This window comes from Lygodium microphyllum, chromosome 26, assembly GCF_053477565.2.
Source record: "Lygodium microphyllum isolate KBCC chromosome 26, Lygodium_microphyllum_v1.1.10, whole genome shotgun sequence".
Lineage (NCBI taxonomy): Eukaryota > Viridiplantae > Streptophyta > Polypodiopsida > Schizaeales > Lygodiaceae > Lygodium > Lygodium microphyllum.
Window position 1 is genome coordinate 113,200,398 of NC_141160.1, and position 72,089 is coordinate 113,272,486.

The following is a 72,089-nucleotide window of genomic DNA, read 5'->3' on the forward strand; positions in this document are numbered from 1 at the left end:
CAAAGGAGTACTTGACATTTTATCATAGAGCTTGTTCCCTTGTTGTCAATGTTGACATCCAAAACATAACATTAAGGTATTTGGTCTATTACTCCAAACACACACCATACACACAAGAGGAAGCTCACTAAAAAACACAAGAAGAGAGATGGAGGACAAAATGTTTTGTAATGTTAATTTTCTTCGTCTTCTTTCACACACAATACAATATACACAAAGTATAGATAAGATACAATATAAAGAAAAGTGGCCTACTACGTCAAATAGTACATAATTGACTTCATTAATCAACTAGCACTATAACTATGCTAGTTGTAGATAGGTGCAATAAACCAAATATAATAAGTGATAAGTTAGTGGCCATGTGATGATCATAATAACCATTGATGTGCTAAGTGTAGACATGTGGAACCATCTAACTAGGCAGTCCATCATCAATATTTGCATATAACACCATATTGGGGAATATGGGAATTTTCCATAAGTTTGGGACACGTGGTCAAATCTTTGGATTTGTCATAACTTGAACACTATAACTCCAAATCAAGCGCTCTATAGCTCAATAGATTCAATTTTTGAAGAGATTTCCAATGATAGGTCACATCATACGGTTTTGAGAAACTTATGGGCATGTTATCCGGGTACTACCTTTTTAGTATTCAAAAAATGAGAATTGGCAGATTCCCAAACTCACTAATATTGTGTTATATGTTGATCTTGCCATCTCAATACTCCCCCTCAAGCTCGACTGTATCTTTGCAACTCCAAGTAAGTTTCGAAATTTTTGAAGCTTCTTTGCACCCAATGTCTTATTGAAAATCTTAGCTATTTGATCATGTATTTTGATGTATACCAAGTCATTCTCTCTTGTAAGTACATTCTCTCTCACAAAGTGGTAATGCACCTCAATGTGTTTTATCCTAACATGCAACACTAGGTTTTAAGTTAATTGTATGTTGCTCATGTTGTCATAGTGAATGACAACATAACCATCTCCTTGCATATCCAAATTACCCAATAACTTTTGTAGCTATACCATCTCACCTCCTATCATCATAGCATCTATGTGTTCAGTCTCTATACTCGAGAAAGCATTTGAAGGATGTTTTTTGTTGCCCCATATAACTATTGCACTACCAAGGGAAAACATGAATCTGCTAGTTGATCTTTTGTCAAACATGTTCTAGCCTAATTTGCATCTTTGCACCTTATATATGCTTACCTATCTTATACAAAATTCCATAATGCAAAGTGGACTCATATACTTGAATTTGCATCTAGTTACACCCAAATGGGGCTTTCTAAGCATATGCATAAAACTGACTGACAAGACCAATAACATAACTCAAATCTAGACTTGTGATAGTCATGTAAATTAGACTCCCTACAATCCTCTTGAACGTAGAAGGGTCTTCTATCTCATCACCAACATCAACACTTAACTTTACATTTTTTTCCAATAGCATTGAAAGAGGCTTACACATTGTCATACCATACTTGGACAACATATCCAAGCTGTACTACCTTTGGGATAGAAATATACCATCATCACATTTGATCACCTCAATACTAAGAAAGTACCTTAGTTCACTCAAATCCTTCATCTTAAACTTCTTCTTCAAATGGTCCTTGACTTTAGCAATCCCACTATCATTGTCACTTGTAATAATCAAGTCATCCACATAGATGACTATGATGACTAAACTTGCACATCCCTTTCTCATATAAAGTGAGTGATGAGAATAAAAAACATAAAAGCCAATGTTGACAATATACTCTTTGATGATGTTAGAACATGCTCTAGGTGCTTGCTTTAGCCCATAAAATATATTCTTTAATTTGCACATATATGTGGGATGCTCTAAATCCTCATAACCTATTGGCTACTTCATATATACATATTCTTACAATTCATTGGCATGCAAGAAGGCATTCTTTACATCTATTTGCTACAAACTCCAACGTTTGGCTACTATTACCAAAGAAATCACACATTTAATAGTTGCCATCCTAGTAATTGGATTGAATGTTTCTTCATAATCTATGCAATACGTTTGATCATAGCCTTTTGTAACTAGCCTATCCTTATACATGCTAATAGAACCATGTGCATTATGCTTTGGCATGCAAGAAGGCATTCTTTACATCTATTTGCTACAAACTCCAACGTTTGGCTACTATTACCAAAGAAATCACACATTTAATAGTTGCCATCCTAGTAATTGGATTGAATGTCTCTTCATAATCTATGCAATATGTTTGCTCATAGCCTTTTGTAACTAGCCTATCCTTATACGTGCTAATAAAACCATGTGCATTATGCTTGATTTTGTAGATTCACTTATAGCCGATAGCTTTCATGCCCTTAGGCAATGATACTAGATCCCAAAGTATTATTGGCCTCTATTACAACCATCTCCTCATCCATTACTACATCCCAATGAGCATGACCAATAATATTCTCAAAGTAAGAAGTAAGATGGCTTAAAATCATCAACAATCTTTACCATATAAGAATAATGATGAGATCTATAGCCTTCAAAACCAAATCTTTTAATAGGGTATCTGACCTTGTTAGACTTGCGTACTAGTGGATCACTCAGTGAAGTCTTTACATTACTATGTGCTCTCAGTACACCTAGTGTTCTGATTGAAGGAATACTAGGCTCATTATCCAAACTCTTTAAATTAGTGGAATCTCCATCAAACCCCAAATGACTAGTAAATGTATCTTTACTGTTTGACACTTTTTTCTTCTCTTTATCTTTACGTGTAACACTTGTAGATAACACCATATTAGAGAATTCAAGAATTTCCCAAGACTTCTCAATTTCAAATAACTGATAAATAAAGGTATCAGGGATTCCCAAAGCGCATGGAAATTCCTAAATTCCCTAATATGGTGTTAGATGCCCTCTAAAGATGTGGGGTTCCTCCTTGATCTTTCAGACCAAGGGCTAATTATAGATGTAGCACCAGATAATGTTTTTGGTCTACTAGGGCTATGTGATTTTTTCTTTTCTTTCTACATATAACCATCACGATCATGATCATCATCCAACACATCACCACTAGATGCATACCAAGTGCTCATCTCATTAAAAATCGATATCCCTGCTCACTCTGAATTGACCTATGACAAGGTTATAACAGTGATGCTCTTTTTGCTCTAAAGAGTAGCTAATGAATATACAAATTTCAACCTTTAGATCAAGCTTCTTTCGTAGCTCATTTGGCACATGATTTTATGCATTACAACCAAACACTTTCAAGTGTGACACATTGGGCTTCTTATTTGTAAAGTATTCTTTAGGGGTCATTCCATGAATTGTAGTTGTGGGAGTTCTGTTTATAATCTAGATAGTAGTATGAACAAATTCAAACCAAAAATGTTTTAGCAAATCCTTTTCAAAAATCAATACCTGTGCAACTTTTGCAATATGTCTATTTTTCATTTTGCAACCCTATTTTGTTGTGAGATATACCTAATAATAGTCTATCTCTTTACCCCATGAGACCTCAAAAATCACTAAACTCATTAGAGAGGTACTCTCCCCCTCCATTGGACCTCAAGCACTTAACTTTCAAGTCTATTTTTGTTTCAATAGTAGTCTTGAAAGATTTGAAGTGCTTAAACACATCACTCTTTTCATTCATGAAACATATCTACAACTTTCTTAAATAATTATCAATAAACGTGATAAAATATATATTACTACTAAGAGATATGTTTTATGTAGGTTCCAAACATTTGTATGCACAACAATACGTGTATGCACAACAACACGTGTATTCTTGTTTTATGTAGGCTCCAAACATTTGTATGCACAACAACACGTGTATTCTTGCTCACATCTCTATCATGTAAAAAAGGTTATCTTGCGTGCTTACCAAGCTGACATACTTCACACACTTTATGAAAATTTGCAACTATAAAAGCAAGAAATCTTGTAATCAGCCCCTTGGGTTGCATTAATTTTAGGCTTTGCACATTTATATGTCCAATAAATTTATGCTATATTTTGATGTTTGCAACCACTTCTTTGACTTTAGCATACATAGAAGCATTGTAGTAGGAAGGCAAGCATCTAAGGTGAACATGTGGTCAACTCTACTCCCTTTTGTGACCAACTTGCACTTATTATTAAAGTTTTCCACAAAATAACCTTTTGTATTAAATTGAACTTGTTATCCTTGCTCTACCATATGACCAACATCTATTAAATTTTTTATGATGGATGACACATGTAATATATTTGACAGATTTTTTGTCTGATCATCATGCAAGGACAAGGAAACCTTTCTAATGTGTGAAATTGGGTGGCATGAATTATTATCTGTTTGCAAATAACCCCAATTTTGTAAATCTTGCATCTCTTTAAACCATTTAGCATGGTTGTTCATATCATTAGATGCACTTGAATTGATATATCATACAATGTCATTATGTACCCCATTTCTTGTAATAGCATTCATCATATGCTACATAACCAGTATACACTCATTTTTGTCTTTGTTCTATCGTGAAGATGATGCATAGTTTCTTTTTGTAGTTCACCACTATGGATATTGTCCTTTTTAGCATAACACTGAGCTACAATATGACCCGTTTTACTATTGTCTCTAAAGTTTCCACTACCTCTTGAAACTTGGATTTCACCAAATTACTGATTTAAGATGTTTTGTTGGTTATCGCTAGTATGTCCCATACTATGGTCTCTTAAAGAGGATCTACCATGCCCCCTTCCTAAACTTGAGTAAAATACTTGGACCTATTTATTTGATTTTTTGAATACATTTGTATTTGTAAGACTTTAGCCTTTACATTTCAATTCTTTCTAACTTTTTAGAAGTGCAATCATGTACACTTTTGTGTATACCATTTATTAATGATGGTTGTGAATGTGGCCTCCCATGTAAGGTGTATTTTAGTGCTTTTGCAACAAAATGAATAATATTTCCTTTACAAAAACTAAAAATGTGACATATGCATAGACATATTTGTGCCTTGTTTTTATTTTTCTTTTGGTGTCATCATTTCCTCCCACAATGAAATGTGAAGCATCCTTGCAAACCATGTTAAAGAAAAACCATTGTCTAACACAAAATACTTCCAAAAATTTTAGTAAAATAATTTCAATCATAAGGCCTAGCCATGGTAGGGTATGGGACTCAAAATCCATGACCACCATAGTGAGGGAACTCCTGCCTCAATCATACTCCCACATTGAAAAACTTATATAGTCTCTAAAAGATAGGGTTCTATCCTCAACAAAGGATCACAAGAATAATTTATCCATTCCAATAGGGGAAATAAGGATGACTCCCTTCATTATGTAGTTTAAAGGACATGCGAAAGAATTGGGTTTGGTTATAGATACATCATGATGTATCTCTTTTGATGGTTATGCCTTGACAAAAGTTGTTTTGATGTTCGTGATGTAATGTTAAAGTTTATGAAACATTAAGGCATGTGTTTAAGTTTTTTTTTGGGGGGTTTTAAGGATATGTTTCTTTAGTTAAGGCATAATCTCCATATTTCTCCTCTTTAAATTTTTTTCTTTAATATAAAAAATTTTCAATGTTTAGTATATTAAAGAAATATTTAAGTTTTTTTAAAAAAAGAAAGACTTATCTCTCATGTGTGATGTCCATTGCCACATGAGATGGGGTAAAAGAAGGGAAATGGGATTGGTAGAGGAGAATGAGATTAGGGGAGACTTGGAGGGAAAGAGGTGCAATAAACGGGCAAAGGGTGGAGGGAGAAATAATGGAAGGTCTTAAATTGAAGTCATTTATTTTAAAAAGGGCTTCTACATACTCATTAAGGGGGAGATGGTGGATCAAGGGTGAGATTTGGAGAGGAAAGGAAGATGCCATGGAGAAGGAGACGAGGGTGCAAGGTGGAATGCAAGAAGGGATGACTAGGAAGGAATAAGTCAGGGCTATGTGGGGGATTTTTAGAGGAGGATAAGGAAACACCCTGATGCACTCCTGCTTCATCTTTGCTTGTGACCACATTCTTCTCCCCATCTTCCATCTCACCATGCTTATAATGAGATCCTATGTGTGCCCCACACACACACACACACACACACACACACACACACACACACACACACACACACACACACACACACACACACACACACACACACACACACACACACACACACACACACACACACACACACACACACACACACACACACACACACACACACACACACACACACACACACACACACACACACACACACACACACACACACACACACACACACACACACACACACACACACACACACACACACACACACACACACACATTGCCACTTGTGTCTGACCCGGAGAGTGGCAGGAGGATGTGATGTGTCTATTGTGTGTGACAAAGACGCCTCCTCTCCCTCTCTCTCTCTCTCTCTCTCTCATATCTAGCTACTTAAAAGTTCTTTTTGCTATTTACCATACATTACTCATTTGAAGGTCTCCATAGCAATCCAAGGTCTCCATGGCAACCACACAGATGCAACTTCACAACGAGGAGATGATGATCTCTCTCTTTGTGTCTCTCTCACTAAACACCGCTAACTATCAGGTGGTCTTGCCATCCCCCACCCACATATAGCAACGACCCAACACTTTGATTCTTTACAAAAGAATCCGACTCTTAGCTTTTCCCCCTTCACATTCTACTCTCATGTACTGCTTTGAGGAGAGGCTCTCTGATGCTACTGCTGATGCTGATGTTGTTGAATGATGGTGATGGTGATGATGCCACACTTATTGCCTCAGCATGACCCAACCCTAGTGCCTAATCATCATTCTCCCTTCTTCTTCTTCTTCTTCTTCTTCTTCTTCTTCTTCTTCTTCTTCTTCTTCTTCTTCTTCTAAAAGCAGCCCTCCCCCACTAGAGCATTGGATTTGTCCCGTTGATAGATTCCAGTTCACCCACAAGTTTTCCACTTCTGTATAGGTGTATCCCAACTTATACATATCAAAGGAATCACTAAGCTTTACTTTCACAAGCTCCGCGTTCTCATTGTAGAAGAAAAATTTAAAATCAAGGCAATCAAGGTCATCAATGTCTGTGTTTCCTAGGAAGCTCTTCCGAACTTTCCACAATCGGTTGATATTAGTATGATGTGTATAGAAGGCTGTATCTCCTCTAGTAGCATAGAGGGTGCCCATGTCTTTCTTGTCAATCTGCTCTTGATCATATGTCCATCCACGGACACTATTATGGGGCATTGTTTCAGTTGTACCTTTAGGGCCATCATCTTTCTAGTAGGGATGCCCAAAAAAGCTATACTAGGTGGGTGCACCTATAATATTGCGTCATTTCACGGCCATTGTAAGAAGGGGGACCCCCCTTTTTAATAACTAAACCATTCGAAAAACATTGCCTCCCCAATCAACACCGTCGGTTGGTGGAGGGAGGGAGTTGACGTGATGGGCAGAGGAGGCCAAGTTGACGACGACGACAGGGGGAGTTGGACTCAAAGTCATCGGAGGTGAGGGAAGAGACGATCTACGAGTAGACAAGGAGCCGGAGGCATCGACAACAAAGATGAGGATAATGACAAAGAGGATGAACCAGTTGTAGACGATAACAATGAACCAGTTGTAGATTGCCTTGCAATCTACAACTCCTGGAAGGAGAAGGAGAGATATGGGGGGGGGGGGGGGGGGAGGGGCACACAAGTGCCACCTCCAACCCCCCCATATCTCTCCTTCTCCTTCTAGGAGTTGTAGATTGCAAGGCAAGAGGGCCAATCTAGCCGCCAGGGTGAAGGCAAAGGGAGGGGGCCCTGTGTCAATACCCCCATAATACCCTTCTTTCCTTCCCTTATAATAACCCCCCCCTTAAGAGGGACGATAATTTTCTCTCCCTTTTTCCTAACTATTACCCTTCTTCCCTTGTAAATCTTCCCCTTTTTTTCAGCAGACATGCTACTCTTCTCCCCCCCTTGCTACCAATTTGTGAAGGAGAGAAGGAGAGGGAGATGTAGTGAAGGAGAGAGAGAGAGAGAGAGGGAAGACGAACCTAGATCAAGAGAGGAAGAGAGAGAGAGAGAGATAGAAGAGGCCCAAGGACAATTCCTTACCTGGACAAAGCCTCGAGCACACTCTCTCCCCATCGACACTTCTCGAGACCTCTCCATCGACTTCCTCAATTTGACAAGGAGACTGCAAAAGTCAAGACAAGGCGTAGGAAACTTCGGCACCAAGGATTCCTTCGAGAGAAGTGAAGGTCGCTTTCCAGTTCCGAAATGGCCCCAAAGTGTAAACTCTCCCAAGTCACTTCGAAAGCCACGACTACGGAAGAAGGATCGAGCAAAGATGCCAACATCAACACGAATGGGGTATCATGCATGAATGCTAACTCGACACTCCAAAATGAGGCACCGCTACCATGTCTAGTAATTGAAATTGAATATTTAAGCATGGACATCAGTAGGAAGAACCATACCTTGCATTCCATAAACTTACATAATTGGAAAGGTAATTGAAAAGGCTTAATAACCATGAATTGTCGTGAATAGGTTAAGCATCTATGAGTTGTCACAGTAATTAAGTCAAGTATTAGGTTCAAACTTTCGGAAATGCATCATAGATTGTAGGGGTACATAAATATTCCGTATAGTAGGTCAATTGCATCCCATAGAGCATTGTAGTGAATTAACTCGCATTTACAATGAACTCATGTACACTCGCATTTGAATAATTAGGTCAGGCCTTATAAGTTGCATAAATGCACTAGAAGGAATTTTTATGAATGGGAATCTCACATCGTATCAACAACTCAAGGAAGACCTGTATCTAGATTTGCATGGCATCATGAATAGCCTCAGTTGCACCACATAATAGGGGATGCACCTAAAAAGGTCGATTTAGGATGTGCATGTGAAGTGCTAAGATTAACTGCAAGGGACAATCTGGTAAATGAAACCCTACATGATGAGTGAGACTAAGATTTAATTCGACTCAACGAGAGTTCTAATTGCAAATATGTCAAGTTGCCCTTACATCCATATTTTGATTTAGAGACAACATGCTCTTTGGTCCTTATCCCAATATCCAATGACAATGGATCCAAAACACTCTTGAATATATCATTTTCAAACTATGATACATCTTGAAGCTAACTCAAGAAAGCTCAAATGTCATACCCACAAGATGAGTGACTATTTGCCAAGTTACATTTGATGCTCGCAACTATTTTGGAATGGTAATTGCAAGAGGAGTAAACACAAGTTCCTGCTATCTTGAGGCAAGGAAACCCTAGGATAAACTTAGAACCCTGATAAAATTCTAAGATGGGAAAATGGTTACCAACGGACCAATTAAAATCCTAGACTAGGATCTTAAGATAAGAACCAAAGGTTAGTAACTTAGGGAAGTTGTCATCCAAAACTATAGCAAAATTGCTCACCCCTATTATATAGGAGAGAGGTTGGGAAGAGGGTATTCTCTATCTATCAGAAGATAATGAAAATTGACACCAAGGCAAGAAAGACCCAAGAAGGGCATCGCTAAGCATTCAAAGATGGGGACTCCACCTTAGTAGATAGCTTGAGCACTCGCCTTCATTGTTATTTGTGCTTGTAAATCTAGATTCAATGTCTGCGAAAAGAATTTATGATCCAAGCTCACAAAAGAATTTGAATAATGAATCAGGTTGAATTCATGGAGGGCACGTCAAGCAATCCCCAGTTGGCCGCCAATCCTAGCCAAGGGGGTCCCCAAATAACCGTGACTCCGTGGGTTTGTTTGAATGTAGGAGGACGCTTGGATGTCGGGGGGCTCTGGTTGTAAATTCCCTACATTTGGGTCCTACTCAAATGATCTATGTGACTCGAGATAGATTCTTGAGGCCTTGTTACTAGTACGAGGGCAAAAACTTGGAGGAAATAAGACGCATCCTCACAAGTTGCGAGATCCGTTCTTTTTGGATAAGACTTGTATTTCAGTTAAGATGATAATATAAAGTTTACTTCCAAAGAACTTGTCTGAATTGTTTTTGTATCAATGCTATAAGTTATGCAAAAAAACTCTATTTCCTAAAAGGCTTAATTAAGGAAGTTGTTTTTAAGTGTCACACATAAATGTGATAGGACCTAATTAGATAACTAAAGAATGCCAGTTGAGGGAAGCGGGTGAGCGGAACCCTTACAGTTCTGTCCTACGAAAGAGTGGTCCCAGAGAACTAGGAAGCTTCTCACAAAGTTCTATAGTTGTTTGACTTTTAGGTAATATTAAGATAGAACCCGATTCATGTTGTTTTAGGGGACTAGAATGGGACTATGCCCTATGGGCAGAGAGGTTGAGTGGCGCATCCCTCTCGTTTCCCATTCTCTTTGAACCAAGTGCGGCATGGATCTGCTTTGGCTTGGGTATCTTTGGATAAATTAGAATGTCTAGGATTTGATGCTAGAATGCTTTTAGGAGACCTTGATAACTAGGAACCCAAATTTCAGGTCGATCCTAGTTTGTTCGGTCGTGAATGTTCCGTTGTAAGGCGGACTCGAGAAACCCTAGGCGACAAACCCCGAAACATTCCATGGGAGTGCCGAGCGGTGATGCTTAGATTTGTTTCTCGATGGACTACTAAAATGTGCTTGGATAGTTGATAGGCGGGCATGTTACAGTTGGTATCAGAGCAACCAACGAATAAAACAACCAAGATAGGAATAAATTAGGAAGGGAGAAGTGACATTTTTCACTAGGAAAATATTTTTTCTGTTACTCATTTGTGGATTATTATTGTTTCTAGACTTACGAGGCCTAGAGCAGGTTCCTCATATTTCACATCATGTTCAAGATGGCTATGTACTCTTCAAGTTATCGCTGACGATCCGACATGATGGGGATCCTAGATCGAATCTACAACCCCTCACCACTTTATGTGGAAAGGCGTTGGACTTGGAGCGTGGGATACTGCTATATAGATGCCAACCGAGTCGCCTATCTTCAAAACAACCTGAAGGGGCTAAAATGGTTGGAAGACTTGAAGATGGTCAAGTTATTCATCTTCCATGAGGCTCGTGTAAATTCCATCCTACACATCGGATGCCGGAAAGTAGAACAAAATCGCTACATCTATGATGAGGTGGTCAAAGTCTTGCTAGCTGACATAATTAAAGTAATGGGGCGAAACGAACGTCATGGCTATAAAAAAGGGGGACTTCCCAAACTTCCCATGACTTACCGCTTCTTGAGAATCCATTCTCCCAATCCACATTACTATTCTGTCCCCATAGCTGAATCCAATAGGGAATTATTAACCTGGCGTTAATGTATCTCCTGAAAAGAAAAGCACCGCAGCCAATGTTTATCTATTTTTGAATAATTGTACTTTTTGAGGCTTATGATTCTTTATGAATAAATAAGAATTTTATGTTCATTTGAATTGTTGTATAGTATTGATGAAAAATATACTGCGCATTGAAATAAGTTGTAAAGAGATGTGTAAATGCAATCTTAAACGAAGGTTTTAATTGAAAACCAGATACAACTCCAGTGAAGCTAAGCAATGGTGTAAAGACCAAGCAGTCATTGAAAGCGCAATAACTTGGGATAAACTAAAGGAAGCAGTGTAGAGAAGGTATATGCCACCTGCATACGGAACTCAGAAGATGAATGATTTCTTCAAGTTGAAATAGTTGGGTCTGTCTCTGGAGGTGTATTACTCGAGATTTGTCTCCTTGTTAAAATGCGCTCCGACAATGAGTATTCCCCAACAAGTCTCGAAGTACTATCATGGGCTGAACCCACCAATGAACACTTAGTTGGAATCAATGCGTCCTTAGATTTGCAAGATACATTGATAAGAGTAGGGCCTATTGCTAAAGAAGTCTAGCCAAAGCCCAAAAATAATAGACCTTGGTCTCACAAAGACCAGAATCCAGGAATGTTGAAAGCTCAATTCAAAAGGGCACAAGGATAGAGTCAAGGTCAATGGAAGAAGCCGAGGGAAAATGCAATCAGTGACTTTGTCTCCACTGAACAACGAAGTGATCAAAGCCTGTGATGTTTTCACTGTAATGAACCTGGACACTTCAAAAGGGAATGTCCCAAACTTGGCGAAGATCATCACCAAGTAAAATTCGATGGCCAAGTCACAGCGAGTACTCGTGGCTGCGGTTGTGCAGCAACGGGAAGGGAAAAAGCTTCAAATATCTCCACTAAGGGAATCAATGAAAACCTATCCATGGAAGTTGAGATTGAGAGGGTATCCGTTCATGCCACTCTCCATAAAAAGGGGCGAAACGGCCAATTCTTGGTGATCCAAACACCATCAAATTATCAAGGTAAGAAATTCAAAACCCTAATTGACTGTGGTAGCACTCACTCCTTCATTTCACCAGCTTGTGTAAGAAGGTTAGGGATAGCCGCTTTAGCTACACCTACTTTTCTTGTCAAACTAGCAAATTGGCAAGAAATCACTTGCACTAGACAAACTTCTAAGGTGGAATTCCTACTCGAAAACAAGCCCACATATGTTAAGTTCATGATAATTAATTTAGGAGTCCATGAATGCCTACTAGGGATGGATTGGCTAGTCCCCAATGATGCTCACATTGATTGTGGGAAAGGACAAGTCTCCTTTCGTAATCCGAAAGGTGAGCAGGTGACAACACATGGACAAGTAGGTAAACCAAAGATCTAGCTAGCTAAAGCAACGTGAATAGCCCAAGGAGTAAGAAAAGGATTACCCGTCTACCTGATCAAGCTGAACAAGCCAGAATAGGTAGAGGACTCCATTGAGGGACCATAATGGCTAAAAGAGTATGTGGATGCGTTTCCAAAAGAGTTGATTGAACTACCACCACCTAGGGAAGTGGATCATGAATTAAGCTAATACTAGGAGCTGCACCAGTTGCAAAAAGGCCTTACAAGATGTCCATTCCTGAAGCTATTGAGTTAAAGGAACAACTCAAATAGCTATTGGACCAAGGGTACATACGCCCTAATAGTTCTCCTTGGGGGGCTCTAGTCTTGTTCCAAAGAAGAAGGATGGTACACTTCACCTTTGCATCGATTATAGAGGCCTGAACCAAGTAACCATCAAGAATAAATATCCTATCCCAAGGATAGACGAGTTACTTGACCGATTGCAGGGAGCAAAAAATCTTTTCCAAGATTGATTTGAGGTCAGGATACTACTAGATCTGCATCAAAGAAGAGGATATTCCTAAGACAGAGGATATTCCTAAGACAGCATTCCATACCAGATATGGTCATTTCGAATTCACAGTAATGTCTTTTGGATTGACTAATGCCCTTGCCACCTTTAATAGGCTAATGCAGGACATTTTTAGACCATATCTCAATGATTTTGTGCTTTTCTTCTTTGATGATACCTTGGTTTATTCCAAGGAAGAGAAGGATAATGAATCCCAAGTTCGCATCTTCCTTGAGACTGTGAGAACTCATAAGCTCTATGTAAAAAGAAAAAGTGTGCCTTTCTCAAAAGGCAGATCAAATATCTTGGATTTATTGTGTCAAATGAAGGAATCTATGTAGATCCTACAAAGGTCAAAGATGTCCAAGAGTGGCCTCCACCAACTACTGTTAAAAAAGTGCGTAGCTTTCTTGGATTAACAGGTTGGTACATGATCTTCATTAAAGACTATGCCTTAATCACAACACCCCTCACAAACTTGCTAAAAAAGCAGGTTGCCATAATGTGGATGCCCATAGAACAATCAAGTTTTGATAAGGTCAAGCATAGATAGCGTCGATTCTAAAGCTCCCTGACTTGAGCAAGGAATTTGAAATTATCACGGATGCTAGTTCACTTGCACTAGGTAGTGTACTAATGCAAGAAGGTCATCCTATAGCGTATTCTTTGACGAATCTAAAAACCCATGAAAGGAATTATGCTACCCATGACTTGGAGATATTAGTAGTTATTCATGCTCTCAAACTATGGCGACACTATTTGCTTGGTAACAAGTTATCTTTGGTCCACAGACCATAAGAGTCTTAAATGGATTTTCACCTATACTGACCTCAATATGAGGCAATGTTGTTGGATTGATGTTTTGTAAGAATATGACTTTGAGATTAGGTATCAGCCTAGCAAAGAGAATGTAGTCACTGATACCTTAAGGCGCAATTCATTCCACAACTCTCTTTATTTTGGAGGAACCCTCGATGGCAGACTCATTGGAAACCATGGTGTCAATGCCCAACAACCCTATCCTTGAATTAACAAAGGAGGAAGCTAGCCATGATCCAAAATATCTAAAGATGATGAAGGAGATTTTGAAATAGGACCAGGACCCTAAACTTAAGGTCAAGTATCAAGATTTTTCTATCAGAATGAGGGACTTGTCTATTTTAGGACAAAATTATGCATACCCTCAAGTAAGAGACTCAAACAAAGAATACTCTGGGAAGCACATGACTCCCCCTTTTCATGCCATCCCGGATATGTCAAGACCCTCAACACGGTCAGGAAGAGCTACCATTGGGAAAGGATTAAGGGAAACGTGCTCAAATATGTCACATAATGTTTTTCTTGCCAGTGCATTAAGGAAGAACATGTCAAGATGCATGGGAAGTTGCAACCTCTTGATATCCCCCAAATGAAGTGGGAATTTATCAGCACGGAATTTGTTGTCAGGTTACCCTCAATTCAAGGAGGGTAAAATTCAACTATGGTTATAGTAGACATGCTCACTAAGGTTGCACACCTCATTCCAGTCAAGAAAAACTATAAAGCTTCAGATATTGCCATATTGTTCATCAAGGAGATATTCAAACTCCATGGACTACCTAGAAGGATCAATAATGACCGCGATTCCCTCTTCACATCTCCTTTCTAGAGAGGGATATTTGAGGCCATTGGGACTCAACTTTGTTTCAGTACAGCCTATCACCCTCAAATTGATGGCCAAACAGAGAGAGTCAACCAAGTCATTAAAGAAATTCTTAGTGCAGATTGCCATCGCGAACCCAAGAAATGGATCCAATATCTACCATTGGTAGAGTTTGTCTATAGGGCATATTGCCATCGCGAACTCAAGAAATGGATCCAATATCTACCATTGGTAGAGTTTGTCTATAATGCTTCCTACTAGCAAAGCATTCAAATGACACATTGTCAAGCATTGTATGGGCATGATTTTTGTACTCCACTGAACTTTTTAGATCCTACCTTGAGGGTAGAAGCTTCCAAGAAAATGCTTGAGGAGATGGAGGAGCAAGTCAAAGCCATCAGACAAGATATTAAAGCTGCCAAGGATAGGCAGAAAGCCTATGCAGATCTAAATAGACAAGAGAGACTCTTCAAAGAAGGAGATATGGTCTTTATTCGAGTATGACCCAAGAAGAGCTCCTTATCATTGGGAGAATTCAGAAATTGAGTCCAAGGTATTGAGGACCCTACAAGATCCTCAAGTGCCTAGGACCCAATGCCTACAAACTCCAACTCCCTTAGAACCTAAAAGTTCACAATGTATTCCATGTTAGTCTACTAAAAAAACATGTATCCATCCTAGCCATGTACTCAACGATCAACAAGTTGTAATGCCAAGCCAAGGAGTCCTTGAGCTATGGCCAGATAGAATCCAAGACACTTGGGAAAAAATATTGAGGAGTAGAACCCTCAAAGAGTATCTCATCCAATGGAAGGACTATCCGGAAGAGGATGCCACATGGATTGATGAGAGTACTCTCAACCAACAATACCCCCAATTCCTTTTGAGATGAGGACATCTAGATTCCTTAAGGGGGGAAGGATGTAATATTTTTCCATTTCACCTCCATCGTAAGAAATCCTCCCCTTCCTTTTAATAACTAAACCATTCAAATTTTTTTAAAAAACATCACCCCCAATCAACACTGTCGGTTGGCAGAGGGAGGGGGAGTGGAACTAGGAGTCGACGTGGTGGGTAGAGGAGGTCGAGATGACGATGATGATAGGGGGAGTTGAACTAAAAGTCATCGAAGGTGAGGGAAGAGATGATCTACGAGTCGACAAGGAGCCGGAGGCATCGACAGTGAAGATGAGGATGAACCAGTTGTAGATGATAACAGTGATGGGGGGGAGGGGCACACGTGTGCCACCTCCAACTCCCCCACTATCTCTCCTTTCCTTCTAGGAGTCGTAGATTGCATGGCACGAGGGCCAATCTGGCTGATGAGTTGAAGGCAGAGGGAGGGGGCCCCATGTCAATATCCCCTATAACCCCCCCTTAAGAGGGACGATAATTTTCTCTCCCTTTTTCCTAGCTATTACCCTTCTTTTCTTGTAAATCTTCCCCTTCTTTTCACCAGACACGCTACTCTTCTCCCCCCCACCCCCTTACTACCAATTTGTGTGAGAGAGAGAGAGAGAGAGAGAGAGAGAGAGAGAGAGAGAGAGAGAGAGAGAGAGAGAGAGAGAGAGAGAGAGAGAGAGAGAGAGAGAGAGAGAGAGAGAGAGAGAGAGAGAGAGAGAGAGAGAGAGAGAGAGAGAGAGAGAGAGAGAGAGAGAGAGAGAGAGAGAGAGAGAGAGAGAGAGAGAGAGAGAGAGAGAGAGAGAGAAGAGGAACCTAGAGCAAGAGAGGAAGAGAGAGAGAGTTAGAAGAGGCTCAAGGACAATTCATTACCTAGAAAAAACCTCAAGCACCCTCTCTCCCCATCGACACTTCCCGAGACCTCTCCATCGACTACCTCGATTTGACAAGGAGACCGTGAAAGTCAAGACAATGTGTAGGGAACTTCGATACCAAGGAGTCCTTCAAGAGAAGTGAAGGTCGCTTTCCAGTTCTGAAATGGCCCCAAAGCGTAAACTCCCCCAAGTAACTAGAAAAGCCGTGACTACAGAAGAAGGATCGGGCAAAGATGCTACCATCAACAAGAATGTGGCATTAGGCGTGAACACTAACTCGACACTCCAAAACTAGGTACCACTATCACGTTTAGTAATTGAAATCAAATATTTAAGCATGGACATGAGTAGGAAGAATCATACCTCGCATCACGTAAACTTACATAACTGGAAAGGTGATTGAAAGGGATTAATAAATATGAATTCTCATGAATAGGTTAAGCATCTACGGGTTGTCACAATAATTAAGTCAATTATTAGGTTTGAACTTTTGCAAATGCATCATAGATTGCCGGGGTACATAAATATTCCGTATAGGTCAATTGCATCCCATAGACCATTGTAGTGAATTAACTCGTATTTACAAAGAACTCATGTACACTCACATTTGAATAATTAGGTCAGGCCTTATGAGTTGCATAAATGCACTAGAAGGAATTTTTATGAATGGGGATCTTGCATCGTATCGACAACTCAGGGAAGACCTACATCTAGATTTGCATGGCATCGTGAATAGCCTCAGTTGCACCACATAATAGGGGATGGACCTAAAAAGGTAGATTTAGGATGCACATGTGAAGTGCTAAGCTTAACTGCAAGGGTCAGTTTGGAAAATGAAAACCTACATAATGAGTGAGACTAAGATTTAATTTGACTCAACTAGAATTCTAACCGCAAATAGGTCAAGTTGCCCTTACATCCATATTTTGATTTAGAGACAATATGCTCTTTGGTCCCTACCCCAATAGCCAATCTTGATGGATCCAAAACACTCTTGGGTATATCATTTTCAAACTATGATACATCTCGAACCTAACTCAGGAAAGCCTGAATGTTGTACACACAAGATGAGTGACTATTTGCCAAGTTATATCCGATGCTCGCAATTATTTTGGAATGGTAAATAGAATTGGTTTACACTTGACTTGCAAGAGGAGTAAACACAAGTTCCTGCTATCATAATGGAAGGAAACCCTAGGATAAACTTAGAACCTCGATAAAATTCTAAGATGGGAAAATGATTACCACAACGGACCAATAAAAATCCTAGACTGGGATCTTAAGATAAGAACCAAAGGTTAGTAAATTAGGGAAGCTGTCATCCGAAACTATAGCAAAATTGCTCACCCCTATTACATAGGAGACAGGTTGGAAAGAGAGGTTACATAGGAGAGAGGTTGGATAGAGGGCAGGAAAGACCCAAGAAGGGCATCGCTAAGCGTTCAAAGATGGGGACTCCACCTTAGCAGATGCCCTGAGCACTCGCCTTCATTCTTGTTTGTGCTTGCAAATCTAGATTCAATGTTTGTGAAAAGAATGTATGATCCAAGCTCACAAAAAAAATTTGAATAATGAATCAGGTTGAATTCATGGAGGGTGCGCCAAGCTAACCCCAGCTGGCCGCCAACCCTAGCCAAGGGGGTTCCAAATAACCGTGATAGGAACTTGGATGAACTCGCCACGAGAGGTCTCTCCGTGGGTTAGCTTGAATGTAGGAGGACGCTTGGATGCCAGGGGGGCTGTGGCTGTAAATTCCTTGCCTCCTAGTCCTACTCAAACAATCTATGTTACTCGAGATAGATTCTCGAGGCCCTGTTACTAGTACAATGGCGCAAACTTGGAGGAAATAAGATGCATCCTCAGGGATTGCAGGATCCGTCCTTTTTGGACAAGACTTGTATTTCAGTTAAGATGATAATATAAATTTTACTTCAAAAGAACTTGTCTGAATTGTTTTTGTGTCAGTGCTATAAGTTACGTAAACAAGCCCTATTTCCTAAAAGGCTTAATTAAGGAAGCTATTTTTAAATGTCACACGTAAATGTGATAGGACCTAATTAGATAACTAAAGAACGCCTATTGAGGGAAGCGGGCGAGTGGAACCCTGATGGTTCTATTCTATGGAAGGGTGGTCTTGGAGAATTGGGGGGCTTTTCACAAAGTTCTGTTTGACTTTTAGGTAATATTAGGTTAGAACTCGATTCATGCCGTTTTAGAGGACTAGGATGAGACTATGCCCTATGGGCAAAGAGATTGAGCGGCTCATCCCTCTCATTTCCCATTCTCTTTGAACTAAGTGCGGCATGGATATGCTTCGGCTTGGGTATCTTTGCGTAAAGTAGGATGTCTAGGATCCAACACTAGAATGTTGTAGGAGACCTTGGTAACTAGGAACCCAAATTTTAGGTCGACCCTAGTGGGTTCGACTGCGAATGTTCTATTGTGAGGCGAAGTCAGGAAACCCTAGGTGACAAATCCCGAAACATTCCATGGGAGTGCCAGGTGGTGATACTTAGATTCATTTCTTGATGGACCGCTAAAATGTGCTTGGACACCGGGCATGCTACATCACCAATGACCACCATTTAGAGGGTACTGGCAAGATTAGTGCCAATCTACTCTTTAGCTATTGCAAGAAGGTCCTTCATGAGATCGTAGGCCTTTTCCACTTTCTCATGGCATAGTTGTCCGTGAGGGTATGGGCAGTAGGATAGACTTGAAGATTGTGCTGAGCACTCTCATTGAATTCGAACTCGATGGGGGCATGTCCCAATTGGGAGTGCAATAGTTGAAGGTGATCTCCTCATCGGGAAGATTCAGGGGTAGGTGATCGTTTTTGAGTTTGGATGTGAGGATGGGATTAGCGGGGGTGATAAACATCATCATCGTCATCATGGGCAGTAACATCATCAACATGATGGAGATACTATAGGCAGGGGGAATTATTGCAAGGAGGATACGAAGCAACCACATCATGCCTAAGAGAGTGGAGATCTTGTGCTAGGATTTAGGGATCTTGTTAAGCTTAGAAGGGCAAATTGCCCGATTTCTCACGTGTTTGCTAGTTATGGAGAGACAAAAGACCCTCTCTTCTCCCCCTCCTTCTCCTCATCATGATCATCTACATTGCTTCATGAATGATGCTCTCTCTTCTCATTGTGTGCACAAGAAATATGCGGTGATGCAACACACACTTTCACAAATTGAGTGTGCGGCTTCAATGGAGGTCCGTTGATCCAGCATTACATGACTCTCCCTCTCTCTTTCTGTCTCACAAGAATTCCCTCTTTCCTTTATGCTACCTTTTTCCATTTCCTAAGATTGATTTGGAAGGGTCATGGTCTTGATGACCAAGAGGTTGGGAACAAGGTTGTGGAAGAAGACACAAGAATCACTAGAGATAGTTGATTTTTTGTTTTCTTTTTTGTCTTCATCACATTTTGTCAATCCTTGATATGGTAGATGATTCTTCTTCTTCATCTTCTTTCTCCTTCTATTGCCTGTTCTTATTTTTCTTCTTGTCACCATATAATCTCCCTTAGGTTGCAATTTGTTGAGATTATCTTTTTTCCCCGGCTATGCACCAAAATGAAAGTAACCCTCCCATGGACAAAAAAAACCACAAAACTGAGGAAACAACAGACAAAATCTATATGTATGGCTCTGCCATTGATCTCAAAATTGAAAAGAAACTATAAATGTCTCTCTTAATAATGAACACATTCGTCATCTTCATCATCTTCATCCATAGCTTTAGCCATTATGCACAAAAGAAAGAGCAAAAGGGGAAAAGAGGAATTCTTGCACAAAAGACACTAGAGAGAGGAGAGAGAAAGATTGGCACCATCCAAAAGGAGAATGTGTGTATCTTGGAAGAAAGGAGAGAAAGAGGCACATAATGAGCCGTGCACTCCACCCCACCTTTTCCCCAAAAGACACACAACCCTTCATATTTTTATTATTTCTTTTATTTTTTTGATACATTTGTATTCCTAAGGATTTAGCCTCTACATTTCAATTCTTTGTAACTTTTTAGAAGTGCATGCACGAACACTTTTGTGTATACCATTTATTAATGATGGATGTGGATGTGGCCCCCCATGTAAGGTGTATTTTAGTGCTTTTGTAACAAAATGAATATTATTTTCTTTACAAAAACTAAAAATGATACATATGCATAGACCTATTTGTGCCTTGTTTTTATGCTTCTTTTGCTGTCATCAACGAGCACAAGCATTTGGTCCTTGCTTGGGAGATAAGGGATGGACTTGGTTTACTAGTCTTGATATTATCAAATATAATAACTTCACCCATATGAAGGATCTCCTCATCAAGAGATTCTCAGAGGTAGGATACTCCAATAACCTCATTGTTAAGCTAATGAATGGCAGCCAAAATAACAAAGATGACATACAAGACTACATCACATATGTGAGGAGTCTCTCTAAGAGGATACTTATAGTTTGTGTGATAATATGAAAGAGTGTTCTCTATCATATTCATTAATGGGATTTGCAAGAAAGAGCTCTATAAGGCTTTAGTGAGCAACTCAAACTTGCAAAGGGATGTGCTCACAAGAGTCTTTGAGGAGGCCATATGGGCTGATGACTTACTCAGGGAGAGAAACTCTAGGGCTATGCAACAAGAGAGCAATAGATCTAGAGAAATTAAGAGAACTTTCACATTTAGTGAATGAGCAGCCCCCAACAAACAAGATAAAGGAAAGAGTGTTGATTGGACCCAAGTGTGATAGTAGCTGATCTAGAGCTAACCAAGCTACAAGAGTCAATATGAAGGCCAGTAACAACCTCACATGCAATATTTACACTATGGAGGGAACTAGTTGCCATTTGAATATCCTGAACCTAGATCGCAGTCTTGTGCAAATTGCAAAAGATTTAGGCATGGCACCATTGCTGATTGCCAAGGCAGTTGCCTTACTAGCAAGCTTACAATTAGCCATACTATCTAGAAATTAGGCAATTGTACTTTGGGATAGGATCCCCTTTAGCTCTACCCACTCCTAATGAAGACATCAACCCAATGGGAATCCCTAGAGCAGTGGGATCTATCATGACCCATCCGCCTAGTGATGCTCCAGTGCACTTTGTGGAGGAACCACTGGAGGAAGACTCATATGTGAACCATTATGTCTCTTATGATGAAGAGAGTAATCAATCCCATATTGATGGACTATAGGTGTGTGCCAATCATGGTCTTAGGCATGTAGAGAGAGAGGTAGAGGCCTAGGAGGAGCTTAGAACTATGGGCCCATATCATGTTGGGGGACATGTGGCCATCTAGTGGTGCTCCAATGCACTTTGTGGAGGAATCACTGGAGGAAGACTCATATCTGAACCATTATGTCTCTTATGATGAAGAGAGTAATCAATCCCATATTGATGGACTATAGGTGTGCGCCAATCATGTTCTTAGGCATGTAGAGAGAGATGTAGAGGCCTAGGAGGAGCTTAGAACTATGGACTCGTATCATGTTGGCATCCAGGGCATATCTCATATTGTTGCCCTAAAAAGAGCAAGCAAATAAAGAGAAGGTCAACTTGAGGTGTCCTAAATGTAGAGTCACACACCTATTTGCCCATTACCTAGGCAAAAACCCTCCACTAGTTCGATAATCGTGCCATCTATGCCACTTGGAATTTTTTGTTGAGTCACCTAACAATGATGCCACACCTATCCCCATAAATATCATGAGACACAAGCTCAAATAAAGTAGGCCGGCATCTCATTACCTAGGCCTAGTAACCTACATGCATCCTCTATGGTAAAGAATAGCCAATGAAGGAGGAAAATGAGGATTGAGGCATAAATAATGCTCAAGATAGAGAGTGGGATGGGGTTAACAAAGGAAAAATAGGCACCGATGTAGAGGTAGAAATATTTTCTCCTAAGGCGAGAGAGAAGGGAAGCATTAAGGATGGAGAGTACCCTAACCCCAACCAGCACGAGGCTATGCATAAGGTCAAGGAATGGATAAAAGAAGCACAAGCTCACTTGCATCTCTTCTAATACTTGGCTATGGGTAGAGCAAATTGATAAACATGAGCTGCAAGGCTTGCCCAACCATGATGCCGTGACACACATACCAAGACTAATGTTGAATCCAATGTCTAAGTCCCCACAAGTGAATGTCTTTTGGGAAGACACTAAAATGCACACAGTCTTACCTATCATTTCCCTAGGATTTCCCTAGGAGATACTATACGAAAGGGGATAATAGACATAACAGTAGGCATGAGTATACTTAGCCACATGGTCCTACAAGCTTAAAGAAACCCTTCGGTGGAAATCACATGTTTCAATGTTATTCTAGCGATTGGGATGAAGGTTAGACCTTTCAAAGTTTTGAAAGATTGGTCTCTAAAGATAGTGGGAGTCCAATTCTTTGTGAACTTCATAGTCATGAAGGGAGTGGATTATGATATCCTATTAGGTAGACCTTGGATGAGGAATGCCAAAGTGATAGACGAATGGGATAATAGCTTGATATTCTTAAGAAAATAGATTAGAAGTAGTTTGAGTAGAGATGGACACTTGGAAAACCGCACCAGTGGCCTAGATGTCATCTCTACGATGCTAAAGGGTGACTCAAGGGCTAGAAGCGATTATGCACCTATAACAAGGTACATTCCTTGCCTTGAGGATAAGCTTGATGATTGGATGCATGTACTAGAAACCATCGATCTCCCATTCTGAAAGGATGAGGATGAATATAGGCAAGTTGTAGAATTAGCTAGCAAACCTAACAACGCCATCACTTCTAGCCTATCCACAGTGCCCTTGTGCTACATAATGGCAAGGAGCTCCATTAGTTGACCAATGCCAATCACCTATCATATCCCAACTACCAAATTGGAACTCCATAAAATCCTCGAGTGCTTGTCAAGTGAGTTAGCCAGCAATCCAATTGCCAATTTAAAGCCCCTTAATCTCATGGAAAGCAAAGAGTAGTAATGGACTAAGATGCACAACTTAAACCTGTCATGTAACTATACTCTCATAACAAGTGAGAAAAAAAATGAAAATAGGAATCCTAAAAATGACAAACAGTCCAAGTATGAGGATTCTGAGGATGAATATGAAGACTGTAGCTCCATTAGTTAGGAAAGTGAAGAGGAAATAGAGCCATAGAATATGACACGGATGGAAGAGTGATTGAGAAAATTAGAGTAGATGCTAAACCTCAAGAGGTCAAAATGTTTAGAGTGAGCAAAGGAGTGGCTAAGGTAGATTTCAATAAAGCTTGGCTAAAATGCCTAGAGGTGATAGATTATGAGCAAGTGGAATTAATACAACCTTGCACCAAACCATTATTTGGAGTAGAGTTAGCTTTAGAGTTGTGAAAACTAGGCGAGACAACCTCTTTCAATGAGGAGGAAAACTACAACTTTTCATCAGAGGTGAGATTTGATAATGACTACTTGGGAGAAAATGCACCAAGGGGGACCTTCCAGTCCGCCTAAGGAAAAAAAGGCTAAAGGAGGAGAGGAAGAAACAACCAAAGTCTTCAAAAGCTGCCCCAAGTACTACCCAGGCACTTCATGAAGTTCAAGAAGAGTGATTGGATAGTGGTGTTAGTAGGAGCCAAGATGAAAGGGAAAACAAGTGAACCCATCCAAGGATCAGCCAAAGTTAAGGAATTTAACTTAGCAAGGGAAGAGGACAAGCCTCGACCTACTTATATAGTAGAAAACAAGTGAACCCATCCAAGGATCAGCCAAAGTTAAGGAAGTTAACTTAGCAAGGGAAGAGGACAAGCCTCGACCTACTTATATAGTAGAAAACCTAACTAAGAAGGAAGATAATGACCTCATAGATCTCTTAAGGGAGTTTATCGATGAGTTTTCATGGTATAGACGAGTTGAACGGAATAGATTTGAGTATCAAGACTCATAATATTTTGATGACCCTGAATGCAATACTAGTCAAGCAACAATTGTACATGATGAATCCTAAGTATGCACATGTAGTAAAGAAAGAGATTGATAAGCTATTGAAGGCAAGATTTATTTATGAGATATAGCACATGGATTGGATATTACTCATAGTAATTGTCATGAAAAAGAATGGGAAGATTTGAGTGTGAGCAAACTATAAGAAGGTCAATGCAGCTACAAAGAGAGACAAGTACCTATAACCATACACTGATCACATGCTAGAGGGAGTGGTAGAAAAGGAAGTCTACAACTTTCTGGATGGCTTCTCAGGCTATAACCAAGTACAAGGCATTCACCATTAAATGGGGGGTGTTTTCCTACATAGTCATGGGATTTAGGCTGACCAATGCACCTGCTACCTTCCAACATCTCATTGCTCCATCTTCAAGGATATGCTCAGAAAATGGTTGGAAGTCTTTGTCAAAATGAATTTTGGATCCACACCAATTGGGAAGAGCACTTAGGAAAGCTATGAATAATCTTTAAGTGGTATTGGAAATACAACCTCTCATCACTGAATCCCTTAAAGTGCCAGTTCTGGGTGAAGCATGGTTGTATTTTAGGGCACATCATGTTAAGAAATGGAATAGCCATAGACTCCTTGAAACTCAGAGTAATTAGAGACCTTTTCTCCTCAATCAACTTCAAGGGAGTTTAATGCTTCTTAGGCAATGTAGGGTACTATCGATGGTTCGTGCTGAAGTATGTATTGATCACAAGACCCTTGTATAAGCTATTGCTAGTATTCAAGTGGATTGAAGAATGCCAACAAGCCTACAAAAGGCTTAAATAAGCTCTTATTTTAGCTCCTATCTTAAGAGTCCTAGATTGATCCATTACCTTCCATGTGTACATTGATGCATCAAAGTTGTCATGGGGGTAGTGTTGTGACAACTTGGTGAGCATAACCTTGACTATCCAGTGAGCTTTGTTGTAGCAGACAACTTAGATAGTTAAATGAAGTATTCCACAACAGAGAGGGAAGGGTTAGCCATGGTATTCATTGTAAAGAAGTTTAAACACTATCTTCTAGAGACACCCTTTACATTTTTGGTGGATCATTAGGCATAGCTTTATCTTGTGAACAAACCCTGTGCAATAGGATGCATTGCTTGATGGTTACTTCTACTTTTGGAATTTGACTTCTTTGTGATCGTATGTAAAGACAAACAACATTAAATGGCAGATCACATGTTCCACATACCCACAGGTAAAGTGGATGGACATGGCATCATTGATGATCTACCAGATGCACATATTTTAAGAATGTCCAGTGAATGAGATTTGTTTAGAGAAAACCTTAGACCATATTAGGCATATGACATAGTCCACATCCTAGAGAATGGATTGCATGAATGACCCATAGAAAAAGCTCAATTAAGGAGACTAATCATAAAGATCCAACCCTATCAGTTGATATGGTGAGATTGCAAGGGCAGTAGGGGGATAGTCTCTGGCTCTACCATAACGGAGTCAAAGAGAAAAAAACTAGCTTCCAAGGCTTCAACCATAGGGTTTGGCAGGGTATTAATGGCCATAATCTAGGAAGCCTTGGGAGAGGTGGAAAGATAAGAAGTAGTAGAGGAAAACCCAAAGGCATTAGCGATCCCAGAGGAGTATTGCTCCTCCACTCTAGAAAGCTTGCCTAGTAGGGGGAGGATGAAATCAAAAGGATCAATAGGACAAAACAAAACAAGCTCCTCATGAGAAGGAGGCTGATCAATCCATACAAACACAAGGAACCTCAAGTGAAAGGACGGTCAACATGAGCAACAAGGCTCAGAGTTGTCAAGCCTGTCAAGAATTGCGTGGCGGGGGAACTTACTTGAGTTGCTACGCCAAACACACACTATATACACAAGAGGAAGCTCACTCAAAAACACAAGAAGAGAGATGGAGGCCAAAACGTTTTCTTGATGATTTCTTCTTCTTCTTCTTCCACACACTATACAATGTACACAAAGTGTAGATAAGATACAATGTAAAGGAAAGTGGCCTACTAAGTCAAGTAGTGCATAATAGGCTAAACCAATCGAGTGGCGCTATATCTTTGCTAGTTGTAGATAGGTGTAACAAAATAAATATAATAAGTAATAAGTTAGTGGCCATGTGAGTATCATAATGACCACCAACATGCTAAGTGTAGACGTTGTCAGAGGGGTTTTTGTTGAAAGGTCGTATCCATTGGGGATCATAGGTTGAAGGAAGTAGAGATAGGAGATGGAAGAGAAGAAAGAGAATAGACAAGAGGTAAACACGACAAAGAAAAAGCACAATGAATTGAATCAATATGTATTGAAAGAACCTGGAATCCTTGCACTACTCAGAAGCAATCTCCAGGCATTAGATCTCGTAGAGCTTCTTCTAGAACAAAACGTGCATCAAAATTACACATCCTCCTCTACTGCTCGAAACCCAAATCTAATGGCTCCATTCGCTTCGAAAGGGGGGTAAAACCGCAGGACACTTGCTCACAGATCTGCCCACGGATATCCCAAATCACTCCTTCTTCCTCTTCCAATTCAAACTGTAGTTTTCAGCTTGTCAACAGCAATCGTGACGGGTGAGATTTTGTCAATCCGTCTTTTTATAAAAATCCCACTGAATAAAAATGCAACTTGCTTTTTGCATGCTATCCTAATCTAGAAGCTTTTTCAACTTTTTCAAAAATTTTACAATAAATAATATAAAAAATAGGCTAAATTTATCTGCAAATCTAGTATTTTTAGATAATCCAGGATACTCACACTAGTATTAATGACTCAGATCACATTGACTCTCTTGATCAATAAGAAAGTCGGATGATGATGGATTCTAGAGTTTTTCACACCATGTCCGCATAGTGGCATGACATCCACCCCCTCTAAATCTGCACATCCTCTGGTATGTGCCAAAATCCTAGTTGTCACCGGATTGTGAGTCCTCATCATCCTCTACAACCATATCCTTTGCTTCTTCATCTTCCATATCTTCATGGCTAGCCTCTGTATCATGGCCACTATTTTCTTCCAATTCTGGCAACTCATAGGTAGTAGATTCCCGCCTCTTGAATAATTTGATTCTTTTCCTTCCTACTGGAAGTCTTATGGTTGTCCCATCTAGCTCATTTAATGCATAAGTAGCATTATCAAATACCTGTCTTACCACATAGGGTCAAAACCATCTTTTGGAAACTTTACGCATGGCACTATGTTGGTTGTCTAAACTGCTATCATAAACCAATACCCAATACCCATCTTGTATGGTTCTTGGTCTTAGTCTATATCTTTTGTCAAACCATTTCTTTTCATGTATCCTTGCTACCCTTAACTTTGCGATTGTTGCCTCTATGTCTTCTAACTTTCTTTCTAACTGTCTAATGCTTAAGGACAATAACTCCTCTCGATTCAACTCCTCCTCCCAAGGTAGCACACTCCATGTGACTCATCTCTTCTATCGGCATGATAGGTTTTTGACCATACATTAATTCTGTAGGCATACATCATGTAATGACACTATGAGTTGTTTTATCAGCCCCAAAGCATAAGGGAGCAATCGTGGCCACTCTTTTACCTTCTCTCCACATGCTTTTGCCAATGCCTTCACAATAGGTGGATGACCTCTTTCACTTTTTCCATTTCCTTCATGGTTATAGGTTGAAGTTAAAGCAAGATTTATCCCCAACCGTGCAAAGAAATCATGAGCTTCATCTGCATCTAGCTCACCCCTATCTGCAGTAATTTTTCCCACATAGCCATACCTACAAAAGATCTCTTTTAAGAGAAAAGTACACACAACATTTGTTGTCTTAGTACGTAAAGCTCTCCCTTCCACTTGATTAGTGAACTCTTCACAAACAAGCACAAGATACCTCATTTGCCAAAGACCTGTAGGCATTGTGACCCATCTAGCAAAGCGGTCCATCATCAATGTCCACATGTGTTGAGCTTGCCATCTCAACACTCCCCCTCAAGCTTAACTCTATCTCTGCAACTCCAAGTAAGCTTAAGAACTTTTGAAGTTTCTCTACACCCAATGCCTTTGTGAAAATGTCAGCTATCTAATCTTGTGTGCTAATATATACCAAGTCAATCTCTCCTGCAAGTACCTTCCCTCTCACAAAGTGGTAGTGCACCTCAATGTGTTTTGTCCTAGCATGGAACACTGGATTCCTAGCTAATTGTATGTTGCTCATGTTGTCACAATGAATGACAACTAGATCATCTCTCTACATATCCAAATCACCTAATAACTTTTGCAGCCATACCACCTCACATGTTGCCATAGGAGCGCCTCTATAATCAGCCTCCGTACACTCGATAAAGCAACTGTAGGTTGCTTTTTCTTGCTCCATGTAACTGCTACACTATCAAGGGAAAACATGAATCCACTAGTAGATCTTCTCTCTGACATGTTACTAGCCCAAATCTGCATCTGTGTATCCAAATACTTGTATATCCTTACCTCCCTAATAAAAAAGTCCATAATGTAAAGTGGACTTCACATATCTCAAGATACATCTAACTGCATCCAAATCAGGCTTTCTAGGCATCTGTATAAACTGATTGACAAGGCCAACAACATAGCTTAAGTCTAGCCTTGTGATAGTCATGAAAATCAAACTCCCTACTATCCTCCTGAACATAGTAGGGTCTTCTATCTCATCCCCAACGTCGACACTCAACTTCACATTTTGCTCAATAGTACTAAATGAAAGAGGCTTACATACTGTCATACCATACTTGGATAACATATCCAAGCAATACTGCCTTTGAGATAGACATATACCATCATCACATCTGATCACCTCAATACCAAGAAAGTATCTCATCTCACTCAAATCCTTTATCTCAAACTTCTTCTTCAAGAAGTCCTTAACTTTAGAAATCCCATACATGTAATAATTAAGTCATCCACATAATGACTATGAGACTAAACCTACATCTCCCCTTCTCACATAAAGTGAGTGATCAACATCGAAAATACAAAATCCAATATTGACAAGATACTCTCCAATCTTGTTAGACCATGCTCTAGGTGCTTACTTCAGCCCATAGAGTGCCTTCTTTAACCTGCACACATATGTGGGATGCTCTAAATCCTCATAACTTGCTGGTTTCTCCATATACACTTCTTCTTGCAATTCACCATGCAAGAAGGCACTCTTAACATCCATTTGCTGCAAACTCCAACCTTTGGTTGTTGCCGAGGGAATCACACATCTAACAGTTGCCATCCTAGCAACTGGACTGAATGTCTCTTCATAATCTATGCCATATGTTTGAGCATAGCCTTTTGCAACCGGCCTAGATTTATACCTGCTAACTGAACCATCTACATTATGCTTGACTTTGTAAACCCATTTACAACCAATAGATTTCTTACCCTTAGGCAAGGGTACCAAATCTCAAGTCTTATTGGCTTCTAATGCAGCCATCTCCTCATCCATTGCTTCATCCTAATGAGCATGACCAACAGCATCCTCAAAACAAGTAGGTTCAACATCCTCAACTAGTTTCACCATATAAGCATAATGCTGAGCCACATAACCTTCAAAGCCAAATCTTTTAACAGGGTATCTAACCCTGGTAGACCTGCATACCACTAGATCACTCAATGGAGCCTTTACATTACTATGAGCTCTTTGTATACTTGGTGTCTTGATTGAAGGAATACCAAGCTCATCATCCAAATTCTCTAAACCACTAGAATCTCCATCAAATCCCAAATGACTAGTAGATGCATCATTACCATCCAACACTTTCTTCTTTCCTTTGTCTTTGCCTGCAACACTTATAGATACATCTGAAGATGTGGGGCTATTCCTTAGTCTCCCAAACCAAGGGTTCACTGTAGGTGTAGTACCAGATGATATTTCTGATCCACTAAGACTCTGTGATTCTTGCTTTTCTTTCTGCACATAGCTATCATGATCATTATCATCATCTAATACATCACCAGCAGGTGCATACCAACTGCTCATCTCATAAAAAATAACGTCCCTGCTCACTCTGAACTCACCTGTGACAAGATTATAACAACGATACCCTTCTTGCTCTAAAGAGTATCCAATAAAAATACATTTTTTATCCTTTGGATCAAGCTTCTTCCATAGCTCATTTGGCACATGAACATATGCAATGCAACCAAATACCTTTTAGTATGATACATTGGGCTTCTTACTAGTAAAGCATTCTTTGGGAGTCATCCCATGAATTACAAATGTGGGGGTTTTGTTCATAATATAGACAGCAGTATGGGCAGCCTCAGACCAAAAATGTTTTGGCATATTCTTTTCAACCATTAATGTATGTGCAACTTCTGCAATATGTCAATTTTTTCTTTCTGCAACCCCATTTTGTTGTGGGGTATACTTGCAAGTAAATTGCCTCTTGATCCCATGAGTCCTCAAGAAGCCACTAAACTCATTAGACATATACTCTCCCCCTCCATTTGATCTCAAGCACTTCACTTTCAAGCCTGTTTGTGTTTCAATAGCTTCCTTGAAAGATTTGAAGTACTCAAATACATCACTCTTTTCCTTCATAAAATATACCCATAGCTTTCTTGAACAATCATCAATAAATGTGACAAAGTATTTGCTACCACCAAGAGATACATTTTGTGTAGGCCCCTAAACATCTGTATGCACTCCATCAAGTATATTTATGCTTACTTCTCTATCATGCGAGAAGGGTTTTCTTGCATGCTTACCAAACTGGCATGTTTTTTTACTTTATGCAATTTTGCAACTCTAAAAGAAGGCAACCCTATAACCAATCCTATGGACTACGTTAATTTCAACCTTTGCACATTTGCATGTCCAATACATCTATGCCATATTTCAATATCTGCAACTACTCCTTTTCCTTTAGCATACATAACAATATCCATTGTAGAAATTCCAGCATCTAAAGTGAACATGTATCCAACTCTACTTCCTTTTGCGACCAACCCGCACTTATCATTAAAGTTTTCTACAAAACAACCTTTTGGATTAAATCTGACCTGTAGCCCCCTGCTCTATCATTTGGCCAACAGACACTAGATTCTTTGTGATTGATGGCACATGTAATACATCTATCAGACTCTTTGTCTGGCCATCATGCAGGGACAAGGGAACCTTTCCAATGTGTGAAATCGGGTGGCATGAATCATCACCCGTCTGCACATAACCTAGATTTTGTAAGTCTTGCACCTCTCCCTCCAAACCGTTCAACATGACTGGTCATATGATTAGATGCACTTGAATCGACATACCATACATCATCATGTGTTCTCTTTCTTGTAACTGCATTCATCATATGCTGCATAACAAACAAGCACTCATTTTTGTCTTCATTCTGTTGTGAAGATGATACATAGTTTCCTTGTTGCAATTTACCACTGTGAATATCATCCTTCTTAGTATAACAATGGCCTACAATATGACCTGTCTTGCCACAATAATGGCAAACAATAGTAGAATTTCCAAAACCTTTGTTATGCCATCCACCTCTTCCTCTAGAGCTCCCCTTGCATCTAAATTTTCTTTGGCCTCTTGAAACCTGCATTTCACCAAATTGTTGATTGAACCTATTTTGCTAGTTATCGCTAGCACATCCCATACCACGGCCTCTTGAAGAGGATCTACCACGCCCCCTTCCTGAACTTGAGTAAAATACTTGGACATGTTTACCGTTTCTTTTAGACAAGTCACCATGCATATTGATCTCTTTGGTAATCATGAGAGAGATCAGCTCATCAAAATCTAGAAATGGCTTCCGTACATATGCTGAAGTAACAAATGATTTCCATGCCTTATCATTATTATGGCAACTCAAAGTGGATGAAACCAAATCATCATCATCGGGCATTGCATCAATTGCCGCTAAAGCATCTGCAAGGATTCTCACCTTTAAAACATACTCATTGATAGACATTTTCCCTTTCTTCAAGGTATTGAACTCTTGCTTGAGTTGAATCTTTGGTGCCTTTGTATTTACTAAAAACATGTTCTCGAAAATTGTCCAAGCTACATGTGAAGTTTCTGCATTCCTGATATGCCCCAACATCGTATTATCAATGATTGCAGATAGCCAGTACATCACCTTTTTGTCTTTTGCATTCCATTCTTTCCATGCTTTTAATTCATTTGCAGTCGGGGAGGGATATCCAGCTCTAGCTCCTTTTCTTCACCTGAAACAAACTCATAAAGGCCCTTTCCAATGAGAAAGTTCGTCACACGAAACTTTCATGAAGGGTAGTTATTGTCGAGCTTCTCAATAATGGGATTTCCACTATTCTCTGCCATTATCACAAAAAAGGATACAACACAACAAGCTAGTCTTCTGTAGCCTTTCACAATAAGTGCACAACAATACATCAAGTAACCTTTTTCATTGATTGCTCAATAGTACATGTTATTTCCAACCTATTTGTAGATAAACCTTATGTTTGACTGCTAGAAAATACCTTAAAAATTATAGATTCAAAATCTATAACCTGTACATCCACTTTCGATCAATACATCCAAAATCACAGTGTACCCTGAAACTGTTGTCTGCAACCTTGTGGCTCTAAAATTGGGCCTGAAATGGCCTCAGAAGCCCAAAAAAAGTGCAGGCAAGCCCTAAAGGGCTAATCTGTAGAATATATAGTACTTTGCTTGCACACCAAATCTCACAGCAATATGAGATTTTCACTTCACCCTGCTTCCGATGCCTCCATAGGCACTATCCAAGAGAAAGTGTGGAAGAATCAGAGAGCTTCTTACTCGTTGCTTGCTTGCTTGAATCTTGCTTCATTTTCTTCACTACAACCTTCAAAATCAGTCTCTCTCAGTGCCGCGACTTTGATACCATGTCAAGAATCATGTGGTGGGAGACTTGCTTGAGCTGTTGCGCCAAACACATAATGTATATACAAGAGGAAGCTCATTCAAGAACACAAGAAGAGAGATGGAGGTCAAAACGTTTTCTTGCTGATTTTTTCTTTTTCTTCCACACACTATACAATGTACACAAATTATAGATAAGATACAACATAAAGGAAAGTGGCCTACTAAGTCAAACAGTGCATAACAGACTACACCAATCAACATGCGCTATATCTTTGCCAGCTGTAGATAGGTGTAACAAACTACGTGCCGACCCATCTAGCCAGGCGGTCCATCATCAATGTCTGCATGTGTTGAGCTTGCAATCTCAACAAAGCCAAGGTGGGAGAAGGAAGATAATACTCAAAATTCCCCTAAGGAGAACTTGGTCCACCTTTGAAGAAAAGAGAGAATTGTAGAGGGTGGAAGAGGAATCGAAGAGGCTTGAAGAGGAGCACAAGAAGAAATAAGAGGAGGAGGAGGAGCGACTGAGGCAATAAGAAGAGAAATAGATAGCATTTGCCATCACGAGATTGGTGGAGCAACCCTCTCGATCTCAAGAATTAGCAAGGATGAGCCCCTCTTAGGAAGATGTGCTAGGCATGAGTGTTGCGATAGAAGAGGTAGGGTAAAAGCTAGTAGCATAAGGCAAGGGAAAGGCCCCTCTACACATAATCCTGATTGTCATGGTTACCTTGATAGTCACACCAATGCAAGGAACTACCAAAGGAGCAGTTCCATGAAAGCAACATTATGGCTTAGGTACAGTATTTAGTGAGCAAAGTGCAAGAGATTGCACCTACACCTAGCAAAGGAGCGCCCCTTGTAGGAACACAAAGGCTAGCAGAGCCATTGATGCCAAATCATGCAAAGGGTCGAAGGTACCATGTTTGGAATTGTCAAATACTTCGGTGCCTTCAACCATACACAAATCTGAAGAATACAACGAATTGGTGAAAGAAATTCAAAGGCAACTTGACAAGATGATTGAGGAGAAAAAGGCAATGAATGTGGAGTTGGAAGAAGAGAAGAATGCCTTTGTAGGCTACAAGGTAGAAAAAAATGAGACTGATGACCATCTTGAATAAGGAGATGATTGCATTGAAAGAGGCCTTAAAGGTAAGGCAAGGAGAAGAGAGCTTAAAGGATCTGATAGCCCTAAAAAACATGTATGCCTTCAACTCAAGGGAAAATAGGTGCCTAGAGTTGGAAAATGAGGAGTTGAAGAGGCAAAGAGAGGAGGCAAGGAAAGAGCTGCATGTGGCAAAGACACATAAAGATGAGAAGGCCACAAAAAAGTTTAGGAGCTGCACAACCAACTTTAAGCAGCTCTCCACAAACATACAAGACTAAGAGAGCAAGTAGAGCACAAGAATCGGAGCAATAAAAAATCCATGTACTGTGGCAGGAACAAGAGTAGATAATCGCTACTCTAGCCCAATATCAAAATCAATGGCTAGAGTAGATGAAAGAGAAAGCAGAGGAATGGGTAGTCAAGAATGAGAATAGAATCAAAGACTTAGCTTATAGGCTGGCCCCTTCAAAGAGCGAATGCATCATGGTAGAGAGAAAATCCGCAGCTATGGAGATAGGAATGGTGGAGCATCAACAAGCTTTTTTAAGCATAGTGATGAATGTCACATAGTTAAGAAAAGAAGAAATGCTCGAGAAAGTAAAAAGAAAGTTAGATCTGGCAAGGAGAGTGTTGTAGCATGGGCTCCATGCCAAGGCACCCAAGCCTAGCACTAGCTTGGGAGTGAAGGAGCAACAAGGTCATCTGATCTCAACTAGCTTAACTTGGCAATAACTCAACTTGCTAGGGTTTGGAGAGCTAGAGTAGCAAGTGCAACAACTTCCAACAAAGAAGATCCAAGATGAAGAGCTAGATTTTGAGCATGACCGAGAGGAGGAAGAATAAGTGCATGAACCAAGTTTCCCTATACAGCCAACAAGCACAACCGGAAGAGCAAGGGGAGGAAGCCATACCACCTAAAAGGATGGTGGAGATGAGACATAAATGCAGAGAGCAGGTGGAGCTAGTCCACAAGAAGCTCCAAGCCAAGCCATTGCAAGGTCCACAAGTAGCCATCCCTCACAGTGAGGAGTGTGACCCTATAAATTGGGGCCAAGAACTTGTAGTGTGTGAGTAATGGAAGAATTGGAACTACCCTTTTGAATTCTCCTTCACCTTCCCTTGTACATTGGATAGGATACTATCTCTCAGGATGGTAGAGGACATCATAAAGCTCTTGATAAGGCTAGTAAGGAGATGGTTGGAGAAAAGAATAAGACACCTTGTAAGGTGGCAAACAGAAGCCTATTGATTATTGGGAAGACAAGGTGGTGGAGATGCCTTGGATGAGAGTGAAAGGGTATGATGCCAACCTAAGTGGTGTAGATTCATCTGGGACACTAAGTTAGAGGCCTAGATGGATTTTTGTAGCACCTTACCACATGAAAGAGATGATCCTACCTACATGCCCTACTCGAGGAGGATTGGATTTGACTTCAACCAAGAGGCGCATGGTAGATATGACTTCCCTCTGATCTACAATGTGAATGTCTCGACTCCTGAAGAAATCCTGATCTTCATTAAAAGGGATCTCAACCCATCAATATCCGGATTTCTTAAAGATTTCTCCTCATGCTTATATCTCACTTTTATTACCACCTGTAACTATCTCTGCCTATTGTAAATACTATTAAAACAAAAACCTATTGTAGAGGAAGAGTGGTTACCACCCCTCTTTTTTGATATTAATGCAATAATAGATAGTTGTGCAATGGTCTGCCAAATGATGAGAGCCACACTCTTGCCAACATTTTGTATGAATGTATTAGAAGACATGAGTGACAGTCAATTCATTCATTTTTGTTACGTACACCACTCATCAATATAAGAGCTAACTTGAAGGGGTATATGTAGAGTAGGGCATTTCTAAGAAAAGTCCTTAAGCCTTGGCATAGCTTGGCCCTGCACGAGAATGGAATACCACTTAATATGATCCCTTGTAATAGAGAGAGAGAGAGAGAGAGAGAGAGAGAGAGAGAGAGAGAGAGAGAGAGAGAGAGAGAGAGAGAGAGAGAGAGAGAGAGAGAGAGAGAGAGAGAGAGAGAGAGAGAGAGAGAGAGAGAGAGAAGGAAAAAAATAACATAAAAAAACGTAGGAAAAATAGGAAAAAATAAAACACAAAGAAAAGAAAGGAAAGAAGAGAAAAAAGTGGAAAACAAAAGGAACATAAAATCACTACACCTAGGGACCACCCTAGCCCTCCCCCACAACACAACTTAGGGCACATCAAGGGCAAGATATGATTGTTAGACCTATCTCCCTAAGTCACTCACATCACCTCCATTTACACAAACTTGGTCCTCAAGTATGGGATAACATCTTAGGCTTGCCTATGACCCATCTACCAATTTCAACATCACTAGCATAATGTACTACACGACAAATTAGACACAACCCCCTAGGAAGTGCACTCTTTTTCTTTTTAGGAACATTGTATAGTAGTGCTGCAAGCCAACACCTATGGAGGCCTTCTTCAACCAATCATCTATCTTTGCCATCAACAACATTCCAGACTCACTGCATAAAGCATTCCCAATGTGATTCACCTCTCCAAAGGCCCCAAGAGCCATTCCACACCAACTCTCTACAATTTCAGTCCATACCATTAGGTACCATGTGATTGGCATCACCCAGCTAGAAGGGGTAATGTTACACCCTCCAAAGACCAAGATGGAAAAGTCAAAAAATAAAAAATAGAAGACAGTCCCAAGGCAAGAGGATGATGGAGGACAAGGGCACACTTTGAAAAATTTGAAGACATGAAGTGCAGAAAAAAGTCTCAAATGTAAAAGGAAGCACACAATATTAAGTGCTTCCTAATATATTAGCAAGAAAAGCACTAGGCACATGGCAATTCATTTTGTAAAAGAGCGTCGAGCTCTCTCCTATGCAAGTTGTAAGGAATGAGAGACACGGGTTGAGGCCTATGCTAATAAGAAGAAGAAAGAGAGTAGAGGAATGGACAAAGGCCAACCAAAAAGGGGATGGCCAACCAAGGAGGGGATAGGGCATGTATAAAATTCAAGAAATGAATAAAGAAGCTCATTCTAATGTGTGGCCAAACTTATTTTCTTCTTGTTTCTTGCTCTTGATTCCTTCATGTGCATGAGAGAGGGAGAAAGGGAGTGTAAGAGAGGGAGAGTGTGCACATGAGAGTGAGGGACTATGGAGAAGCCCTTCTTCTCTTCTTCTTCTTCTTCTTCTTCTTCTTCTTCTTTATTGTGCATATGTAGGTCAAATCTTGGAGCTTGGAGGTGAAGCTTACTTGAGGGCACATCTTGAATTGTGGAGCTATCAATGGATTTGTGGGAGAAGACACTCAATCAGATTCAAAGGTAAGCTCACTACATTTGTATATGCAAGAGTGTGCACGGATATGTGAGAGGTAGCCATAGCTCTTGGATTGAAATTTTTGAAACAATAAGTGGTCCATTGGTCTTGGTGGTTTGCTCACAAGAGTGATGACATTTTTGTTAGAGGCATTTCCAATTGATGGAAACACAACCTCTAACAATGTGAGAGTGGTCACTAAGGGTGAAAAAATAATAGAGGTTTAGAATGATGACCCAAGTATGAGTAAAGCTAACCCTAAGCCTATTGGGGTTGACAAAAGGTTGCAAATGCCAATACCCATGCGGATTTTCTTAAATCTAAAGGTATTTTAAAGGAGCCCGTAGTTAAGAGAAAGTGTAAGTCAAAAGTAAAGGAGGTTGTTAAGGCTATTAGAAAGTTGAAAGAGAGGATGGTATAGAAAAAAAAGGCTATTGTAAACTTCTGTGAGTTTGATATAGTGATTACCCTATGTGAAGTCAAGCGAGATGTGAACTAGCTACAATTAATACAGTTGTCACCTAACATTTGCAAGGAGTTAAAGAAAATCCTAAGAATAGGTTATGTTGTAGAACTTGATGATTTCAATTGAGTGGGTAGTGAATGGTGGGAACATGTTGAGAAACACAACCTTCGGGTTCATGCATATGTTGATGGCATCTTGATAGAAAGTGTTGTGGTAGTTGTCCGTAAACATCATGAGTATGGAATTACTAGAGAGACTTGGTTTGCCCATCCAAAAGGATGTTATAACTACTTTTAAAATGGTTAATGATAGTTTAAGGCAACTAGAAGGAATAGTGTCTCAAGTACATGTTATCAGATTCATTGGGAGATCAATTGCTATTGGGATGGCCATGGATATTAAACTTTGATTGTTTGATAGAAATCCTAGTTGATTGGTCTTTGGGCAAGGGTTGAGGAGAAGGATTTTGGATGTTTACTCTAAATGCCCACTAAATAAAGGGGCACCACCTCCCACTATAGAATGGGAGGCACTTGAGAGTACCTCTACCCACTAGAACTTTAAGCTCCGATGAGTCTAATGAGGGTTCCACTATAGAGAAACTCTATCAAGTGTGTTTGAATAAGTCGATAGGGACAAAAGATCGGATATGTGATGTCAATGTAATAAAGTGGAATCTTGGGACTCCTAATGATCCCCATCCAATTAAACTCAATATTATATTATTTGATAATGAGCATGCAAATTATGTATCGCTCCTATAGGAGTTTAGGGATATATTTGCATGGAGCTATGATGAATTGAAGGGGATTCACCCTATTATTGCCATGCACACAGTCCCATTGAAAGAAGTCAATAAGCCAAAAAGGCAAAAGGTTAAATGAATGCCTTTTGAGCTGACAGAGCCTCTTTTTGAGGAATTAATGTGTCTAAGGAAGATAGGTTTGATCTTTCCTATTGAACATACTGAATGGTGCTCTTTGATTGTGATAAGGAAGAAGAAGAACAATCAAATCCATGGATTTTAAGAAGTTGAACAAGTAGACAGTAAAGGACTACTATCCTCTACCCTTTATCGTAACTAGATTTTAGATCAATTGGAAAGGTGAGAAATATACTCCTTCATGGATTGCTTTGCAATCTATAATAAAATGGCCATAGTTGAGGAGGATAAGTTAAAAATGGAATTCATTGTAGTCTTTGGTATCTTTGCGTACCATGTCATGGCTTTTGGTCTATGTAATGTTCCTAGATCTTTGTGTACCATGCCATGGCTTTTGTGATATCTCCCCTGAAGAACTTAAGGTTTTTATAGATGCTTTGGGGGTGGCTACCACAAGCTGTGATAGACAACTCATCATTCTACATAAGTGCTTTGAGCATTGTATTGACTATTGCATAGCATTAAATCCTCAGATTTTGTGTTTCAGGGTTCCTTATGACTTATATAGGGTCATATTGTGAGTGCGGCTAGCATTGCCACTGATGTTGAGAAAGTAGCAATAATTGTGGCCATGAGCCCATCCACCAGCCTTAGGGAGATTCACAGGTTTGTTTCGTTTGTGTGCTATTATCGTCCATTCATTAATGCATTGGTTGAGCACTCATTACCTTTGATGAATCTCCTAGCACTAGCCATGTTTTGGAATGGATTGAATCGTGTGCAATGGCATTTGAGGATGTTAAGATAGAATCATCCAAGATTCTAGTGTTAAAAGATCCAAAAAGGGGCAAGGTTTTCTAATTTTTTACACCTACAACAAAGCATAGTATCACTTGTTGCCTATCAAAGATTTGGGAGGCATAACTTTATCATTTAATTGCTTTTATAAGCCAAAAATTAAGCATTTTGGAGCTTTGTTATAGTTTAGAGATTACATTCTTTATGTGAAGCTAGTGTTTTTCACCAAGGTTACGGGTCTACACTTATTGTTGAACAAGCTTCAACCCATTGATTGCCTAGCCAAGTGGTTAATCTCCTTTCAAGAGTTTGGCTATGAGATTCGAAGTAAGTTGCCAAAAAAATAGGACATTGTTGAATGTTAATTAGACTGTGGGGAGCTAAAACAGGCCCTGATACTAGCTTTAAGGCTCTAGCTTGGCCTCTATGCTCAACCAAAATAAGCCATGGCCTCGCGACCAGAAGCGTCTACTAAGAGTTACACTAACCTAACTTCTAATTTAGATATTTGCATTTGTATGGCTTGTAATCCAACTGATAACCTTTCCCAAAGTCCTCACAGGGAGCCCCTACACATACTGGTGTTATAGACTATGTAAAATAGACACAGGGAGTACCCCTTTATAATGTCCCCATTACTTAGTTTATTTTAATAAACAATGTGTATATACATTCCAAAGAAAATTGATTTATGTTACAAATTTAAAAAAAATATGAAACTGGCTCTACTTATGAAGATAATTGTTATCATTAATAAAGTATTATATGCGAGTTTATGAAAGAAAGACTTGGGAAACCCTCCCAAGACTAGCTTATTAAAACTATGTTTGTAGTATAGAACAATAAAAAGAACTAGCCTAGTGGATAGTCACATGGCAGTTAAGTGCACTTGGGTGACGACATTGTTGGGATGGGTGACCTCCCAGGAAGATTTTCCTACAAGCTAGTGGGAGCTTCTCACGCGTAGCCAATAGCACCAACGAAGCCTTCGTAGCCCATTGCCAAGTATGCCAAGGCTAAGATGCCAAGGTCTATGCCTTGGTTGCTGCCTTAGTCGCTACCTTCTTAGAGTGATGGCCACGCAGTGCGCAGTGCATCCTCGCCCATATATTCATCAATTTTTATCTTCGCACTGCAAAAATGGAGCCCCTCCCTAATGTCATCAATGATATCGTCAAAAATGCTAAAAGAAAATGTTCTCTCTTTGTCGTCAATGTCATAATCAAAAACTCTAAAAAAGCAGGTGCCCTCTCTTTACCCCCCTCATTGCTATATAAACAAGCATAGAGTGTCATGTCAAAGAGACACAACGATCCATGCAGAAGTCTCTCTGTTGCTATTCATGCAACGAAGCTCTGCTGCAATCAGTTGAGCCTATCTCTCTCTCTCTCTCTCTCTCTCTCTCTCTCTCTCTCTCTCTCTCTCTCTCTCTCTCTCTCTCTCTCTCTCTCTCTCCTCTTACGCGGAAGTAGTGCTACCTGAACCCATCAAGATTCTTCCATGGCTCCAAAGAGACGTCGAGATGCTGAGCGAGGTCATGCTCAGAGAGCTCCCCAACACAAGGAAGTGGTTACCGCTGCTGCTAAGGGAACTCAACATGATGCTGAAGCATAAGTGAAAGTTAACCCCGAACCCATTTAAACCAAAGAACCAACCATCCCACAACAAATCGAGGTTGCGACCATAACCCGTAATCACGATGGATGGCCAAATGGAGATAATCATGTTAGTACATAATCAGGTTAGTATATAAGAAAAGGATCATGATTAGTTAGAACTTACTTAGACTTGTAAAAGCATGTTAGTATTATCAAATGATTTTTAGGAAGGAACATGGAAATTGATGAAGGGGATAGATTCTATGCATCACATTGACAACTATGTTAAAATGTCTTATGGTTATGACTGCTTTTGGATTTGTGAATGATGAGTTATGGCTCTTATGATTTTGGGCTTGCATAGCTAGACGAGTTGTGGATTGTGGTGGTTTGGGACATTGGGGTCCCCAATCCAATGCTCCCTTACACTCTGTAGAGTGTGGAAAAACTTACATGCGGGTGGGGGTCCTACACTCCCAAGGGAGGTAGGTGTTTTTGGTTTTTGATCACTCGAGCACTTGAGAGGGCAAAGGACTGAGTAGTAAGTGCCCCTGTTATATAGGATGAATTTCGAGGCTCAGGGAAGCTTAGAGGGGGTCTCAGCCAATAAATTCCCTGTTGACCATGGATGGAGTGCGATCACATACAGCCCAATCCCGAGGGGTTGGAAGATCCTATCCTAGGCTTAGATGGTATCTTTCTATAGAAAGATGGTTTTGTATCACTCTAAGGAGTGATGGTGAAATAAAGTTTCCTTCTTCTTTGGTAATTTCTTATCCTTTGTTATTATCAATGGCTTTTAGAGGTCCATATTTCATGTTAGGGTTAAGGACTTGCGTCCCCTTATTATCTTACTTAGGATTTTTCTTGACATGTTTTACTTGTCTTTGTCACCGCCTTTTACCCTTTTGACATCTTGTAATGACATGAGATTAGAAGCTTCAATGCCATTGACACGTACAACTTTGATAAGGATGACTCCACTGCCACTAGGTAGCTCCTCTATAACGGCCTTCCCGTTTGCAATATTTGTTTCGGTCCCTAATCTTGCTGGAGATTATTCCCTTGCACTCAATGGTTGATTGGACCTAGCAATTTACTTTCTTGATAGAGAGAGCTAATCTTGCTTCAATAGATACTAGCTAAGTGGCCACACTTGCCACATATATCACATTTAACATATGGATAATTCTTAGGGCAATGTTGGCGCCACACCACTTACAACTGAATCTTGAGGGGGCATCCTTTTCAGGGGTGTTGACTCCCTATCAAATTCTACTACTTATTAAGGAAATTGATGTCAACAGCTATTTTCCTGTATTGTTCGATGATCATGTCAATATAGTGCTTCATCATATCCTTAAGTTCACTTAGGATATTCAAGGCACTTGACTCATAGCCATGATTGCCTACTTGTCATTCCATTGGCCTAACCACTTGATTGGGAATTGGCTTGCTAATTCCGTGGAACAACATTAGAATGTGTTATTTGGCTTCCAACATTTGGTAGAGCCATCTGACTAACCATAGGCATGGTCACATTAGGAGAAGCTCACAACATGGGCATATATTCTGAATCATGCTTCCTCTCCTACTAGAAGTACTCATGGGTGTCCCTTGACCTCCATTTGTCAACGCCAAAGTATTTCCAGCACCTAGGCTCAAAATCTAGTTTCCCTAGAGGTATAAATGCTTATAATTGTGACTCTACCTCCTCTACTTGTGTAATAGCCATATCAATGTTAGCAAGAGTAACATTACTCAATTGCACACAAATATTAAAGTCCAGCACATGCAAAAAGTATTGGAGTTGAGCAGCAGTTGAAATGGGAGTATAGTTCGTAATTTATGAAATACTTCATTTAGTTATTGTCATATCCTCAAACATTCTCGTGAGGTTCTTAATGTGTTACATTGAGAACACGTAGCCAATACTACCCTCCCCTTTCAGGGGCAAACTCTCTTTGAAAGATTGCAAAAAAATACATTAATAATAGTTATGGTCCCAACTTCTAGGCTTTGATATCATACTGCAGCTCATCCTTTTAGAGTCATATTAAAGAACATCATCAAGTGCCCTTCATCTTGGATTTGACAGTTGAATATTAACTTTTGGAACTCATTATGATGAAGTTTCACATCTTCCTTTGCTAACCCATTAAAAATGGGTAGAGGAAAGTCCAAAGCTTGCAAGTCTGATGTCCCTAGTGGGGTTGCAATGGGTTGCACGATGATGACCATATTTGCTAAAGGTCCTTGAACTATGGAAACTATTACCCCCCCCACCCCCCCAAATGCATGCGATATAGAGGGTATATAGTGAACTAACTCAGATTACCCCACTCAAAGTGGGCTAACCCACTGAGAGAGGGGAAGTACTAGAACTTTCTCCTCGTCCTAAAACAAAATATTCATAGAACTAGAGTTGCTAAGATCCCTCCCTTGTAAGGATGTTGGACTACTTTGTTGAGGAGAATATCTCCTAAAAATCTTGGCCCGCCGTCTAGCTTGTTCAGCTCTTTCTTGCTTTTGAAGCTCAGCTTGATGGTCTTATGGGTCTATTTCACTACTTTTTGACATACACTAATAAATTGGTCCCTATCGAGACCAAGATTTGAACACTGTCACTTATTAGTAGCTCCTAGCAAATGTACCACTTGTCGGAACCTAAAATGGGCCCGACATTAGCTCTAAGGCTTTAGTTGGGCCTCTATGCTCAATAAAAATACCACACGGCCTCGCGACTAGGAGCATCTAAGAGATACACTAACCTAACTTCTAATCTAGATATTTGCATTTATATGACTCATAGTCCAATGGATAACCCTCCCCAAACTCCTCACAAGGAGTCCCTACACATGATGGTGTTATATACTACATAAAATAGACACAGGGAGTGTACCCCTTGGCTAATTGTTGTGACCCCTCTATAGCTCTCCTACACCTCGAGGATTGGCTCGGAGATACACCATGAACACATATAACATATATGACACATAGTCCTCTCTTTTAATCAATCATTCCAGGAGATAGAATATGATCCTCACTACACACTCCCCAAAAAACCGATCACTAGCCCTACAACTTGGGATACCTCACCCTCATCATGGGTCAATGTTTACGAAGACAATGCCACGCATCCATGATGATACCATGTGTTGAATGCAATGCAACTATGAATGATTTATAGTGCTCAATCATTTTTATTCATTTAAAATAACATTGTAGCAATGCAAAACCATTCTTTTCATAATTTCATTCTAAGCGTAATTGCTGCATTGCATAGGGTCAGCACCGAGCATGCTCGTATTACTGAACCCTTTAATTCTCCAAACACATGTATCTTATATGCAAAGTGCATTAGAAAAATTAGATTCAACATTTAATCACAACACTTATTACCCCCCTTCTCTCCCTACCATTAAGTGTTATGCACTCGAAGGTAGGCTTAGAGAGCATTTTGATGTATTTTTCTTCATAAAGAGTGATAAATAGTGACTTTAACATAAAAATAGGGCTAAACTAAGGCTAAATCTCGTGCTTCATCCCTATCGTATATCCACAGATACATATATTATTTTTTTCTATTTATTTATCAATAAGTAGTGATTTTTTGTGATTTTTTATGTGACTTGATTATTCATGTTGATAATTATTTTCATCCCTCCTTTTATCCCATGAGAATACCATTGACACATAAAAACCCCCAAAATCCATGATTTACCCTAAAATTGCAATCTGGCGAGTTTTTTGTGTTTATGGAAAAAGTAATAGACGATTGATGCTTGTTGATTTTCTTAATGTTTCTCGTAAAATAGATCATTGACAATCAAGAGCAATCATTTTTAACTATTTGAAATGAAGATCTGTTATCAAATGATGAAATTTATTACTTACTCATAAAACCACACTTTATCTCATATGTATCTCATATTTGAAAGGCTGTTGATGCTCACTAACAGCCACTAACACTCATCCAGACATTGATATGTTGAAAGATATGACAAATGATGTACACTCAAGGAAGAGATGCCTTGAATCCCATAGGCACAGTGAGACAGAATGTCACTACCCAGCTACTACTATAAAGCATTGTTCTTGACTACCACTTTAATGATGAATAATGCAATATCACAATGCTTTGTACTTCCAGTCAGTGTCATTGTCATTGTCAATTTCTTACACAAGATTGTGTTTATGAGTCCAAGCTTTCTTCTTGGAACCTAATTCACTTGTGTAACAATTAGTCTATTCATTGTCCATGTCACTATTAATCTAGTCTTCATCTCTCAACCTCCATAGTTGCCATGCTCTAGATTCATGTTTTGACATGGTATCAAAGCTCAGCTGAGCATAGTTTAGCTCTGATCTTTGCTCCTCCAGTCTCTCTCCATCTTTGGTTAGCTTAGTCCTAGCTCATGATCTCATTTCTCACATCCATCTCCACTTTACCTTCTTGTTTGCCATAGCCAAACTAGACCTGCATCACTTTGAGCTGTCACATCTTTCTCTACAAGCCAAATCTTGGCAAGCTCTTTTCTAGATTTCTCTTCTACTCATGCCACTTCTCCTTGGTACATCATAGTGAGACGTTATCCCCTTTGCAACTTGACTTTGCTAAAATTCAATGTCGCTGATTAAGTCTTTGTTTGTATACAGATCGATCTGTGTGTACAGGCCGTGAAGCATCTTGCAGTCATAGGGCTTTTAAAGCCCACCCTATAGGCTCACTTGTCATCCAATATTTCGTAGAATGATTTATCATACGAGCTACAATAGATGAAAAACTAGTCACATGTTTCTAAAATCCTAGTCCACCATAGCCTTGAGCTTCAAGCTCAAAAATCTCTTCACTTTCTCACCTCTCTCAACTCCAAGAATTCCATGTTACTCTGATTCACTCAAAGACATTGAGCATTCAAGAGAAGACCAAGCATCCATAGCCACCAAGCTCAAGCTCTTCTCCCACTTCAATTTCTCATCCTTCTCAGTCAACTGGAGTTCCTATCATTCAGATCTGATCAGTTCCAGAGCAAACTACAAAATTCAAGAAGAAGATTTGAAGTGACCTTCCTAAAGATCAAGCAACCTACCTAAAGATTAGGCGTCATCAAGCCTGACATCAGGATAGTATCTCTTGATACTTATCTAGTGCTTCTTGGCACTTGTGTTTCTTGACACATCCAAGAACAATTCATTTATTGGGTTTACTTTAGTTCTTGCAATGACAAACATGATGATTTTTAATGTGGAATGCCCAATTGAATAAATCCCTTGTAAGCCTCAATCTTGTTGTAAAAGGATAGACACTGCCTGAGTATGTTCATGGTAAGACCTTAAAAATATATGAACTTGAGAAAATAGCCAAATTCAATGGTGAAGGCTTTCACGCGTGGAAAGAAAAGACAATGTACCATCTCATGAGGAAAGACCTCTAGGATCTATTTGAGGATGATACAAGAGATTTAAATGGTAAGAAGGAAGATGATAGAGACATGTTCGTTGAAGAAGCCCAGATCAAGACAAAAGAGTGGAAAAAGATGAACAACAAGGCTCTAGGCATCATTACTTGGGGACTATCTAATGATGTATTGTACCATATCTCTGGCATCAAAGATGCAAAAAAGGCATGGGATGAGCTTGACAGGATCTTTAAAACTCAAGCTAAAAACTCAAAAGTAAAATTACTCATGCAATTCTATAAGCTGGATGTAAAGGATAGTTCTTCTATGACCATGCACATTAACAAGTTTAAGAGCCTAAAAACTCAACTTGCAACTTTAAAGAAGAACATAGATGAGGATGAAGCCATATCAGTGCTACTAGCAAGTGTAAATCAAGAGCCATATGAGGACCTTGAGTCTACCCTAAGTAATGTTCCTAATGTCTCACTCAAAGACATTGAGAATTCTCTTCTTGATGAAGAAAGTAAACTTAAAAACAAGGATGTAAAAGAAACCATCTCAAAGGACAATCTCTTGTACACACCAAGGGAACTTACTGAGCAAAAGATGTGGATGAGGATTCAAAACCAAAAACAAGGATCAAGTCACATATCATTATTTTCAAGAACTCATCCTACTTTGATTTGATGCTTGAAAAAATTATGAAAAACATGCAACCACTGCAAAGGTCAATATTTAGAAAAAAGTTGCATTCCTATCTTCCACGGCCACTAAAAATTGTCAAATCCATGTATTCCGCTTTTGTCGGGATTTAAATTCCACTTTAAATTTGCAACATTCCACTTTTTTTCGGCATGTCTTTGACATTTAAATCTTGCTCTCATATACTTTGGTGAGCCTAAGGAAGAGTGGGGCTGATATTAGTGACTAGAGTATCTATGCAAGATTGATATGGCCTCAATCCCATTGTGGTATGCGCTTATTATGCATTATCTATCCACATGTAACTCAATGAAAACTCTTTCTAAATCTGAGAAGAGGAAGATTAAGAAACAAGCACTTTGTTTTTCCATTATATACTTGGTGTCTTTTATAGAGGGAAGGGGAGTGGATGAGGTGTATTTTCATTGCATGGTGCCTAATGAGGTACCATTCATTCTAGAGAAATGCCATGATTCAGCATGTGGGGGTAATTTTGCTAGACGGCTTACTACCCAATAAGCTTTATGTCCTGGCTATTGGTGGCCAATGGTTTCCTATGATGATTTTACATATTTTAAGTGTTGTCATAACTGTTAGAGACATGATGCTATGGAAAATCATAAGAGACTGCTAAATTCCATTTTGGTAACCTTACCCTTAAGAAGTGGAGCATTGACTTTGTTGGACTTGTCTATCCTTCATCTACTATATGAAAGGATTATATCATTTGGTGATAGAATATTTAATGAAGTGGTCTAAAACCCATGCTACAATGAAGAATAATGCCAAGGAGATTACTAGTTTCATTTTGAAGCAAATTGTTTGCCATTTTGGTCCACCTAAAGAGCTTTCATTTAACCGTGGGACACATTTTTTGAATAAAGTGATTGAAACCTTGATAAAATCTCTAAATATCGAACACAATAGGACCACGTCTTACAACCCCCAAGAAAATGGGAAATTAGAGAGTACTAATAATAAGCAACTTGTGAGGATTTTATCTAAGATGGTATTCGAAGTTAAGCATGATTGAAATAAAAAGTTGTATGCGGCTATTTGGACTGATAATACAACATTTAAAAGAGCTATATGCCACAACCCTTTCAAAATAGTATATGGGAAAGCGTGTGTTTTACCTTTGGATATTGAGCTATGTACAATAAGGTTCACTCTAAACCATTATTTTGGTGAAGAGGAAGCATTGTAAGAAAGGTTCCCTTCCCTTGCACATCTTGAATGAGATTAGATTGCAAGCCTTGTTACATTAGGAAGTAAGGAAGAAGCCAATGATAGTATATCATGATTTTATGCTAGAAAGTACAAATTTTCCAAGGGTCAATTGATCCTATATTATGATACCTTTCGTGAGCTATTCCCAGCAGATTTGTAAGGGATAAAGTTCAAAACTAAAGTAAACTTCAATAAACTGAAGCCCTATTATGTAGAGGGGTTGATGTTGGACTTGGTACCTTTGCAAGTCCTTCAAGATTCAACTTAAACTTGTAGAGGGTACCAAGACTATTAGATGGAAAAAGTCATTCCTTATCTTGAGTATCCGTATTTAGAGCAGTGATACCACCACGGTAGAGTGATTTGGTGGAGTAAGGGTTATCACATTACTAAGTGGCAAGACAGATCTTGAGTATCCATATTTAGAGCAATGATACCACCAGGGTAGAGTGATTTGGTGGAGTAAGGGTTATCACATTACTAAGTGGAAAAAATCATTCCTTATCTTGAGTATCCATATTTAGAGCAGTGATACCACCAAGGTAGAGTGATTTGGTGGAGTAAGGGTTATCACATTACTAAGTGGCAAGATAGATCTTTTACATGGGATATTTGAGTCTATTTCCATCATTATCATCATGTTTTTACTAGTTTCCCCATTGACTTTAGTGGGAAAGGAGGGATTGCATTTGTCTCACACCCCCTCTCTAGGTTAAACTTTGACTATCATAAGTACCATTAGGTTGATCATTATGGAAAGTTACATCGATGAACCCTTGGTTTGCACATTATATTTTGATGGGGCTTCTCGAGGACCTACTAAGCATGCAAGTGCAGGGATTGTCATACCTCCGTCTTTGAGCAATTTTGAAAATGGGAGTATATTTAGGCACTGCGTTTACTAATAACATGTTGGCATACAAGGCTTTGCTTATGGGTCCAAATCTAGCCATACATGATAGTATTCACCAATTATTAGTGAAAGGAAACTCATAGTTTTAGTGATCAACCAATTGAATGGGACTTATAGTGTGAGGAATCCCATTCTAAAGATGTATCATCATACATAGCAGAATACAACGCTTTGCTTATGGAGCCAAATTTAGCCAGACTTGGTAGTATTAACCAATTATTAGTGAAAGGTAACTCACAATTAGTGATCAACCAATTGAATGGGACTTATAGTGTGAGGAATCCCATTCTAAGGATGTACCATCATGTAGCCTTGGATATCCTTCAAAACTTTGAGACAGTGACTTATTGACCGATTCCTTGTCTTAGTGGAAATACTTTGTAGACTTCTTGGCTAATTATGCCTTGTTGAAGATATCTTTCTCAAATGTAGTCTTATGAAGCTCTTACAATTTTCTCCTAATATCAGCCCAGGGCTACTATGGGGATTGCTTGTTTGCTGACATGTCTTGTTTTGGTTGCCAATAGCTAGTATGGGTTATGAGCTAGGTAGTGATTGACCATCTTTCTATTCTTTCATAGATGCATCAGAACATTCAATGGCATATTCATCAAACTTTCCTTGCCATTTATGCAGGGGGCTTAGCTAACAATTGATGCATTATTTGTAGGGTAGCTTGAGCAACCCATCCACTTGGTTTGGTTTTATGCTTCAGTAGGGTTGATGTGGAAACCAAGGGTTTCCTTTCAACAATAGGTTGCTAAAATGATGTGCTTTATGGTTGACTCTATTAGGCCAAGTGGGCCGTTTCTTTTGTAGAGGAATGATTTATCTCATTAGGCCAAGAGGGCCATGTGTCTACTTAGTATGGGTGCATTTAATGGTTCTTTATTTTAGTGTTGAAACAGAAAAGCTTGAAGGAGCACTAGGAGTGAGCCACTTTCTACATGGAAGGTTTTTGCAGCTAGTCTAGGTGATATCTTTCCTTTTCAAGTTATTTTCCTTTAAGCAGAATGTGTTATGTGTATTTTCGAAAAATTTTCTTTATTTGTCGGGGACCGGTAGTCAAGGCATGAAGTCCCAAGATTAGGTTAGACATGTTTAAGGAGGTCTACTACGTCTCTTACGAAGACATTGTCAGGCATGTAAAGAGCTATTTTTTAGGGTAATCCTAGTGACCCTATCCTTCTAGCCTACTAGAAAGTTGGTACCATGAATCCATGTTAGTTTTGAGACAACTAGGGAATCCTATCAAATAACAGAGAAAATTTATAAATATATCTAATATATATATAATACAGAGGTGTGTAAAAAGGGGTTCTAACCCCTATAGTAGGGAAGAATTAAGAAAAACAAAACTTTAAAAAGTAGATGTTTATTGCCTTACGAAGGCATTGTAGGCTCTTGGAGACGAGTCAGATGCCTTGTCTTCCTGGGGGTGGCATTTTTCCAAAAAGGAAACAAGGATGGTTGGAGTTAAAATAAAAGTGAGTAGGAATAAAAAGAAAAAATTCATGTTACCTAATGAGGGCTTGGTAGGTTCTTAGGTATTGAGATTGGACCTAAGGCTAATGCCCTGTTCTCCATGGGTCACAATATGCTTAGCTTCCTTCTTTTTACAGATTTGAATACAAAATATTAAAGAATGGAGATTGAGACAAAATAAAAAATTATATAAATGAGACTAGCTATAGAAGTACTCTCTTAGTAGGAGTTCTTGGTCTAGTTGTCCTAGGCTAGGTAGACATGTTAGATCACTACTTAAGATGCATCCTTTCATAGTTCTTTTAGCTAGTTTGTGTTGGAGCAGTTGGTTAAAAACTAGCTTTTGACTTCTTTGCTAGATTGTACTTGGTCTATCCCTTGTGAAATTCATTCCTTGATTTTGTTAAGGGATAGTGCAAGAGCCATATTATGCTTTGTTGTGTATTTCATTTATAGCAACCTGTTGAGTGTTGAAATGACTTGTTTTTTGGCTGATTTTTGTTGTTTTTGAGAGCTGAATGGTTGATTTTAAGGGATGATTGATTGATTAGGAAGTGGTTTGAGAGTGTTTTGGATGATATTGATTGTGTTTTGGAAGATCATGATGTTTGTTCATGGTTCTGTGATGTTTTGATAGGTTCTGAATGGTTCTGTATACCTTCTGTTTTGTTCTGTTTTGGTCTGTTTTGTTCTGATTGTCTTCTGTAAAGAGGGATGGAGTATTGATTGATGAAGAATGAGATATTGTGAAAGCTTATTGAATGGTTTGTGAGAGTTTGGAATGGTTTGAGAGTGAGTTATGTAGTTTTGATGACCTTCTGTAACCTTCTGTAGGTCTTCTGTAGAGCTTCTGCTTCTGTTCTGTTTCAGTTCTGTTCTGTACTGTAACTGTTCTGGTACTGTTCTGTAGACTGTTCTGTAAGTGTTCTGTGGAATGTATGTGTGATTTTTTGGGAAAGTTTTCTAGCCTTGGAAAGAGGTGAATACAAGTGCAAAAGAGCTGAAAGAAGTAGCTGTTGAAGACTCAAGTGAAGACTAGAGTAAAGTGACAGTAGTGAGCTGTGAAGAGACACTGTAGTGGCTCTGGTGACCCTTCATATCAGACATACCTCTTGGGAGGGGTATCCACGACCTAAGAGTGATTATTGAGAGTAATTTTGAGAGATTGTAGTGAGGATATGATATATTATTGATGGTGTGTGAGAGAGAGTCAGAGATAGCCAATTCTATTCAAACAGAGTGATTGTATGTGAGAGATTGAGAGAGAAGACTGTGAAGATATTGAAGATGAATACTATGTGATGTATTTCCATTCAAAGATGGTGTACTTCTTTGCTTTCTTTGTTCTATTGATGGATTTTATGAAGATGTTGAAGAATATGGTTGATTCTATTAAAACCGTGGGAGATTTACATGATGCTGCATGAAGATTTGTTGTGCCTGGTGTTCTTTTCTTTGTGGTGATCATATGAAACATGATAAACAAGCTTGTTGATGTTACAAGATAGATTTTCTTGCAAGAGAATTCCCTTTTCCTTGGTGTTCCTCTCGGGGCTCCATGTTTTTGGTGCGCAGCCGGGGAATCTTGCCATCAACAAGCACCAAAAGAGGCTGAAAATGAAGGAATTGGCATTGCCAAGAAGAGAAGAATTCAATGGATGTCTGTAAAATTCCTTCTTCCACTGAAGAATTGGAATTTCTCATAATCAAAGCCACTTTTCACAAGAAGTTCATCCCACAATGGTGGAAACATATCACCATCATGATGCATGCTCTATGTGGTGGACAGTTTCCTCTTCCTATTGAAGCAGCAGAAACTTGCATCTTGGTGGCAAACTGTTTGGGAACAAACTGAAGAACAGAAACAGAGAGAATGAACATCCATGGAAGATTTGGCATTCATTGAGAAGTTTCCAGACAACATCAAGTGGGAGATTGTGAAGAAGCTTCAGGAGTCTTGGTCTGTAGAGGTTCACAAAGACAAGAAGGAAAAGAGTTGGAATTTGTTCGTGGACGCTCAACAGCAAGATACATGGGATGCTTGGTGTACTGATAATCTTCTGTTTGTTCAATTAGCAACCCACTGGAAGTTGGTAGACAGAGTGTTTTTCACAACATACACTATTGAAACCATCAGAAGCTGGCATTACTATGATGATGGCACCACCACAATGCTCAGACGTATGCATTATGACACCTTCAGAACCGAATACCTTCCTCTGTGCAGTGGCATGAAAGCAGAATTTAGGGACGTTGAAAAGAAAGAAGTAGAAGAAATGTTGGCAAGAGAGTCCTCCAGAGACTGAAGCCTTCTGTTAACCCTCTGTGGAGCACTAACAACATAGTGGAGTCAACCCCCTGATGAATGACGCGATAAAAAGGCAAGCGTTAGAACGAGTCCAGAGGTACGTAAGAAGAGAGAAAGCAAGAATCAAAGCTGAGAGCGAGCTCGAAGCAGAAGCCGCCTTTGACGCCCTTGCGGAACTCTTTACAGAAGTCCCAATGGCACATCAAGCCCTTCCTCCTCCTGCTGGAGGTCCACTTCTAAGCCAGATCCGTCCTGGAAATATTGATGACAGACCAGCGAATGTAGTCCCATTGCCAGTTTTTAAGGGAGAGTACAATGAAGACCCCGATCTTCATGTAGCAGAGTTTATGGTAGCGTGTGTGGCTAACAATGCCAGAACCCCTGAGCATTGGTTGGCAATATTCCCCGCCACTTTCAAGGGCGCGGCGTTTCAGTGGTATGAGAGACAAGCAGCAGGAACTTTTGGCACATGGGACGACCTGAAGTTGGCCTTTCTCACTAAATTCAGGCGTGAAGGTTTTGAAGAGCGGATGAGAGAGGAATTCATGAACCTAAGTCAGTCCTCTGGAGAAAGAGTAGAAGCCTATGTCTCACGAATGGAATCCATCCTGAAGAGATGGACTAACCATAATCTAGATGATGGCATTCAAAAGGGAGTGTTTCTCAGAGGATTACAACCAGAAGTCCGTAAGTTTGTGGAGCTTCAAAGACCAGCCACCCTGCAAGCTGCAACAGAAGGTGCAAGACTGTACGATGAAGTGGAAGCTAGATTAGCAATGAATACAGGAAGAGGAGTCCTACCTCCTCTGGTGCCGGGAATGATGTACCCACCAAATGCAGTTCCAGGGACTCTTCCCTACCCCTACCAACATATGCCCTCGGTATCACAGTACAGTGCACCAAATCCACAGTGGCCACAATCCATGCCTCAAATGATGGCTCAACCACAACAACAATGGTCCCAACCAATTTCCTCAATGCCAAATCAACAGCAACAGTGGAACCCTACCAACTGGAGTCAACAGCCAACAGTTCAAACAGGAGCTCTGAATCAGAACCAGAATAGAGATCCCTCTGTACCAGCCCAACCCGTTTATGCAGTGATTACAGAGACTCCTCAAAACCCTCCTACCAGTACGTCAGGAGGAGAAAGCTTGAAGGATTATTTATCCAACTCAGTTGCAAACATCAAAAAGGAGTTGATGGATGTGATTACAGAGCAACTACAGACGTTGAAAGTGAACACAGCGAGCATATCCAACGTTGCAGGAGTAGGAAGAGATGTGATGCGGTCAAATACTTGGTGTGGTAAGTGTCATCAAGCAGGCCATTTAGCCACTGAATGTACACGGAAACCAACCATCCCTGGAGCCTTATGTTCCTACTGTTTGCGGAAGAATCATACAGAGGACATTTGCTCTCTAAAGGAGATGCATGATAGGAGAAGAAAGGAAGAAGACGCAAGATTCAACTTGCTGGAATCCAAAATGACAACACAAGATATTGGACCCAAGCCTAGGGAGTTTGGTCCTAATTTCGGACCCAGAAGATTTCCTTCCCAAAGTTACAGAGGAAGACAGTCTGGCGGTGGTCAGAGATCAGAAGTGGAGTGTTACAGATGCGGAGAAAAGGGACACATCTCACCAAATTGTCCAAATCCTCGAAGGTCAGTGGATTACAAGCCCTTATGCAGTCGTTGCAAAGGAGAAGGCCACACTGCAAAAGACTGTCCAAGCCCAGCCCCAGTGAAAAACAGTGCTACTGATAGTCCGTCCAAGGCCCAAGAGCCTACCTCCAATTTGGTGGAATTGGAAGTTGCTGCCATCACGCGTGCAAAGCAGAAGGAACCACCTATCCAGAAAGAAAATAACCCCCCGGCCAGAACAGTGAAGTTCAATCTTCCACCAGAAGAACAGAACAGAACAGAGCCTAACAGTGCCGTACAGAGCCCTACAGTGCCACAGAGAGTCACAGAGACAGTTACAGAGACAGGACCAGAGGTCCAAGAGACAGAAGAGGAGGAAGTGCCACAAGTGGCAGAAGAAGTTCCTGTAATTCCTCTGTTGGAAGAAAGAGGAAAAATGAAAATGGGTGTTGCCCCATTCCCTAATCGGTTAGAGAAGCCAGTGGATCCTATTAAGGAATACGATCTGGTCAGAGATCTAGATACCTTTAAACCAAACCTTACATTCCGACAATTATTGATGTTGTCTCCCAGTTGTCGGAAAAGATTCAAAAGTATACTGACAAAAAGACGTGGTTTAAGGATTGCTCCCTCAACAGTGACAAAGCCCAACAAGGCTCCAGAGCATGTAAAAGAAGTGGATGTGGCTAATGCTTTTCTAGATCCGGGTACTCCAGAGACTGGTGTGTGGATAGAAGGTTGCTTCATTGCAAATGCACTGATTGATGGAGGTTCATCAGTGAACATTATGACGGATGTGACAATGAAGGATCTAGGCCTACAAGGTGTGCAACCCACCCAATGGCTCATCAGACTGGCGGATCAGAGTAGAATCAAGCCTTTGGGCATTCTCCCATATGTGAAGACTACAGTGGCTGGAAAAGATTATTGGCTGACCTATTTGGTGGTGAAGCCAAACTCTTATGGTACATCCTATCCTCTGTTACTGGGTAGACCATGGCTTTTTGAAGCCAGAGCAAGGACGGATTGGTTCAAAGGAACCTTGACCTTGGGCAGAGGACCCAATAAAGTGGTGCTGAAACTGTATGGTTCTCAAAAAGGACATGGATCCACCTCCTTGGAATTATCTTCTGATTCCCCTAACGAGGCTACAGATGGAACATCAGCAGACGAAGATGCTGTCAAACAGATCCTTCCCAAGAAAACGGTGGCACATTCCTTAACAGTGGATACTGTAAGCCGACTTCCAAAAGATGCAAAGCCATTATCAATGGGTGAATACTTCCTGCCTGAACCAGGCATGACTTCTGAAATCACTTCTGACAGTGAGATAGAAGCATGGATGTATTGCTCTCCCTGTTACACGGCCATAGCAGAAGCAGAGACAGAGGTAGAAGAGGAAACATAGAATTTGTTCTTCTGTTACAGAGCTCCTACAGAAGCAGAGACAGAAGCAGAAGCAGAAACAGGAACAGAAGCAGAAGCAGAAGCAGAGACAGAGGTAGAAGAGGAAACAGAGAATTTGTTCTTCTGTTACAGAGCTCCTACAGAAGCAGAGACAGAAGCAGAAGCAGAAACAGGAACAGAAGCAGAAGCAGAAGCAGAGACAGAGACAGAAGAGGATGGATATGATATGGACGAAGAAGATTATGAAAGTGAAATGGAAGAGTCTATCCCACCTGAAGAGGATACATTTGAGGAAGAAGTTCCAGAAGTATCAAAAGCCGATGAGCTCATGCTATGGGACAGAATGGCAATGATACCATTTGGTATGGTAAATGGATCTTCTCATATGCAAAACCTTTATAAGAAATGGATTAAGAAGAGCAAGCCGTCTTTCAGCAGTGGCTCATGCCGTCCTAACCCATATTTGCCAAACAAAGATGATGATGATGCATCGTGCCAACAAGCACCAGTCCCACCAACCCAACAAGCATCAGAGGGTCCCTGTTATGTGACGTTTCTGGATGTGTCATCATCAGAAGATGAGTCTTCAAGCCACGAGGTAATTAATCTTGAAATCAAATCCGAAACGGCGCTTATCCCATTTCAACGTCTTAAGAAGCAACCTAAGTCTCCACGGAAAGAAGAAGTTGGTTCTAGTGGGACATCAGAAGAGGACACCACTCCCTTGAAGGAGTCGGATCTGTATCCAAACGCAGTCCGCGGGACCTTCATCCGTGAAGTAGAAGGTGAAAGGCAGTTAACCTTTGTGGATGCAGAAGGCACTGAACGCCACTTGAAGGTGGGTAGCAGTCTCCCAGAAGAGGAGTTGTCAACCTTGTACAACTTGTTGAAAGAAAATTTGGACGTGTTTGCGTGGTCTTACAAAGACCTAAAGGGGATTGATCCCACAATATGCCAACATCATATTGACTTGGAGCCTGATGCCAAGCCAGTACGGCAACGACAGAGGCGAATGAACCCGAATTATTCCACATTGGTGAAAGCGGAGCTGCTGAAGCTTCTGGAAGCCGAGTTCATCTATCCAGTGGCAAATAGTGAATGGGTTTCACCCATCGTGGTTGTACCCAAGAAGAATGGCAAATTGCGAATATGTGTGGATTTTCGAAAGCTTAATTCCAAGACAAAGAAGGATCACTTTCCAATCCCTTTCACAGACCAACTGTTGGACACAGTGGCAGGACATGAACTTTATTCTCTTCTGGATGGATTCAGCGGATACAACCAAGTGCAGATCGCAGAAGAAGACCAGTCCAAAACAACCTTCACCACAGAATGGGGGACCTACGCTTACCGAGTGATGCCATTTAGGCTCTGCAATGCCCCTGCTACTTTCCAACGAGTCATGATGGCCGCATTTCAAAATCATCTGCATGACTTTATTGAGGTATATTTGGATGACTTCTGTGTCTATAGTTTGATCAGTGAACACTGGGACCACCTGGAGCAATGCTTTGATCAATGCCGGGAGTACGGGATTTCCCTCAACCCCGACAAATGCATCTTTGGGGTCTCTTCTGGAGTCTTGTTGGGCCACATTGTCTCAGCACAAGGGATATCAACAGACCCTGCAAAGATCGAAAAGATCTCAGCTCTGCAAGCACCCACCAACCTCAAACAGTTGAGGGGATTCCTAGGCCATGTGGGTTACTACAGAAGGTTCATAGCCCATTTTGCAACAAAGGCAACCTCCTTGCACAAGCTCCTGAGGAAAGATGCAGAGTTTACTTGGACGGAAGAATGTGACAAAGCCTTCCACACTCTGAAACAGTGTCTGATAGAGGCACCCATTCTGCAACCTCCTGATTGGACGAAAGAGTTCCACGTACACACTGATGCATCAATTGAAGGCTTAGGTGCTGTCCTCTGCCAAAAGGGCTCCTCGAAGTTGGATCAACCGATCTATTATGCAAGCCGAAAAGTCACTGATAGGGAACGGAACTATACAGTGACAGAGCTGGAGTGCTTGGCAATGGTGTTTGCCCTGGAGAAGTTTCGCCATTACCTCCTATCTACCCACTTTAAATTTTATGTGGATCATGAGGCCCTGTCCTTCTTGATGAACAAAGCAGATGTGAAAGGACGAATGATGAGATGGCTCCTTTTATTCCAGGAGTTCGACTTTGAGGTGATTACTAAGCCTGGTCGTTCCCATGTCCTGGCTGATCATCTGTCGCGTATCCCACAAACTGCAGACGAGGAACGAGATGATCCAGACCTCCCTGATGCTTCCCTATTCTTGGTAGAAACTGTAACTCCCTGGTATGCAGACATTGCCAATCTGCTGGCAACCCAACAATACCCTCCTGGTATTTCTAGTCGGGAAAGGAAGAAGCTCATGCTAGAATCAGCCCCATACACCCTGCTAGGTGGTGCACTGTACAAGAAAGGCAAAGATGAAGTACTCAGAAGATGTGTTGCAGGAGAAGAGATTGGGATTGTTTTGAAGGCTTGCCACGACAAGCCATGTGGAGGTCACTTTGCAGGAGAAGCTACGGCCAGGAAGGCTCTGCTAGCAGGATATTGGTGGCCTACCATTCACAAAGATTCCTATGATTACTGTAAAAGATGTGATGCTTGTCAGAGAATGGGGAAACCCACCAAGACAAGTGCCATGCCGCTGCAACCTATCCTTCCGTTAAAGCCGTTTGAGAAGTGGGGCATCGACTTCGTAGGTCCAATCGATCCTCCTACCAGAAGGAAACAGAACCGATACATCCTCGTATGTACAGATTATGTCACAAAGTGGTGTGAAGCTAAACCCCTAAAGCGGGACGATGGTAACAGCGTGGCCCTGTTCATGTACGAGAATATCATCACCCGTTTTGGCAGTCCCTTAGAGCTGGTAAGTGACAGAGGCACTCATTTCCTTAACAAAGTCATGGAAGAGTTGACAGAATTGTATAAGATCCGCCATCGCAAGTCTACTCCCTATTACCCCAGAGCCAATGGCCAAGTCGAAGTCACCAATCGCATCCTTTGCTCGATTCTGACAAGGACGATTGCCGCACATCGTCGTGATTGGGATGATCGACTTACAGAGGCCCTCTGGGCGTACAGAACCTCCCATAAAGCAGCAACGGGACAGACACCTTTCCAGCTGGTGTATGGTACAGAAGCAGTTTTTCCTGTTGAACTGGAGCTACCCTCTTTGAGAGTAGCTATCAAAGAGCGTTTGGGGGATGATGATTCACTGCAACGCCGTCTCCTGCACTTGGAATGTTTGGATGAAATTCGTAGGATGGCTCTACAGTGCATGGAAGCCACGCAAGCTCGACGCAAGGCTTACCATGACAGTTTCATCAAGCACAAGGAGTTCAAAGAAGGTGATTTGGTCCTAGCCTATGATTCACGCTTTGGCAAGTTTCCTGGCAAGCTCCAATAGCGGTGGATAGGCCCCTATAAGGTACTTGCCGTCAACCCTAATGGTTTTGTCCAAGTGCAGACCGTTGATGCCTCTGATGATCCCTTTCTGATCAATGGATATCGCCTGAAGAAGTACTTCCCTCCTTGGGGATCTTGACAATTACGGTCACTTGCTCTTTTCCCTCGTTGTCGCGGCACTGTACTTCTTATGATGACACTTCTGTTAGCCGTTCTTCAATCACTCCTGCTGAAGTGGATGCAACCCTCTGTTCCCTCAAAACCTCCTTTCAGCCTTGATCTCTTATCTTCTATTTTCCACCAGCGACAGTACAGAGGTTGGTTCTGACACATGGTCTTTCTACCATTCCCTTGCTCACTTTGGAAAAAAAAAAGAAAAGAAAAGAAAAAAACAAAACATATCGGTTATGGGAGAAAAGGACTTAGGTCCCTGTCATGCCGACCTCTTCTTCGAGAAAAGGTGGAAACACCCTCGGGGATAGGGAAAAAAGAAAAGAAGAAAAAGAAAAAGAAAATCAAAGAAAAGAAAAGAAAAAAACAAAACAAATCTGTTATGAGAGAAAAGGAAGCAATTCCCTGTCATAGCAGGCCTCGTTCCAAGAAAAGGTGATAAACACCCTTGGGCGAGAAGCTGGCTGTGGAAAAGGTGGTAACACCCAGTAGTCCAGAAAGTGGATTCATTGATTGATATCCCTCGGATCCAATCCCGAAGCTACCTCCCTTGGTACGCTGTGTCATGGGTCTCTTTGCAAAAGTGACTAACTGTCCTCCAGCAGACGACATATTCCTATCCAACACAATGTTCGAATTTGATGGCTACCTCCCTGGGTACGCCTCCTCAACAACTGATGACGCGATCTTCATCGACAACCCCTTGAGTGATGTGAGCTTTCATCCTAACCGGATGGGGAAGTGAGTATGGGCTACCCTCCTGTATCTATCAACAGAGAGTGAGACAGAGGGTGGGGCGAGAGACCAGTCTTTTCCCTTCAAATCGAATGAGAGGTGAGAAGTATGAATGAAGTGTTGCACGCACGGGATGGGCCTCTCAATGCACAAAGCACAATTTGTTTCTGTGCACTGCACCATAAGGCTCCCTGGCCTTCCTTCTCGCACCGTATGCCGGCACAGGGCGGGATGCACAGTTGCACCATCAAATGCGCACAAGGCATACACTTTTGCACAAGTGACTGTGAGGATTACATCAATGGGTTTCAGGAAAAGGCTGCCCTCCTGTATCTATCAACAGAGAGTGAGACAGAGGGTGGGTTGAGTGTGACTGGAGTTTCTTCAATCATTTCCCGAGAGGTGAGATTGAGGGACGTTACGACACTTGGAGTCAGGTATGTTCCCGTTTCCCTATGCACCCACGGGATGGGTCTTTACCATCAACACAAGACACATCACCCTGTTCTGTGCACTGCACCATAAGACTCCCTTGCCTTCCTCCTTGCACCTATGCCAGACGGGTTGGACGCACTAATGCACCGTCAGTCGTGCACCCTGGCATACTCCTTCTGCACCATTCCCCCCTTGTCGATTCCTCAACCGGGTATGAGATATGGGTTTTAATCATTCTTTCTCGAGTGATATTAGTCATGGGGCAAGTGACTGATCTTTCATTTCAATTGAGTGACTGTGAGTTGAGTGCAATATCTCTCATCATCGACGAATTTCCTGCGATTCCTTCCATCAGCTACCTCCCTGGGTGCTGCCGCGTGGTCCCTGCCATGACGAACGTGTGCCAAGAAGATGCCTTGGTCCCTCTAGCGCCGACAACAACTCTGGACGTGCCGTCGACACTCAACCTTGATTCTTGACGAAATGGGCCAAGTTTTTCTAACCCTCCCATTTCTGTTTCTTAGTGACGGTCATGTTTTAAGTGTGGGGAAGTTAGTGGATGGTCTGTGGCATGGTCCTAGGTCCCTAATGCTCGGTTAACCCTATCCGTTAAGGTTTTAAGTGTGGGGACGCGTCCCTGCGCGTCTACAGTGCATACCTTTCTGCATATGCCTTATCTTGCTCATGCATGAATGCCCTGACTTGCTTTTATCCTAATGGGATCCCTTCCCACCCACCCGGTTATTTTCCACCCACCCTTGGGGCTGTTCCCTTGCAGTTTTCCTTCATTCCCTGATTTTGAGGTTTTGCCATGTGAATGCACCCTACGTTCACTTAAATCCAAATCCAACCTTATAGCCTTGTTCCTCCCATTGAACGGTCCATTTTTCCTTTTTACCTGCCCCTGTTCCGGTGCACGGTTTTTGAGTTATTAATTTTTGAAGCATTTTACATAATTTAGCCGGTTTTCCATGTGCACGCGCTTTTCTTGCTTCGGAACCATGATCTGACGTCCTAGCCCTGACCACCACTTTTCCCCTGACATTTTTCCTTTTTATTCCGCATCATTCCGATACATGGTTTGTCCGTTATTAATTTTCCGGGTTTTTAAGACTTTTTCGTGTGTATTTTTGACATTTTTCCATGTGAACCTGCCTTGTTTGCATCGGAATTCCAATTTGATTTGACAACCGTGTCCCCCGTGCCTTCCCCTCCCTTTTTCCTTTTTCCTCCACCCTTTTTCGACTTTCGGATTTTTACTTATTAATTTTTAAATGAGTTTTCGGGAGTATTTTTGGAGTTTTTCACATGTGAACCCCTCCTATTTCCGCCGGAACTGTGTTTTAACATGATAACCCTGTGCCATTCCTTTCTGTGGACATTTTTCCTTCTTACTGCCTGTCATTCCGGTGAATGGTTTGTCAGATATTAATTTCCGATCCCATTTTCGGATTTATTTTTTGGGTTTTTCCCATGTGAACGCGTCTTACCTTAGTCGGAATTCTGCTTTGACAGAATAGGATTGTCGGGCACATCTTTCTGCACAGTTTTCCTTTTTTCCATACTTCATTCCGATGCACGGATCTTTTGATATTAATTTTTAAATTGCGTTTTTGGTTCGTTTTTTGTGTTTTTTGCACGTGAACGCCCTTTACCCCTCCCGGAACCCCTGTCCCATATTTTTCTTGTTTCCCCCCTGTCGTCCTGCCCACTTTTCGTTTTTACGATATTTCGTTTTGACGTCCGGATTGGGAGTTATTAATTTTTTTTCTTTATTTTTACGTTTTTTCGCGCGCCCGTTGTGCGCGTGCACGCGCCCGTTTTCGATTTAACGCGTCTCCACGCGCCCCGGTCGTGTCCGCGTACCCCGTACCGTCATCCCAGCGTCGTTTCAATCCCGTCACGGCAAATTTTTTTACCCCGCCCCGCGCACGTGCGCGGGACGGGGATCCGTCCCCTCTTGACCCCGCCCATCCTCCCTAGCCCCTGCCCACGCCAACCTGCCCGCCCACCTCTTTTTGAAAAAACAAAAGAAAAGAAAGAAAGAAAGAAAAAAAAACAAACGACACCCCCTCCCGCCAACCGTCTTCCCCCACTTCCTTTCCCCTCTTCTCTCTCTTTCTTCTTCTTTCTCTCTCTCCCTCTCTGCGCGTACCCTCTCCTCCCTCTTCCTTCTCCCTCCATCTCCACCATCTCTCTCTCCTCCCTTCTCTCTCCTCCTTCTCTCCTGCCCGCCATCGCCCTCTCCTCTCTTCTTTCTTCTCTCCTCCCTTCCTCCTTCTCTCTCCTCTCCCTTCCCTCTCCCTCCTTCTCTCCTCCCTCCTGCCGACCTTCTCCTCCTTCTCTCCTCCTTCTCCTCCCCTCTTCCTCCCTCTTCCTCCCCTCTTCCTTCTTCTTTCTCCCCTCCTCCTCCCTCTTCCTCCCCTTCTCCTTCCTCTCCTTGCCCCCGTCGTTCGCCGTCGCCCCGTCGCCCGTCGCCAGAGCCGCCCCGTCGCCAGAGCCGTCGTCCGTCGCCACGTCGCCACGCTGCCGCCGTCGCCCGCCGCCGACGCCGCCGCAGCGCCGCCGCGCTCGCCGACTCCACCTCCCCTCCTCTCCCCTCCACCTCCACCCTCCACCCTCCACCTCTCCCTCAGGTCCAAACCTAACCTAAACTAATTTAGTCACACCCTCATCTACTTAACTTAGTCACAACCTAATTAAACTAATTTAGTTAGACCTAACTAAACTAACTTAGTTAGACTTTCGACTTAACCTAACTTAGTTCAAACTTAATTAACTAACTTAGTTAGAACTAACCTAGGTTGATTTCCATGACTAACATGACTAACCTCACTTAAGTGACTTAAGTGACTTACGTGACTTGTGACTTATGTGATTTATGTGATTAATGTGATTTACTTAATCACAACATTCATTTTTTCATTAAAAAATTTCTAAAAAATTTCTAAAAATTCCTTCTCTCTTTTGTTAATTTTTGGACCTTTGTCTGCTAGGAATTGCCTTTCCTATAATTTTAGAAAAATCCATCTTTCCTAAAATTACCCATAAATTGCCTTAAAAAAATAGGAAAAATCATTTAAAAAATTGTAAAAAATTCTAAAAATTTCTAAAAACATTCTAAAAAATTTTCCTCACCTCTCTTGCTCATTTTTTACTTATTCCAACATAAAAAAATCACAACTAAAAATACAATCAAATAAATAAAAATAAATTAATTTCCGATCCCATTTTCGGATTTATTTTTTGGGTTTTTCCCATGTGAACGCGTCTTACCTTAGTCGGAATTCTGCTTTGACAGAATAGGATTGTCGGGCACATCTTTCTGCACAGTTTTCCTTTTTTCCACACTTCATTCCGATGCACGGATCTTTTGATATTAATTTTTAAATTGCGTTTTTGGTTCGTTTTTTGTGTTTTTTGCACGTGAACGCCCTTTACCCCTCCCGGAACCCCTGTCCCATATTTTTCTTGTTTCCCCCCTGTCGTCCTGCCCACTTTTCGTTTTTACGATATTTCGTTTTGACGTCCGGATTGGGAGTTATTAATTTTTTTTCTTTATTTTTACGTTTTTTCACGCGCCCGTTGTGCGCGTGCACGCGCCCGTTTTCGATTTAACGCGTCTCCACGCGCCCCGGTCGTGTCCGCATACCCCGTACCGTCATCCCAGCGTCGTTTCAATCCCGTCACGGCAAATTTTTTTACCCCGCCCCGCGCACGTGCGCGGGACGGGGATCCGTCCCCTCTTGACCCCGCCCATCCTCCCTAGCCCCTGCCCACGCCAACCTGCCCGCCCACCTCTTTTTGAAAAAACAAAAGAAAAGAAAGAAAGAAAAAAAAAAAACAAACGACACCCCCTCCCGCCAACCGTCTTCCCCCACTTCCTTTCCCCTCTTCTCTCTCTTTCTTCTTCTTTCTCTCTCTCCCTCTCTGCGCGTACCCTCTCCTCCCTCTTCCTTCTCCCTCCATCTCCACCATCTCTCTCTCCTCCCTTCTCTCTCCTCCTTCTCTCCTGCCCGCCATCGCCCTCTCCTCTCTTCTTTCTTCTCTCCTCCCTTCCTCCTTCTCTCTCCTCTCCCTTCCCTCTCCCTCCTTCTCTCCTCCCTCCTGCCGACCTTCTCCTCCTTCTCTCCTCCTTCTCCTCCCCTCTTCCTCCCTCTTCCTCCCCTCTTCCTTCTTCTTTCTCCCCTCCTCCTCCCTCTTCCTCCCCTTCTCCTTCCTCTCCTTGCCCCCGTCGTTCGCCGTCGCCCCGTCGCCCGTCGCCAGAGCCGCCCCGTCGCCAGAGCCGTCGTCCGTCGCCACGTCGCCACGCTGCCGCCGTCGCCCGCCGCCGACGCCGCCGCAGCGCCGCCGCGCTCGCCGACTCCACCTCCCCTCCTCTCCCCTCCACCTCCACCCTCCACCCTCCACCTCTCCCTCAGGTCCAAACCTAACCTAAACTAATTTAGTCACACCCTCATCTACTTAACTTAGTCACAACCTAATTAAACTAATTTAGTTAGACCTAACTAAACTAACTTAGTTAGACTTTCGACTTAACCTAACTTAGTTCAAACTTAATTAACTAACTTAGTTAGAACTAACCTAGGTTGATTTCCATGACTAACATGACTAACCTCACTTAAGTGACTTAAGTGACTTACGTGACTTGTGACTTATGTGATTTATGTGATTAATGTGATTTACTTAATCACAACATTCATTTTTTCATTAAAAAATTTCTAAAAAATTTCTAAAAATTCCTTCTCTCTTTTGTTAATTTTTGGACCTTTGTCTGCTAGGAATTGCCTTTCCTATAATTTTAGAAAAATCCATCTTTCCTAAAATTACCCATAAATTGCCTTAAAAAAATAGGAAAAATCATTTAAAAAATTGTAAAAAATTCTAAAAATTTCTAAAAACATTCTAAAAAATTTTCCTCACCTCTCTTGCTCATTTTTTACTTATTCCAACATAAAAAAATCACAACTAAAAATACAATCAAATAAATAAAAATAAATTAATTTCCGATCCCATTTTCGGATTTATTTTTTGGGTTTTTCCCATGTGAACGCGTCTTACCTTAGTCGGAATTCTGCTTTGACAGAATAGGATTGTCGGGCACATCTTTCTGCACAGTTTTCCTTTTTTCCACACTTCATTCCGATGCACGGATCTTTTGATATTAATTTTTAAATTGCGTTTTTGGTTCGTTTTTTGTGTTTTTTGCACGTGAACGCCCTTTACCCCTCCCGGAACCCCTGTCCCATATTTTTCTTGTTTCCCCCCTGTCGTCCTGCCCACTTTTCGTTTTTACGATATTTCGTTTTGACGTCCGGATTGGGAGTTATTAATTTTTTTTCTTTATTTTTACGTTTTTTCACGCGCCCGTTGTGCGCGTGCACGCGCACGTTTTCGATTTAACGCGTCTCCACGCGCCCCGGTCGTGTCCGCGTACCCCGTACCGTCATCCCAGCGTCGTTTCAATCCCGTCACGGCAAATTTTTTTACCCCGCCCCGCGCACGTGCGCGGGACGGGGATCCGTCCCCTCTTGACCCCGCCCATCCTCCCTAGCCCCTGCCCACGCCAACCTGCCCGCCCACCTCTTTTTGAAAAAACAAAAGAAAAGAAAGAAAGAAAAAAAAAACAAACGACACCCCCTCCCGCCAACCGTCTTCCCCCACTTCCTTTCCCCTCTTCTCTCTCTTTCTTCTTCTTTCTCTCTCTCCCTCTCTGCGCGTACCCTCTCCTCCCTCTTCCTTCTCCCTCCATCTCCACCATCTCTCTCCTCTCCCTTCTCTCTCCTCCTTCTCTCCTGCCCGCCATCGCCCTCTCCTCTCTTCTTTCTTCTCTCCTCCCTTCCTCCTTCTCTCTCCTCTCCCTTCCCTCTCCCTCCTTCTCTCCTCCCTCCTGCCGACCTTCTCCTCCTTCTCTCCTCCTTCTCCTCCCCTCTTCCTCCCTCTTCCTCCCCTCTTCCTTCTTCTTTCTCCCCTCCTCCTCCCTCTTCCTCCCCTTCTCCTTCCTCTCCTTGCCCCCGTCGTTCGCCGTCGCCCCGTCGCCCGTCGCCAGAGCCGCCCCGTCGCCAGAGCCGTCGTCCGTCGCCACGTCGCCACGTCGCCACGCTGCCGCCGTCGCCCGCCGCCGACGCCGCCGCAGCGCCGCCGCGCTCGCCGACTCCACCTCCCCTCCTCTCCCCTCCACCTCCACCCTCCACCCTCCACCTCTCCCTCAGGTCCAAACCTAACCTAAACTAATTTAGTCACACCCTCATCTACTTAACTTAGTCACAACCTAATTAAACTAATTTAGTTAGACCTAACTAAACTAACTTAGTTAGACTTTCGACTTAACCTAACTTAGTTCAAACTTAATTAACTAACTTAGTTAGAACTAACCTAGGTTGATTTCCATGACTAACATGACTAACCTCACTTAAGTGACTTAAGTGACTTACGTGACTTGTGACTTATGTGATTTACTTAATCACAACATTCATTTTTTCATAAAAAAATTTCTAAAAAATTTCTAAAAATTCCTTCTCTCTTTTGTTAATTTTTGGACCTTTGTCTGCTAGGAATTGCCTTTCCTATAATTTTAGAAAAATCCATCTTTCCTAAAATTACCCATAAATTGCCTTAAAAAAATAGGAAAAATCATTTAAAAAATTGTAAAAAATTCTAAAAATTTCTAAAAACATTCTAAAAAATTTTCCTCACCTCTCTTGCTCATTTTTTACTTATTCCAACATAAAAAAATCACAACTAAAAATACAATCAAATAAATAAAAATAAATTAATTTCCGATCCCATTTTCGGATTTATTTTTTGGGTTTTTCCCATGTGAACGCGTCTTACCTTAGTCGGAATTCTGCTTTGACAGAATAGGATTGTCGGGCACATCTTTCTGCACAGTTTTCCTTTTTTCCACACTTCATTCCGATGCACGGATCTTTTGATATTAATTTTTAAATTGCGTTTTTGGTTCTTTTTTGTGTTTTTTGCACGTGAACGCCCTTTACCCCTCCCGGAACCCCTGTCCCATATTTTTTTTGTTTCCCCCCTGTCGTCCTGCCCACTTTTCGTTTTTACGATATTTCGTTTTGACGTCCGGATTGGGAGTTATTAATTTTTTTCTTTATTTTTACGTTTTTTCGCGCGCCCGTTGTGCGCGTACACGCACCCGTTTTCGATTTAACGCGTCTCCACGCGCCCCGGTCGTGTCCGCGTACCCCGTACCGTCATCCCAGCGTCGTTTCAATCCCGTCACGGCAAATTTTTTTACCCCGCCCCGCGCACGTGCGCGGGACGGGGATCCGTCCCCTCTTGACCCCGCCCATCCTCCCTAGCCCCTGCCCACGCCAACCTGCCCGCCCACCTCTTTTTGAAAAAACAAAAGAAAAGAAAGAAAGAAAAAAAAAAACAAACGACACCCCCTCCCGCCAACCGTCTTCCCCCACTTCCTTTCCCCTCTTCTCTCTCTTTCTTCTTCTTTCTCTCTCTCCCTCTCTGCGCGTACCCTCTCCTCCCTCTTCCTTCTCCCTCCATCTCCACCATCTCTCTCCTCTCCCTTCTCTCTCCTCCTTCTCTCCTGCCCGCCATCGCCCTCTCCTCTCTTCTTTCTTCTCTCCTCCCTTCCTCCTTCTCTCTCCTCTCCCTTCCCTCTCCCTCCTTCTCTCCTCCCTCCTGCCGACCTTCTCCTCCTTCTCTCCTCCTTCTCCTCCCCTCTTCCTCCCTCTTCCTCCCCTCTTCCTTCTTCTTTCTCCCCTCCTCCTCCCTCTTCCTCCCCTTCTCCTTCCTCTCCTTGCCCCCGTCGTTCGCCGTCGCCACGTCGCCCGTCGCCAGAGCCGCCCCGTCGCCAGAGCCGTCGTCCGTCGCCACGTCGCCACGTCGCCACGCTGCCGCCGTTGCCCGCCGCCGACGCCGCCGCAGCGCCGCCGCGCTCGCCGACTCCACCTCCCCTCCTCTCCCCTCCACCTCCACCCTCCACCCTCCACCTCTCCCTCAGGTCCAAACCTAACCTAAACTAATTTAGTCACACCCTCACCTACTTAACTTAGTCACAACCTAATTAAACTAATTTAGTTAGACCTAACTAAACTAACTTAGTTAGACTTTCGACTTAACCTAACTTAGTTCAAACTTAATTAACTAACTTAGTTAGAACTAACCTAGGTTGATTTCCATGACTAACATGACTAACCTCACTTAAGTGACTTAAGTGACTTACGTGACTTGTGACTTATGTGATTTATGTGATTAATGTGATTTACTTAATCACAACATTCATTTTTTCATTAAAAAATTTCTAAAAAATTTCTAAAAATTCCTTCTGTCTTTTGTTAATTTTTGGACCTTTGTCTGCTAGGAATTGCCTTTCCTATAATTTTAGAAAAATCCATCTTTCCTAAAATTACCCATAAATTGCCTTTAAAAAATAGGAAAAATCATTTAAAAAATTGTAAAAAATTCTAAAAATTTCTAAAAACATTCTAAAAAAATTTTCTCACCTCCCTTGCTCATTTTTTACTTATTCCAACATAAAAAAATCACAACTAAAAATACAATCAAATAAATAAAAATAAAAACCCAACATAAATTCACCTTAACACATCTGCTAAGGTGTCATTTGTTGTTTCATCAGTGCTTTTTGCTTTTCCTCTCCTGGGACTCTTCCGTGCGCATTCCTGCATTTCATACACACCCTGCCAGGTATTTATTTTTTGTTATTTTTTTATTTATTTCCCCCCTTAATCACAATTAATTGTTAAAATAAACCCTTTAATCCACCCACCGTTTCCACGCGCATTCGCGCTAAATACACATTTTTTAAAATTAAAATAAACCAGCCGTTCACTTAGCACGCGCTACGTGCGCTAAAGAGGCACTCTAAAATTTTAATAAAATCAACCAGCCGTCACTTGAGCACGCGCTGGCAAAAAAGCGCTCCACATCACTTTAATTATAATCAATGAATTGCATTTAGAGACCCAGTCGGGAATCGAAGTCCGGGAATCGTATAAAAGCACCGGTTTAACCTAATAATTGGTAATTAAATTTGTAATAAGGAACCGCCGTTTTCTTATTAAGGTTTATCACCTAATAAAAATTCACCCATTTTTAATAATTGATTAAAAGCAATCCTTCATTAAATTAACTCCCCCCTCACTGCACTTAATTCCCTTTTTAATAAACCGTTTCGTGGGATGGGTATACGCAGTTCTTAGTGTTGTTTTCCATGGTCCAGTCTTGGTTCTATCACAGATGTCGTACAGATGATATATTGCTATGGTATGGTTTTGGTTTCATGTCTTAGTTCCGGTTACGGGTACGGTATGCAGTTTTTTATTTTATTGCCTGATACGGGGTTCAGGGTGTTTGTTTGATGCATCGCATGAAGCTTTCGGTCGCATTTGTCTCGAGGTCATGTCAAATTTTTTCTAGGATGTGGTTTGCTTGGGGTTAGTCGGTCGAGTCACGTTTTATTGGTAATTCTCTTATCCTTGGTTTTTGTCTGTTGCTTTGCAGGCATTCACCTTGATTGTCTGTGTTTGTGGTGTGTGTGTAACCATCTGAATGGCGCCTTCTCATGCTCCTCCCCCTATCCAGTACGTCCCACTAGTTAGTAGGGATTACTCGTCCCTACTTACTTTTGAGCCCCTCACGAAGGCAGGACTTGTTGCTTTTGTGGCCACTCCTTTTCCATTACTTCCAGAGGATCCGTCCGTATGCAATGAGTTCCTGGCCTCTTACAGCAAGAAGACAGGAGTAGTCCAAGGCATGTCTATGACATTGACGTCTCGAGGCTTAGGGAAGGCTTTGTCTTTACCCTTCAAAGGAGAACCTTTTGTGACCACTCGACAGCTCTTCTCTAATGAAGAGATTCTCAAACTGTTGCAGAAGCAGACAAGGGAAGTCCTTGATGTTAAGAAAGTGATAAACTCTTCAGGAGTTTCGTTTTCTATGATTACTGATCCCGTCTGGAAGACCATGTGCCAGTTCCTTCAGGACAGGTTCATGCCTGCCAAAACGCCATCCCATTATTTGTCCAAAGAGCTTTTCACAGCTTCCAGGATGGTGCTAAAAGGAGTTGCCATTGATTGGAGCACATACCTCCTTACTAAGATGGATCAGCATTTTGTTAAAGTCACGAGGGGTAATGTTACCAATGTTACCTATGGATCCTATTTGTCAGCCTTCTTGACCTATTCAGGTTTACAGAAGACTGTACCTCTACCTCCTCCATCAGATCCAGTACCTCCTCCTCCACCTTCAGAAGAGTCAGCACCTATTGACATTGAGGATGATGATTCTCCGCCTCCCCTGGTCATACAGCGCAAACGCTTGAAGAGGGTAGCGGACAAAGCCCCTGCTGTACTTCCCTCAGTGCCTATCCCTGCTACTTCTGGCAGTGAACTCCCTGGGTTTCTCACTTGCAATAACCTATTCAGGGCACATAGAGAAGGATCCTTGGATATATCAGTTCCTTCCTTAAACAGTCTCGTTTCAGGAGATGCCATTCCTTTCCTCTGCAAGGATATTCAAAGTTCCATTGAGTTGTCAGTGACAGCCTGCGTTCAACAGCTGTACGCATCTTTCTATGAGGAGCTCATGCAGTCCAAAGACCAGTTGCATAAGGCAACATCTGAATTAGCTTCTACTAAGGATACCCTAGCAGATCTATTTAAG